General features: G+C 41.2%; 2 protein-coding genes across 2 annotated transcripts; both read right to left on the bottom strand.

Moving 5' to 3' along the window:
* Positions 1-6545: 6545 nt before the first annotated feature.
* On the bottom strand, positions 6546-13460 carry T265_15121 (hypothetical protein; the record flags this gene model as incomplete). Its single annotated transcript, XM_009176684.1, has 2 exons — positions 6546-6720; positions 13366-13460. Coding segments are annotated over 2 exons (270 nt in total), but the record flags the coding sequence as incomplete, so codon positions are not given.
* Positions 13461-32224: 18764 nt separating this feature from the next.
* Positions 32225-69119, bottom strand: T265_10342 (hypothetical protein; the record flags this gene model as incomplete). The annotated part of the gene is made up of 11 exons (XM_009176683.1): positions 32225-32427; positions 36770-36967; positions 39193-39299; positions 41760-41960; positions 45740-45832; positions 53043-53343; positions 54668-55282; positions 55334-55398; positions 59686-59881; positions 62742-63326; positions 69069-69119. The coding sequence occupies 11 exons, from the start codon at positions 69117-69119 to the stop codon at positions 32281-32283; spliced, it is 2559 nt and encodes an 852-aa protein (XP_009174947.1).
* Positions 69120-72089: the final 2970 nt, after the last annotated feature.

The raw sequence follows: 72089 nt of genomic DNA, 5'->3' as shown, positions 1-72089 counted from the left end.
GTGTACGCTCGTCTGCACATTAAGATGGATGGAGACTGAACTGGATCCCTCGTCTAAAATTTCCCCCTGGATACGGTTGAGACAGATGGCCCTGTTGCTCGTGTCTAGGCTTCAAGACCCTGACCAGTGGAGTTGTGTGGAGGAACGATGCCGTAGGTGTTTGCATTTTTAGGAACGTTTTCTTGTTCCTGTTCATATCGCAGCCCTGTTGACTAGCGGTCATCATTCCCTTCATCCGAACTGCACACATTCTATTTTTGTGTTCTGTCTCAGGATTGTTACCCTTTTAATACGTCGGGCCTTGATCAAGGGACAATATTTTCGAAACAGAATGGGCTGTGTGCATTGGTTTTTATGGTTTAACTTTTATCACAGTCGCGAAGTCACAAACAAGGACAAATAAGAGCACAAAAAGGGACGCTGATGTGAACTTTCGTTCACTGGGTTAATACTGGTGTTGAGGCTATATTTCCATGGGAAATCTGCATCGTGGATACAACGACAAGTTTTTACAATCCCGATCTATGCCTACATACCGCTTCCGTTCAAGGTATCATTTAATACTAGTGTCACCGCTCAGACTAAATTAAAGTTTGTGTCAGATGCGGATGTTGGTTTTCCTGATCTTCTTTGCGAGGACAAGCTCGTTCCTTTCTTGCCAACACGGTGTTGTATTTTGTAGGGTAGTCCGAATAATGAGACGAGTTCTATCTCTAGAGGGCAGATTTCGTGTTATCAAACACTGCGTCTGGAGAAAATTAGCTTCCGGATCGTCGGCCTGCTTTCAGCGGTGGGTACCACAGACCCATCGGATGCGGTGAATTGCCATATCTTCGGCCCTACTGAGCAAGTGTAGGCTCCACAAATTCGGACTGCAAAGACTAATGAGTGAAATGAAATAATGAAATAGGTCATGAAACAATAACCGTATCTTATAGGCATTTTAATGTCTATGAATAAAATACCTAGATGAAGAATCGCGTTGCCTCACCCAGTGTCCTGACCGGCCTTCCTTAACAAAGGGAAGTTTTAGGCGTTCCAGATGAGCTCTCACGTATCCCAAAACTTAGATTTTTTCTACGGGGACGCCCTCAGTCGTGGGTTTCTGAAGCGTTAACTTTACTGGCGTACTTCCTAAATGAACGCTGATGACTCTGGGCCTTAGCGAAAAATCATCGGGTAACTTTTGAATATTTCAATAATTGTGTCTGTGTGCAACAACTGACTGGATATAGCTCTTCAAGTTACCTAGGCTCCGCGTCTTTGAAGTTGTGACCGTTGTGCTACCATCCGCTTGGCATCACATTGCTCAACCGACAATGGAAAGCTTATCAAACGAACCATCCATTTTACTTTTCCAGAACTCGCATCCTGCTCCACCTGAAGATCAGCTAACTGCCCAGAAGGTTGAAAAATCTCTCAACGGCATTGCGAAACTTTCGGATATTCCCAAAGAGACGCTTCCAAATAAGGGTTCCAACATGATCCTAGAGTCTAACCTGGATGCCCGCAGTCGTTCGAAGTTGCGTAAGCCTGGGACTAATGTGAGTCCACTGCCAGGCTTTTATGGATACATTGTTTTATTTGGGCTCTACTAGGTACCTCCGTCACTAAAAGTTGTACTATAATGGCCTACCTGTTGGGGCAGCATACTCTGGTACAGTTGTGTCTCCCTCAAGAGACTACATATTACGGTACGTAATACTGATTGACCTCTCTCAAATGGTCCCTCCATCAGGGGACAAGTGTATGTGAACTTTATGGTGCTTTATTCCTCGGAATTTGATCACCAGAACGAACGAGCCGCAGCTAGTTCCTTAAGCAGATAGCAGTTTTCCATAAATCCAGCTGAATAGTCGTTTGCAAATAACGACCGTGTCTGCGGCATACAGTTAGGTGTGAGCTGAATTTCAAGCTTGTACTATTTTCCAGAGCTTCCACCAACCACGCGGGTTGTCGTTTCAGGTTTGAGGTATGCTTTCGTTTCGAAAAAAAGTGGCGATGGTTAGGGCTGTTGTTACGAAGGATTCAAACTTCAACGCCGTCTGGTGTTAAATATCAGAATAAATACTGTATATAATGTAATTTTCATAAATATTCTCAAAGAGGAAGACTGGACGCTAATAATACTTCAGCATAGGAAAGAGCCTTCCACTGGGGGGTCGTTTCCTAGAAAACTCCACAATGAATGTCCAACGCCAGTTTCCCATGGGATTTCCTGTCCCGCAACTCGCTTATTTTTAACTAGTTTCTTCTCTGGTGAGTTATTTTACCTCAAAATAAAGGCTATGGACACAATCCTATATTGCATCCATAATATATGTTTTTACGCCCCTTGTGCTCACCACGAGTTATCCTTAGGTGGGAAAATAACATTGCCGGAAGTCCGTAGGCGAAGGGAGGTGCAGTGACGTTGAAGCAAGTGATGCTCTGACGAAGCTAAGCTATCGCGAACAACGGTTTAATTTGAAAAGTTGGTTTAGATGCTAAGCCAATCCCTCGTGCATGGAGTTTTTTAGTGATTCACGCGATTTCGAACATCCAGATGGTTGTTTCTGACTTTCTTATGATCCTCATGCAGGATAGCATGAAACTTTCGCTGTTTGGTTCGTGCCTTCAAACGTGATAATTACAAGGCTGAATAACGCAGTAAGTTGCATGTTCTCATCGACAGGTGCAGCAACACAAAGTGTTAGACTTCCGTGTTCACCATTCACACTTTTAATCTGGACACAAAACCATCCACCTCATTGCATTTCATGCTCTTATATGGTTTCGGCAAGCTGTTGCTGCCAAGCTTGTTTGACTCTTGAACCTTAGCTTCGGACTATTGCTACTCCTGCATACACACGAAGGGTTCGATGTGGAAGAAACTCTCAGCGGATCTTTCAGTTCAAAACTGTTCTCTCATCATGAGGTCACTCTAGACTAGTGCCGCTTCACTCGCACTTTGCTCCTTTGTGTAGTCTGCCAGCAGTACACATCGTCAGCCGTGGCCCAGAGTGAGATTAGCAAATTTTAGGAGTTATCATTCCTTATGTGCTCAGTGAAATTACCCTATCCTCTTTTCTAATACTGCACAAGAATCTTCATAGTCTATTAGGTATTTGTCCGACCATAACTTGCACTTAAGCTGTCACGTTGTTGTCGGCAACAGCTGCATTGCGATAACAGTTTCACTACTCACTGCGACAGAGTAGTACAAAACGTTTGTGTTACTTGTCCCGACTCATCCCATAGATAGCTGTTGTCCTATCCACAGACATCAAATTTTCCTGTAGGTACCAACGCACTGAAACAACGCTGCATAATTTTGAATCAAATAAACTCCTTTGTAGTTGTGGCTCGCCAAAAGTGGGTGCATTTAGCTGTTTACAGTTGTCTTTCTGGTATGGAATGTCACCGTCCAAGTTTGTTAGAACCCAGGGAACAAAATATTTGGGTGGGGTAAAATTTATATTATACGCCAGCAGCCGAAGTTATCACTCATAGTAGACAGTCAGTGAAAGATCTGCACTGCTGGAATCAGTGCCAGACGTCACGTTACTTAGCCACTGACTATCGATTTCTGTGAAGCCTTATTCCACTCCCACCTCGTGTTTTGCGAATAGACATGGCCCACATGGCCATTTGTTGTTATCCCTTCAACGCTGCCCATTAACGACATACCCAGTTGAAGTGTGATGAACGCTCAGGTATCGGCGTGGATATTGTTCGATCTGTTTCTTCGATCTCTTGGTCCAACGATGCACTTATACTGTTTCTGAGACCATAACCCAGCAGCCCGCATTAGGAACGTTGTTTTGCTCTTGTGCCAAATTGAGAGGATATGATATCACAAATAGTTTATCGGTTGAACAGTTTTGTCAGCGTGAGCAACTGGTCATGATCCGACACCCAAATTCGTGTCGTGGTTCTGAGGTCGACTGTTTTGTGGTTCCATATAGTGAATTGGTTGGACTTTGAGGTATTCTCCTTGGGTGACGAAGATTGTTTTCTGATCCATATCACTGGACAAAACGATTCCGATGATGGAGAACGCGAATATCGCGAATCCCTTCTGTCTTCCTTCCGAGCAACTGCGTTCGATAATGTGTATTCGGCAGGATGTCGTTATTCAAACATACAGGAACGTATTGGCAATAACAAATGATACCAAAGGCTTCTACCGTTTATCAGTTCGCTAGTTAAGTATGGATATTCTCGGTAGATGATGCTGCTGATTTTTTCCAGAGGCGCCGAATAGAGTAGAAATCAAGCGGCACCTTTGAGGCAGAGTTATGTGGATTTGTACCATGCAATTGCTGCTAGGACCTTCGGAGTTTGCGCCTAAAACCTTTGCCTTATGTGGAGCGGCAACCTGATTAGGTACGGATTGGGGTGCAGACACATCGTTTTGGGCGATAAATCAATTGATTAGGTTTTTCGCGTGTGTAAGGCGCGTTTAGGGCTCCAGTTATGTTCTCATCGATTGTAGAGCCACAAATTCACGGGGCGAGTGATTTTCAGTTTTCTGAGTGGGTGGCTTTAGTTCCCACATCCGTCGCCTTCATACCAGTCATGATTTTGAAAACATCCGTTACAAATGTGATAAATATGTGGCCCATTTAATCAGAAACTTGCACTGTAACAGTAAGGTTACCCCTTTTCGCTGTGTACTACGTGGCTGCTGTGGCTATGACTGGGGGCTGATCACAATAAAGTCTTTCAAGAAGGTGGTATAATGCGGGTTTTGTCGTTTTTCATTGATGTCTGGTTGCTTGATGTGATCTTGATCAGGATTGATCATTTCCACAGTTTATGATAGAGAAGTTGAAAATAAGAATGATAGAGTCTAGACAAATAAAAGGGTAGTCAGCATTCTACCAGTAATCTGAAATGAGTGTGAGCTATGTACTAGAGTTGGTGGATTAGATGAATGATACTAGTTTTTGTTCGATCTTGTGTGTTCTTTAGATGATATTAATTATCTTAGACAAAATTACAGAATCCGGACAAACCTACTGGTGTGAACGGAACGTGGGGTGCTGAAACCGCTGTTTTCATTGAGATATCCATTAAACACGTAAAAGCGTGCATTGATTTTTGTAGATTAGGTCTGAACTCTGAATTCACGTTCACATTACACTCGTTTGAACAGTCCTCCTACTGTTCTAAAACAATTGTTCTGGTGAGTCTTCAGGCAACAAGATGCTTAAAAATAGACTGGTCACGAACCAGTAGTGTAATCACCCCCGTAGTCGAATGTTTTTTAACTGTCTACCGTTGGCGTTATTGTTTCGCCCAGCCCTTTTCCATGTGAATTTCTGTTCGTGAGACTTAGGTGTATACTGAGTGGTTTGTCCACCGAGTTAGACATTTTAATAGCCTAGCTCCTTTCCCAGTTCAGCGTACGAACCAACGACCTTCCATGCCACTGCAGTACCGTTTTCCTCAATAGCACCATAGATGTATATTGTGACCTAAGCTACACGATTCCGCACGTCCCCTCCCACAGGCTGCGTCGAAAACAGAATCTCAAAACACGCGTCTGCGTTCTCGTTCTTCCACTCCATCGTCACAACACCGTGCGTCACCAAACAGCCAGACGACCAACCATCGACAAGCTGAATATACTTGTGATCCCGAGGAACACTTTCCTCGCATGCGATTGCGACTTCGCCTATCTCCAAGAGAACCGGGTAGCCAGCCTTCTTCTCTCAAAGCAGACTCCCCGTCCTCTGAAGCAACTACTCTCCCAGCACTTCCGCCACCAACAACTAGATGGAGCAAGAAGTAGGTAGAGCTCTGCGATGTACTTTTGCGTTAGTGGTTTGGTGTGATTACCACTGGCCATTCATACTGCTCTTCCTTGTTCTCACGTACTATTACCACGGTCATCCGTTATTGATGGACAGTTCGATTGTAAACTTTTCACCACAAAGCTTGTTCTGAGTAGGCGGGAAGCACTGTTCGGTTGTTTCAATTTTAGTGGAACTTGTTGATATGCGTGTAACATTTGACCGGGTTATTAGGGCTTTACTTTTTCTAGTGTTTGGATCCACTCGTCTACAATTTTTTTATTCTTTGCGTGCTACCTCGTGGTTGAGACGATTCAGTTGTAAACTGACTTCTGGGACCATTTTGAGACTTGGTGATCAGTCCGAATTGGACCTGGCGTCAACGTGTTTGTCTACATGTCTCTTCCCAACACATCATATGCCACTTTTTGGGAAGTCACATTGAGTTTGATAACCGTGGTTCCGTTTTATTGGGAGCCACAGCCTATTTATCGATAGGATACAAGTGAGTTTCTTTTCATAGCTAAATAGCGAGGGTGCGAAAACTCGTTAACGTGAGCTAACACCGTCTGTGTAAGGCTTCACATGACCAACCTTCGTGCCGTTTTCTCAAACTCTTGCTTCTTGTTTTATCGTTGGCATACCCCATCGAGCTAGTTACTCATTAGAGACGCATCGTTGAATTTTATACGCTTTTGTGTGAGTTCACCTCTCCGAGTGCAAATGTAATCTGCAACAGTCGTACCTCCATCTAAGATTCAAGCGTTACTCGTAATCAAGGTCATGTTGATAGGTCATGTTGATAGTGCTTTTGTCTGGGTGAATGTGCGAAAAACTCAGTTCCATTGGTAATTGATCAGGTGGCTGTTGATCTGTTTGCCGAGCTTGGCAATTGATTTGCAAACGTTTCGTCACCATTCGAGGAGACATCTTCAGTGCGCTGTTAGTTCACCCCGAGCTACCAATATTCCAAAACATTACCAACTCAGTTCCATTTTATTCCTGTACTTTGTTTGTCCACTCTATCTCTTTCAAGAATTATGTTTTTGCCTGGATCAGTGTGTCCAACATCACCCGTAACTTTTATCTTTCGTCACGCTATGTAATCCGCTGCGTTCATTTTCTCCTAAACTTCCATCATCTTTTTTATCGTAGACGACGCAGTTCAGTTCTCTCTCACCTTTCGACTGACAGTCGAACAAGTTCGATGGACGACTTGCATTCGACAGTTTCGGACGCCACAACAATGCCTGCTCTACAAGAAAACAGACCATCCACCCGAACTGTCACGATTCCTCGGAGTCTTTCATGCACTTGGTGTAACCAGTCCGGTTTCCCTTCTGTCCGACTTTTATCTCTCCATCTTACCAAGTGTCCGATGCGTCCAAGAGCACTGACAACCCATTCTCGTTCGACGACATTCAGTCAAATCGCCACAAGAAACAAACTAGGGTTGTCAATCAAGCTGTGGCCTTGTGCTACTTGTGGACTGAAGTTTCGCTCGAAACCGGTTCTGCGTTCCCATATGACTGTCGGTTGTCAGCGTGGTCGTAAAGCCGCATCTGATCCGGCAAATGAATCGAATGCCGATAAACTAATCGGTTGTCCCGGTTGCCCGAAAACTGCCATGCCTTTCGACTCGACCGAGGCTGTATTAACTCATCTTCTATCTTTGAAGCCTGGCGCAGGACATCCATACGGCAACCATGGTTCACTATCCACTCCTCAATTATGGCCTGCGCTTCTCTCCATACCCAACCTTGGGTTTGGGTGTCATATTTGTGGACTACTGTTGGCATCTGAATCCAGACTGGACAAACATAAGCGTGCGGTGCACGAAGCCTGGCTCCAGAGTGAACACCAGAAAGCCCTGAGTCCGCAAAAGCGGGGTTCAACGGTGTAACCGTGTCGTGGGAATTTTTTTTATCAAAGTTTTTAAAAAATGAAAATTCTAGATTCCGCAATTTTTATTTTCATTTATATATACTTCGAAATTGGGTGAGATTTCTGCGCATTTACGTGTGGATTTCGTGTTGATGTACTATTTGCTGATTTTACGCATAGATGAAAAAATAACTTATGAAGTTTTTTTATTATGTTGATAAGGTGTGATCAGTTTACGTTTTCTGTTGTGCTCTCGGGGCTTAAAATTTTGTTTGGATATTCATTCTGTACAATAACCCTTTGCTCTACATAGCCTACTGCGCTCAGTCCACCGCAGTCGTTTTACGGTAGGTCAACGGTTAGGGCATAACTGAATAATCTCCATGTGCCTGAGCAGAATTAAAAAAGAACCCTTGGACATCACTTGATGCAGAGGATGGAGCAACTGTTGTGTTATTTGGGACTGATTCTAGGCGTGCACTATACTGCTGCACACATTGAGGTAGATGTCTTCTAGGAGCCGTCGTTAGAGTTTTGTTGAAATTCTAAGATTTCTTCGTACAAACGTTACCGTGTATACATTCAGCAGTTCCTCGGAAGAGAGACTGATTAAGAACTAAGACCTCTTCACTTCGGTCGCTCAAAAGTCAGCCTAAAACATTGACTTCTTGATCGCTCCGAGCATTTTTACAGTCGCTTGTAATGTGAGGCGATTTGTGCAATCACCTGATACCTTAATAGCGTCAACTGAGTCGCGTGATGCCAGTTTACATTGTTGTTTCCTATCACCATCCCAATAAACCAGCTACCATATTTGATGTATATTTTTACAGATTTCCGACTTTCTGTACCCGAGTGAGAAAATCACGAATGGTTGTTTTGCATACCTTTTAGGTGCGCATCAATTTCACGCTTTTCCAGCTGTCAGCTTCCAACTGACACTGTCACCAGGTGCACTAGATTTGATACATGCTGACCAGTTTGACGGGTTGCAGTATCTGAATTCTGAACAGGTGTGAATTAATCCATGACATTTGAAAACGGAGTCAGGTGACATCCAGGTTTACTTCTCATCAAAGCAACAAATGCCTCTCCTGATTTATGGAAAAATCGTCGGCTCAAGTGATATTTTTAGGATAATCAGTACAATTGCGTTAATAACTTTGCGTGTGCACAGCTAATGGACTTCGTTAGCATAGACAACTCCAGATGGACAGAATAACGAGGTAGAAAACAACTACTATCTTGTGTGTGTGGTCCTCTGGCAATTTTCAACAAGATATGTACGAATGCAGTGACTAAAAGAAAAGAAAGTCTAATAGCAGAAAAATAAGAGCTCATCGTTGTACCATGAATTGTGTACTAATCGCCACGCAAAAACTAAGGGATAGAGGGTAGTCTCAATCCTTACACAATCGGGTGTGGCCTCGATTTGTGGTTGCTGCCGCTCTGTAAAGCGTGTGTCCATGTGAATTGCTTTTGCCCACAGGGGTCAGGTTTGTCCAGTTCGATAAATTTCTCCTCTGCAGTGGCAAGCAGTCGTATTCACGCAAGAGTGATTAGCTAGGACTTGGTACACCATCTGAAAGTTTTCAGTAGGGACGGTAATACCATTAGAACTAATCAATTGCATGGCCAAGGAACTTGAATTTGACTTTCTAATTCTTGGCGTTAACCGAACTGGTCAATTTTCAGCAATTCCATTAGACAACCGCTATGTACGACCAGTGCTTGTTGCGTGTATAGGCATTCGGGTGACTACAAACAGAGTGAGATCCATAAGCTTAAATGAATTGAATATCTTCAACCATCTTTGCCTGAGGTCACGGCAACTGGCTCCTGTGGCAGGATGCCGGTTTCACAGGCCCTGAACTGTCTGTACATGGGAAAGGCGGTCACAGGCTAGGGCCGAACAGACAGTTCCGATTCGGATTCTAGCAATTTATGCCACATGCTAGGTTGCGAACGAACCCATTCAAAGCTGGCTTGAAGATGCCGATCTGGGTCGTCAGCTGCCCTCCAATACTGTAGCTTCACTCCGGCCATTGGGGAACCAGGACAAGTTTCCCAAGCTTGTTTTCGGGTTTTTGGTCGTGATCAAACGATGGATGTAGTCACTACTGAATTAGTTGTCGTAAACGTTATGTAACAGCTTGTTGTTTTTCGAGCCATCGACTTTTTAAGATTTGTTTAGTACTCCATTGACCAAAAACACCGAGTTTGTAGATATCTTACACGCAAATTGGCCAAGCTTCACAACCGTAGACAGGGCCGGCCAATTGCAGTTCTGAACACACCAACCCTTGTGTCCAAGCTGATCTCACTTTTCTTGAATGGAGTCTCCCTCAGTTGTATAGAGAGAGATACGGAGAACAGTCTGCCTGTTAAATAAAATGCTTGAACCGAAATAACAAAAAGCAGCGCTCAACTTCACCTATACAGAAGGTCGCCTGTTGATCACTTGCTTAGGGAGGAATTGTGTTGATCAACAGTCTACTGAATCCTGCAAGGTGGCTGAATCGATCCAGAACAGCTTACAATTCAATTTACCGACTGAGACAATGTTATCGATCGGTATATTTGAGGTCAATAGTCCAGACGCTTGTGTTATTCGGGCGCTGGAGTATCCATCGAGCGCCTATTGCATCGCCCAATGTTTATTGGGTCCAGTTATGAAACGCATCTTTGTTCCACTCTCATCAGCGTTAACCCGGACTCGAGCCTTCGTCGACAACAAGGAAGTTCTGATGAGACCAGTGAGTTTGCAGGTATACCCTTAGCAAGGGTGATAATCCGTAGTGATTCACAGCGGCTTGATTCGAATGCAGCGCGGCAGTACAAAATGCTTTACTGCTGAAATTCGACCCAATGCTTCAGAAATCGCCTTGTGGTGAATACACGCGCCACAGCTTTTGCTGGAACGGAAACTTTCTGCATTGAGTCGTGATTGAGTATCCAGTATCTAAGATCTTTCGACATTTACAGAATTAACATCTTTGACTTTCCGAATATTTTAGCGAACTAGTTTGGGAGGAGAACGGAGACGCCCAATTAATGACGGACGGACTTCATCTCGAATTCCTCCTAAGTGCCTTCTATTTAAAAAAAAATGATTGATGATTGAACTCGTCTCAATCTGACGGCTGTCTGCAGTTAATGGTTCTCTTCTGAAGAACGGACTGATGTAGAGCGTGACTGAAAATCCCACCCAAGCTTTCTTCAAATCATTAGCTCTCATCTCTTTGTTGTCTTTGTGCGAAAATGCTTTCAAGAGTTGGCTTTCACGAGCTAACACGAAACATACGCAAAAGGTCAACAGGGTCACAAGCGTTGGGGACTTTCCCTCTTACATTGTTAATCAATATGAGATATGGCCGTTTCTAACAGACCGAGCGGTTTCGAGAATTCGGAAGTCGGGGGTCTTGATGAGGCTTGATTATAATACCAACGTGAAGTGTAGAGTTTTATATGAAATACATTGCGTGGTATAACCAATACAGGCCTTCAAAAACTGTTAGTTACCTGAAGCATGGTTCACTGATTATTCAGGGAGGTCCGGTGATTTCCAGAGTGACGCGGGCAGTTGGCTGTTGTTATGGCTGCGTTGTACTCCTAGGGGCCGGTTTACGTCTGTTCACGCTCGAGTGGGAGGACTGATGCGTTTCAAGGGTCAGTATTTTTACCTTGCGAAACATGTTTCGATCTTCGTTCGCCTGAGATTATGTTCCTCGTCTTACCGACAATTCTACCGCTATTAATTAACGAGGACGTAATCGAATTAGGGGGCAGTGTGATCATACTTTGACCACTTTGTTAGTAAATACCTTCTAGGTTGTTGGAAACGAGCATTGATAATGATTAGGGAGGGAGTTTGTCAAATCTCACTGTTTTTACATAGTTTTACTTAGCCGAACTTTCCCAGGCTTTGACGAGTGGAAACGTTTTATCAACCTATGTGGACACTAGTCGCCTGTAACCCGCGTTGGTTCGCACCCAGATATCTTGTTGACCATGATTTGCAGCCCACTGTGAAAAAAAATCCATTGGTGATGAAACCCGCTAAAGAGATTGGTGGGCACACGGATACTGTATTCAGGAACAAGGTATGTGTGCACTATGGGCACGGTCACTCAAGGCAAACGCAGTCCCGTGGAGACCCGAGTTTTTCACTGGATCACTGTAGTGATATCAGTGGTAGGCATGCATTGCCTATGTGTGGACTAGTGTACTGCTTGAGTTGAGTAGCCTGGTCTCACATTTGACACAGGTGATAATAGTGATGACTGTGCAGCGTTCAAATTTTTAACCGCCAGAGGCATGGACCATCAACAGTGAGTCGTACGTATTGATTTGCAACAACAAATGTTGGTAATCGTATTCAAATCGATATTCGTTGCGAAATGAAATATACTGCTCTTCAACCTTGGATTGCGAAGATTTCTCAGATAAACTTCCTGTCATCTATGCCAATCGCAGTCCGCATCAAGCTCTAAGAACTCGTGAATAAGCGTTACCTGTTTGATTTCGTTACGGGGGCCATAAGAAGAATTCGACTTGGCCGGCCGAATATACGGTGAATACTGTAGGGGAAACCCCATATGGGGGTTAATATACGTAAAATTAGGACAAGTTAGGGCTTACCCAGCATAGTGAGTATGTGCTTTTGAGGAACTCTCAAATCACTTTACCACACGGATCCTCCAGGAACCAGCCGCAACCGTTCGTTTTTTAGAGACTCATTTTTTCTGGAGGTGGTCGGGCGGGGATGTCGAGGTGAAGTTCGAGAACACAACACTAACCAGATGGGAGATATACGTAGAAGAAAATAGGGCTAAAACGGTTAGATCTGTCATCTCCTGCGCATTTGACATAGTGATCTTGAACCAACTACCTCGGAATGACAGGTAACGGCCCCGATTTTCCTTCACCTTGGTTAATGTATTCTGTTTTTTGAAGCGCGAATTCTCCGTTCCCTGTACAGCTTATCCAGTTTCCAATCGAGGTATATCGGTAGGGATTGTTTTGCCAAGACTGTGTTGATCATACCTCACCACTGAGACAGGTAACCAAACTGATTTCGGCGGGCAGAGTGGCTTTTCTAGCGAAATAGTGCATTCATCTTTGTGGTTCGCCAGAAATCGTGGCACTATCTGGCAAACATAGGTACCCCGGTCGTATTCTCGTTAACCGGATGTTTTGAAGTCAAATACCACTTTGGCGAATTCGTGCTGCGCCAAAAGGGCGTTTACCACGCACGGTCTGGCTTGTTTTATAGTTGTGAAGGGCGGAGGATCTGGTATCCTAAATGTCTCCAAAATGCCACCATTGTCGGATGGCATCAGTAAATATGTAGCTTTCCAAGTAAATGCGGGTGTCAGTTTGTCGATTGGGTACTTCGGTCGCGGACAAATTCCAGCATCATAAACTGGGTTGGTGCGGCCATGGGCTAAGCACGCAGAGTCGTGTTCTGCAGAGGCTAATTTCGTCTGTAATAACTCCTGTAGAGTGACGTGAATTACGAAGTAGACAGTCTTTATCAGAACGATATGAAAGAGATTAGGGAACGTGTTGGAATATTGGTAGCTCGGTGTATTGGTTAAGTGGACGCCTCACAAAAGCTTTCAAACGTTCCCTAATCTAGTTCGTAATTGATCAAGTGGCTGTTGATCTGTTCGCCGAGCTTGGCAATTGATTTGCAAACGTTTCGTCACCATTCGAGGAGACATCTTCAGTGCGCAGTTGGTAGGGAAACGTTTGCAAATCAATTGCCAAGCTCGGCGAACAGATCAACAGCCACTTGATCAATTACGAACTAGATTAGGGAACGTTTGAAAGCTTTTGTGAGGCGTCCACTTGATCAACCATGTGCTTGACTGGGGATGTAAGATATGTTGACTAACAAGTCTTGTGCTACCAGTTTCTATTTACAATGTGTGTGATAGTAGTAATAATATACCATATAATAACTGTGATAGGCTTGCAAATGTTCCCTTCTATGTACACTTCTTTTCCCTACCTTAGATTTTCGTAAAACAGGCATTGTGGTTGCACCTAATCAGTGCAATCGTCCACAACAGTGATTTTCATCCCATAAAATACTTAGATAACGTTTGGACTCTGTTTTTCTGCGTCGGTATAGTAATAGTCAATTAGTTATTATTAATTGTTCCAAGCGTTTATAGTCTAGTATACACAAGAAGTACTTTTAGTGGATAGTCACTATGATTAGTTCGTCTAATCAACATTTGGTTTTCGAATGGGAATTTCCGTCCCACAATGGTCAAACGCTGGGCACCTGCATAAAGTCAGAAGACTCTAGGTGCTTTCTGCGAAGCCTAATGTGGCACTGCATGTAAGACTGGCCTGATGTAGAAAGTAGCGAACAAGGTCGGTGGATTGGTGTACAGAAACCTGCTTCGGTAGTAGTAGAACCCCGAACGCTCATCAGCTGCTCGTATATCATCGAGGTACCAGTTGATGGTTTCCTATCACATGTTTTCCCATCGGCTGCTAACGAGTGGGTTGGCTCTGCTTATATAATCCTAATGGTCTCAAGGGAACCATTACCGAAAACTAAAGTGATCAATCAACATAGCTTACAATTAATGTCACTGATTTCTTCGGGCTGCACGCTACCCATGTACTTGTATGGTACCACCGTTGTCTCTGTCTTGGATTAGATACCCGGTCAAAATTAGGCTCTGACTCATGACGTACCGCAAATTTCTGTTTCTTGAGCCAACCGAAATCAGTTTTTCCTTCAGCAGCATCATTTTGGCCTCATTTTTTGTCAGTTGCTCACATTTGTCTGGACAACAACTCTCCGATTAAGTTGTCTGAGCTCTCTCTGCATGAACGTCGCAACATGACAGTGACCACGATTTTGTGACATTAGGTTGATAGATGAATCAGCCACAACCGTGCACCTCTAAATACGATTTCGGTGAGCTTGCTTGTTGGCTTAGCTGAGCATTACGTCGGCTGCTTTGTTTATCTGGTTCTAGTCCTTCGCCCGGCAAAAAGCGGTTCGATGTGTAAACAATTTATGTACCACATAAGAAGTTAACTCCCTACTTTTCAATCATCTTTAGTTTCTCTCGTCCAAACGGAGTGCCTTCTGCTGTACAGCGAAGAATGAGTTACGGCGTCGTATCATGAAAGAAGCACATCAGTGCTCCGTTGAGGGACACTGAATCATGCTGCTGGGTTAGCGTCGAACTTAAAGTAATTGCAGAGATATGTGTCGGCGGTGGCCAGGTGCGTTTTTCGCATTTTATTGATCATTTATTTGAAGCATCCAGCAAAAGGTATGATTTCTCACACTGATTCCCTTTGTCTCCCGATTCTAGCCCCTTTCAACACGAGTCATACGAAAATATTCTCTTCGTTGTATGGTACGTTTTCGAAGCATTCACCATGAAAGGATTTTGTCAAACATACACAAGGTGAACACACGGTAAACACCAAGTACATGTCAGTTTATTGTGGGTGCAGAAAAAACAGAGAAACGCACTACCCATATCCGATCACCTAAGTTACAGAAGCGTGCACAGGGGTCTTACTGTCCCACCGCAGGCTAAGTGAGTTTTTTGCAACGGCTAAAAGGGTGTTAAGCTACCAAAACGCATTTTCCTGATATTTTTTCCTTCGAATACTTTTGCTGTATACCTCATTTCATCAAGTCATCACTGAAGTGTCCCTACACTTTTTCGGATTGTTTTGAAGTTTGCTGGTAGTGTGAATTCTTTTAAGATGGTAAATCAAGACTGTATCTACTTGATAACGTGGATTTGGGAGTTCAGTGGGGTTTCTATTGAGACTCTGCTACATCTACAGACACTATTTTATGCCAACAAGAGTGTGTTCCCTCTTGATCCACTGGCTGCAGCTGGTCCCGTTGATGTTCGTTGCAGAGGCTTTTTACCGCTTTACATGCTTTCCCGACGTTAGTGCAAAAATGAATCCTGAGATAAAACAACCAGATTCCACATACGAAGTGCAGTATGTAGTAATCGAGGTTTTCGGCATGGATAAACTTCAATATTTCTTCCGGAACCCCGTTGAACGGAACTCATTTCTGTTGAACTAAATGTGTAGTGCAAGGGTTACTTTGTTAGAACGCTATTAGTTAGGATAAAATTAAAATCATAGTCAAGTGGGATTTCGGATGTTCACCACTTCAATATCAGCTTTGAATGAACTTGGTTTCAGTGATATTTGCTCAGCTGTCTTCAAGTGGTCCATCCGTCAGTCATGATGTACAGATGTGAACATTGAAAAGTCGCTCTATCCACATTATGTTTTCGAGCGCCTGACACTCAACAACCGCCTCATAAAATTAGGTGTTATCGAATATGCTGAGCGCCATGTGGGTTGCCATACGAGTTTTGTACAAATGAAGTTCTTTCCGTATCTCATAAAATATTGGTGAATCCTTGTTAACTTGTAGTGATGACCTGAACGACCAAATGGTCGTAAAACCCGATAGGTTAGCGTTTCGCTCGCTGTGAAGTAAACTTGCAAAATTAATTCTAATGGGGATGAAAAACCTTTCAGATCAATGGATGGTTCGTACAAACGATCCGATTGATCGCATGTAGCCAAGGCTTTGTGTCACACAGACCCACTTAACAAAAATATTACTAAATAGATGTCAACATTTTGAACTTTTTCATTCACAAACATTAAAAAAAGTACTTTTGAAGAGCTAAGGCACACGGTTACCGAAAAATATACACATGTCTCTGAAATGCGGTGCATATATAAGCAGGTAGCCCGTTTGTCAAACTTATCAAAATGAAATCGGGTCGGACGCTTTATTAAGCCTCTTCACCGATACGCCGCGGAAAGGCAGACACCACTGACACCACTGTTTCAATAGATCACTTCAACCCAGGTTGCATTTGCCCCTTCCCTCGTTCCCTCTAACTCCACTTTTCTTCATCTTGAGAATGGAATAAGCCGAGCATCTTCAACGATTCAGACAATCTTATTCAGCAGACGTGGTAACTGCACGTTATGGCCTGAGGGCATTTTAACAAAAAAATACCTGGTATTGCTAAACAGCAGACGAAACTGAAGAGCCATTTACCATAGATTGGCAGAGGAAGTATTTGCACGATGTACGGATGTTCAATTACAGTTTATGCTCTTGGGGATGCAACAGAAATAAGTCACACGTCCATTATTTAAAAAATGCGCATCATAAGCACAGAGCAAACTGAACTGCAGGTATGGGTTCGCGCACAGAATTAGTTGAAATTTGCGTGATTTGAAGATTGCAGTTGAAAAAATACACAGCGATTGGTGTGACCAGGAAGAAACAGATTCTTAGCGAAGAGGCTATGCAACACAAAGGCGTGAATTGGTTCCAATCTGTTTTTTTTTTACGTGCGTACCTTGTGTTTGAGCAGGTTATGTGCAATTCGCCGGATACTTCTTGCACGAGAGCTTAACTAGAGAAAGTTGTTGGACATACAAAGACAGAGGCTGTTCGGTTTCATTACCAACGTAACTGAGGTTTGAGTGCCGGGTACCTCCGTGAAGAAAATCAGACAGCTTTTAGGATGTTTCATATGTGCAAGCGGGCAACGGTCAGTCAGCTTCGTTGAGTACGAAGTACCTCACCACACGCCATTAGTTTGACCCCAGTTTGCCGGATGCAGTCCGGATAACTAGCCGAACACAATGAGCGCATCTAGTGAAGGATTGCCAAATCATTTCTCCCCAACAACCAACCCATCGCTACGCACCACTACGCTCCCTAACGACGCACCAATGATGTCACCTCGATTGGTGATAAAACGCTTGCAATCAAATTGTTTAACTCAGCGAACAAGCTAACGACCTTACCCCCAACTTGACACTGACGAAGAACGGTCCACTTTCGATTATTCCTGCTTGAGTAAGTTACTATTCTTCCGAACCGCGTGCGTTACGTGCTTTGCCATGGATACATCTCACACGGGTTGAATCAGTCAGTCGTAGTTATGTATTTTACTAAAGTGAATTAATAAGGGGGTCGATTGGATTCAAAAGAAATACTTATACCTTTCAGTGAGTGAAAATCTGGAATTGACAGTCGTGCACCGAGGGTTGCCCAATCTTGCCGACACGCATACTAAACAGCTCACTATAGAGAAATACAGCGGCTTACTGGTGCACATGTCTGAGTTGGACGTCATGGACGCACTGTGCGTTGAACAATGGACAATTTTTCTCCCGCGTCGATATCGCCGAATGCCTAATGATGCGTTTTCCGAACCAAAATGTGACTGGAGTAGGTTTCGTGAACTATTGTGATGGCTGCTACGTGATTTTCTGTGAATAAGGATTCGTTTATAAACCAAAAATCGAATTCATTTCTGTTAGCTTTTGATGGGGGTCTCCACAGAAAATTTTACTGCATCCTACTTGTAATGATTGATGGTCTGTCGGCCCGAGGTTATTTTTGGGATAATGCTCCAGCTGGCGTATTGGTAAGTGAGGTGGAAAGATTCATCACTTAAGAGAATCGCTTTGGAGATTTTCACCGACGAATGAAATGATTTTTCGGTGTCCCCCCGAAAATGATTCCAAACGCGCCGTCATGTATAGGCGCGGTATCCATCAATAAACTGATAATGTTGAAAAGTTTAATAAATGGTCAGGTTTTACGAGTTTGTTCAGGTTTATCTTCTGATAAAAACTGAATATGAACGGGCACCAAAAAGGCGATGACTCAGTTAGCAGAAGCATGTTTGGAACCAGCCTCGTGCTTATGATTTTTCCCCACATTATGTATATTGTTGGTCCCAATCAGAAGCAGTCTGCACTAAGGTCGTGCCATCTTCCAACTGCAAGTCCTGTCATAGCAGTGCAGCAAACAGAGCTTATTGATGAAAACCATTTCCTGCGGATTACCATCGTTCAACTAGTTGAACTCATTTGAATGAATTCGAGAAAGACAAGATGCATGTGATTGAAAAAGCGATATCCAAAATATTAAGACGTCTTAACCAATCCGAAAATATTGTTACCAATACTTTCGAGCGTATCCGCCCCACTGGCACAGCAATTACTCGGCTCTATGGTCTCCTGAAAGTGCCCGAACCCGACCTACCTCTCAGGCCTGTCCTCGATGTGTCTAATTCTCCTTATCATGCTTTGGCCAAATGGCTTGTCAGTCTGCTAGAACCAATCCGGTTAGAAGTGTCGACGCACAGCCTAAGTGACAGTTTTGATTTCGTCGATCAGATTAGAGATTTGTAGGTTGATAAACACTCTATATTCTCCGTGGACGTCGAGTCATTGTTTACCAACATACCACTCACTGAGACAATGTTTGCGACTTACTTAAGTGCAACGGTAAGGATATTGGAATTTCCATCTCGGGTCTTAAGGAACTCCTGCTCCGTTGTACCTACAATGTTAAGTTTACTTTCAACGATCAAAGTTATCGACAGAAAGGAGGGGTCGCAATGAGGTCTCCTTTAGGTCCCATGTTGGCAGATTTTTCATGGTCAAACTAGAGACTCAGAAAGTAGACGCACTCATCGGATGGATAACATTGTATCGTCGCTACGTGGACAACATCTTCGTACTTACCGACGAAACTATCAGCACAACAGACGTGCTAAGCAGTTTCAATTCAGTCCATACTAATATCAAGGTTACTATCGAATCAGAACAGAGGGGACAGTTAAGTATCCTCGATTTCAGTGTTAAAAGGAAGACTGACGGGACCATAGAGCTCAAAGTCCGCAGAAAGCAAGCGTGGAAAAGTGAGTATATTCACTTTGATAGCTTTGTTCCGTTGCAACAAAAGCGTAACCTAATTAGACACCTGACTGAGAGAGCAATGAAGATATGCTCGCCCGACTGCTTAGAAGAGGAAATAAAGTTCTTGGGACGCACATTCCTGCAGAACGGATATCCTGAAAGGTTCGCACTCAGTACTATGGAAGCCTTTAAGCCCAAACCTACACAAAGTTCTGTTGGGAAGAAGACTGTATACATGAGGCTTCCATTCAAAGGTGACTCGGTTGCTAAACTAATCACCAGAAGGCTTAGAAAATCTGCTGATGCGACATACTTGGCCGCTAATCTGTGTTTGAGCTTCAACTCCAGCGCCAGTATCAAATTCCACCTGAAGGACAAATTGCCATGTTCTACAGTCAGCTTTTTTGTGCACTCATTTGTATGCTCGTGCCGAGCATCATATGTTGATTGTACGACAAGGCATTTGTCGGACTGCGAGCGAGAACACAATCCCGTATCCCTGAGTGGTAAAGGGAAGAAACCAGGCTCAAGCGCGATTGCATCACATTTGGCCGAAACCAGTCATGTCATAGACAAGGAAAAAGTCTTCACCATCATACAGCGGGTACTTCTGAACCGATCACAACTGGTACGATCTAGACTACCATCGATCGCAGAGGCATTTGGAATCCGACTGCTGTATCCGCAACTTTGCATCCAAAAGAAACTTGTGCGACCTCTGAACTTGAACTGGCCTACAAAATATCCGGCCCCACAAGTCCGTCTGATATTGACGTCACTTACCTGATTCCGCGACCCACTGATCCATCCCTCATCCAACCCCGTTTCTTTGATTTCTATTTCTCTAATGTGTATGTAGCCCCAATCTTAACCTTTTCTACGTGATTTCTGGTAGCATATAAATTTGTGATGTATCAGCCAAGAGGAACAATCACAGAAAACAAAGTTTGTTCGCTACCTTCTTCATTCTCAAGACTACCAAGGGTATATTCAGCCACTTGAGACAATCCAAAGACCCGTGCGTGCCAGAGGAACTTCAGAGGCATCTGAGGTACAGCGCGAAACTTGCGGAAGCCAGGACAAGGCTACGACTCCTCAACCAATGTATGCAACAGAATCAGTTTCCAACGTTTTATCCACAAATACTATGCAGAAACCGAATCAATCCAACTGCCACTGCACTAAGGCGCCATGCACGCAATGAATGTGATACGATGCAAGAGAATATTTAGGAAATAGTACGTAAACAACCCCAATGTGCAAGAGCACTAGAAACGCTGACGATATCCGATCGCGTAAACTTCAACGCATATGTTGCCAAACTGACGGATGCCAAGGAAATGTAACTCGCCAGCCAGCTTAATCCAGCGACACTATGCACCAAGTTTCCAACAAATCCAGAAAAGTACGTGCACAATTTTTCTTCTGCCAGAACAGCCTCAAGAAATGTCTAAATATCGCCATGAAATGTTATTTACAACATAGCTAACGATACGTATATTCACCGAGCCGGCAGAAGCAGAATTTGGGTCAAATTTTGCAAAAGGTACTACCCAACGGCACGTAATCAAGAGGAATTATGTTGTGCGCTATTATTGAATCTTGGTTGTTTTCAGATGTTTGAACTTTTCAGCTAGCGTTTTGGAATCACCGGTTTACTTCCAACTCAAATTCACTTTTTTGGCTGACACCGTAAGTGGTCGAATACTTTGTAGGTTGGGAGCTTAGGTGGCCTACCTGTTCCAAACAACACGGGTTTTTACTCGAGTCTGTTATGTCGTAATAGGAAAACGATATTTTAGCTTAGATTAAAACAGCATTCCAAATGTTAGATCGTTTGCTGTTTTGGGGATGGTATATCAATGTGGTACATCAATGAGGTGACTGAATACGTGCGGCATAATAAAGGGGAGCGACGTAAGGAAGTCTCCAATATGGGTTCAGTGAGAGGATAAAATTCTAAATTTTTCGTAATGACCGCTATGATACAATAACGTATATCCATAGAATCTAATACTGTGGTATTCACAACGAACGGGCCAGTATACAGTTTGCTATTCCCGCTGCATGTTTTTTTGAAGGGCTTTTGCGCGTACGATAGCTTCCACTGATAGACATGGACTTCCGCACTTATGAATACGTGTTAGCGAAAGTTTTGTACTTTCTTTCCGAAAGGGATTTATTATTATGGGACTTTTTTAATGGAGATTTCGTCCGGTCTTTGAAGATGTCCTAGGCCGAAAAGCCAAGAAACACTGCACCGCTGTTTCATCCTCAGTGGGATTATTAATGGTGTTTGGCTCATCCCAGAAGCCAGCTTCAAAACTTGATATCTTTAACCCGCTTTCACTCAAGTTCTCCGTAGTACACTGAATAAAAAAACATTTTATAGGCTGTACAAGCAAGCATAGTCTGCAGTTTGGCCGGCGGTCAGAACGAGCAACTTTTATAGGCTTAATACACTACTCATGAGGTTGCTGAGCACTTGTCAGTGGCTTACGACCGGTTTTGCTCTTCTTGGGGCTCATCAGGTAGGCACAGGTCCCGAATTCCCGCCAACATTGTTTTATTTGAACCCAAATTACACGAAATTCGACCTATAAACTCATCTGTACATCAACTTCGTTTTAAACCTCTCGTTTATGATGTTTTTAAGCACTTTATTGTGTCACACCAGGTCGCCTCATTTTGGTACGATATTAGGTATATCGCGATACGTTGTGTGGACGTAATACGCGTCACAAATAAGAGATTCAGTTGGGTTACAAGTGAGTCCTCCGTCAAAACGAAATAGGTATGCATACGAGTGCATAAGTCAGAGCAACATTGATGTTTGGGATTTAACCGTTAAATGGGTTTGTATGGTATATGGTACTCAGTAGCCAGCACTCAGCTTTTGAAAGCGTTTCCTGCGTAATTAAGAGCTCGTTTTAACAAAGAACTCAGCAGGCTCTACTGTTTAAATACGCAGCGAACGTAGTTTGACAGTCTCCTACCACCTAACTGGTTCACACGGCTCGTTAATCGACCTACCTGAAATTTATTATGTCCCAGATTCGGCAAAACCTGTCGTTCCGAATGAATTCCAGGGAAGACAAGTTTGATATTGACGTAATCAGTTCAAACAATGTAATTCAGTTTTCCGATTCGAGACCACTCACCACCAGTCTAGTTCATTTGTGTCATTTATTTCTAAAGCAAACTATTTTATTAGAAAGCACAAAGAAACAATACACTCTTCGTCTGTAGGACCAAATTAACCACAAAAAATGTATGTATATTCTATCCCGTGGTTTTTAACGAACGTTTTTGAAATTTTTCCCTGATACTAATCTCTAGGCTAAGTCTTAATTTTTGGATCAAAATAATCGAAGCTGTTTCGGTTATTAAATTCTTTATTGACATCAAGTGTTAAAGGGATCGTGATGAACAGTATCAAGAAGGTTGCAATTTGCCTTTAACTAAAATTGCGTTCTTCAAAGGCAAATGGATACATTCAAGTCAAATCATCAGAAGCAATTCTGGGGGAATCCCAAACTTAACTGTGGACTGCTGATAACTGTAATAGTGAAAATGGGCGAGATTGCCTATTTTATCAAACTTATGTGCAGAGTATTTCCTAATCGTTGAGTTGTGTGTGTGAAAGATAAACACATACATCAGGTGTGTTGTTCCACGAATCTTTGGAAGGTGATTTGCCATAGTCTGGCTTGAAGTAGACGATAACTACAGTTGACGACTTCTGATAGTTTAGTAACTTGATAGAATGAGCTAGTCAGAATTTCGCGTATGGAACCACAAGATTTTGTGAAACTTGCTGTTTGAACGATGAAAATGAGCATGGTTATCAAACATGGTGTATCATGTTTTGAAAAAGTCATTCTCTGTACAGAATCCGACTGTTAAACAGCCCAAGATTTTTTTATATACAGCAATCAAAGTGGTTGTTGAGATGATCGGAATCCATGAACATGAAGTAACTTGAACACAGGTAAACAAGGAAGAGTTACCAGTAAAGTCCACGCTCCAATTCTACTAGTTTATCCAGGTCCAAGCCATAAGACCGAAGGAGTGGTCGGCATCTAATTTGAATGGCAAACCCTAACACACAGACCCATTGTTGTGGGCTGATGATTTGAAGCGGCGAACTGGGCTGCGGAAAACAGACAAATATCTGCTAATATGTGGGGTGTTGTTGTAAATTTGCTTGTCTCTGTTCGAGTGTTTTTCATCCGTAGCCGGTTGGCAGCATTCACAGAAGCAGTTGTTGACTTGACAAAGTCGCGATAATAGTTCGAATGTGAATCATGGCTTTCACAGGCCGTTTCCAACTGAAAATGGAGCGATTTTCTTCTAAGGGAATCTGGATCCAACGTTTTTTTATCTATCCAACTCAGGTGATGTAGCGTACTCGAGAAAGATTCGGGGATGGTTTGTGTGGCAAAGGCGTTTTACACAGTGTGATAAATTTTCAACGTAAATCAGGATTTGTAACAAGTTCAAATATGAGCCTAGACTAAAATATACCACATCCAACGAAGGATGTAATAAAATGTTATAGGCACTATTATTAGGTATATGAATCAGGCTTGTCGGGTCTTCAGATGTTGTCTGTAAAGAGTTATGTCTCCCGGAAACAACCATGAAGGCAGTGGAATATACTTGAGGGGGACAACAGCAAGGAGACGACAACAATGCATCTTTCCGGTGAATGACGATTATATTTATATTGTAGTTTGATCAAAGCACAAATGCCATCGTTAGGTGGAACTTTGATAATGCGACTGATAGAATGAGAAGTGTCACTTTACTTGTGTTTTCGAAACCAAGTGAATTTTCAACGACCCGATGACATTGGCTATTACGGTATCCTTCAATGCCAGGCTTTCTTGTTGCAGTTGAACACCTCTGCACCTTCCAGTTAATCAAATATGCAATCATTGTGGCCAATGTAAATTCCCATGCATTTACAAAAGCGGTCGTGCAAAGTTACAGACCGATCTTTGCTAAAAATCTGAAGCTTTCTTCATGTGTAAAAATCCTCATCAGCAACATTATCTAAAGTCCAGTGCAAGATATCTGAAGTGGAAACTTTCTGAACAGCGCAAAACCATTTTGCATGCTCTGATATGGTCACTCGAATAGTCAACAAACAGTAACAGTCGATTTCACTGTAACTGGCTGTGTTTGTCAGTAAGTGTCCAATGAACTCTTACAAATGGGGATCCATTAAACAAAGTATAATTCCTATTTTGATCCGCGGTGAAATAAATCGCAAAGCGTTTCATGTAACCCAAATGGTCTATCTTTTAATGTCCGTTTCGTCCACTATGGAATATATCCGTGTTCTCAGATAGGCTATAAGTAGAGAATCACAATGATTAGAACCCAACGAGAGATTAGCACTCTTAATCTCGGTAATTTGGAAATTAATGCTTATCGTCACTGTGTGGCAGGCCATAAACATGATTCGTCTGCTATTCCAGCGGGTTTGGGAACTGACTTCCAATAAATCAGGTTAATATTGGTGTCTTTGTTTGATAAGGTGTCAAACAGCTACCATATTTATGGGACCCCTATGACCTATAAAAAGTTGCTTGACAAAATTGGAGGTAGTTATCAAAATGAACATCACACACAAAAAACGTGTCGTTACGTGCTAAAACTTCCTCTTTGAGCCTCTTGTGCCGCCCAATACGTAAATGTATGCAGCTTGAAAAACCTGCGTGACGCTACTTTAATTTCGTCAGAACATCTGGTGCATTCACCTTATGCAGCAGATCGTCTTATAAATGCGGCAATATAGTTGATGAAGTACGGATGCGTAGCTTTGTCGATTCAAATAACACTAACCCCTTTTTAAGGAGAATATATCTAGCTGGCCCTCAAAGCCAAACTCTTTACTTATTTTAGGTGGTCGGTTTTTGTGAAGTACATCAGATCCATGACTTACACAGCGAAGTGTCACATAGCTTTCCAGTTCCTTTGGTCGAGACAATATTTTGCCAAATTACCACACTAAGCCCACTGCCTCCAGCCCACTTGAAGCAGTAGTTAGAATAAGTTACTAAACCTCAGCCTGAAAGGTGGATTTCCATGTGTTGATTCTTAACCATGGATTCAACAGCTTGTTTTTACATGTGCTAAGTCTAAATTGATGAAATAAAAATAAATTGACGCGAACAGAGAGGTAAGAAAGATGATATTTCTAAGTTACTTTAGGTTTCTTTTACGGATTCCAAAGCATCCCTTTTCGCCTACGTTTTAGGTAGTAAATAAATCGCCAATGGCTATGAGTAAAATGTGGATGAAAATTTAGGCATGGAAAGATTGTACCGGCAACAAATTCGTAGAACAGTTGACCCAACGCTCAAATATTTCAGGATAGATTAATCATTTTGCAGTTTTACAAATGCACAAAAATGCGGTGAATGTAAACGAATACAAAACGTGTCATATTTTTGACCGGATTTTATGAAACAAAAGCATCAGTCAACCACAAAATTGTGCTAGGAAGTGGAAACTTACTGGTGTAAAATCCACACGGCATACCGGCTCTACGAGCGCGTTTGATGTTTGTCCTAACCGAATTCACCAGCTTTGTAAATGCTCCTGTAAAATTTGTGCATTGTTTTTTCAAATGGCTGTGAAAATCCACTGCGTTGTTTAGAATGCTTCCATGGTAAGCCTGACCTCTTTTGTCAAGAGAGAGTTGACACACGAAATCTTAATTTCAGGGGTATGCTACTTCTGCCTCTGAGACGTGGCTAAATAATAGAAATGCCTTGGTAGCAGTTCAAGTGACAAACCTGGTGATTCATTTTTGCATCACTTTCATTTAAATATTATCTTGCTCTTCTTGAAGAATTATTCTGGAAAGCCAACACCAGCGATGGAAGCAATTTACTCTAGTTTTGCTCATCAGCACTGCATATCCTCGGCCGCTCTAGACTTACCTTCCGAACATCCAATATGTGAGGCAGGCATGTTTTCACTGCTTCACTAGCTAACACTGGCTTACTTGATCTATAAAAAATGAACGAACGAAATGTGAGGATGTTTCTGCTATCTTTTAAGTTTGATTTTGTGTGATATGAACACGAAACATCACGCATGCACAAAGTGTTTTGACCAGAAATTTGCTTCTACTACTTTTAACTGATGTGTTGATGTGCCGGCGAATTATTGGCATTAATATGTATGCCCACCACAAAGTAAAATAATTTTAGAAAGTAGTGAACTATATTGCGTGAGACTTTGAGATCACTAGAAATTGGTAATCTTTCGTCGACCCAGACTCAGGACGAAAGTTCCATGTTTATGTTATTACGAGTCGCCTCAAATTCGCACTCGATTATTTTGGACGGTGTCACAATTTGAGTCTTTGGACGTATACTTCCTTTCTCAAAGTATGTGCAGGAATATACTGAGCAAACCTCCGTGAGTTTTTAAAGTATTGTTATAGGTGAAGGGATCCAGTTCCAACATTCAGCACTATTGTTATTGAAAACACGGCGCAAAACTGACGATATCAGGTATTATGTAAGGTCTATGTGTTGCATTGTGTGAGATGGAATAGTGAAAATTTGCGCAAAGTAAATATATAAAGCAGTAATATCTGTCAGAAATTCATTTATCACGTACGCGTATTGTGTATGAAACATTTTAACTGATGAGAGGAAATGAAAATATGACCTACCTATACAGAGAGCCAGTTTATTTTCAGCACAGAAGAGACAGTCAAAATAGATGTAATATTTTACTTTGCTCTCTTACTTTACTCTGAAAAAAAGATATACGTACTTCCCGTTTGGTCTGGAATCAGTTAATATAAAGTAACGTCACAGAATGAAGAGGAACTTTTTGTATTCAGCGAATAACAAGCCTATCTGGAATTTCCAAATTGTTCACTAAAGTCAGGTTGCTGTCGAACACATAGACATTTGCTCAACAATAGCTTGATGAAGTTTGCGAACAGGTGAAAGTTACTCTGTTTCTCCTAGGTAAATAATCATTTAAAAAATTTCGCAATTACCAGGGTATTACGAGAAGAAAATCCTACTGGTAATCTAGATAATGCAACTTTGTATCAAGTTTTCTCAGTTATTGCATGCATGGCATGGAAAAATTGCATTCATTCGTGCACTAGGTTTGATGGCAAAAACTAATGTGAAATAGACAGGATCACATTTGCATCAGTTTGAACATGGCTGCTGTACAAGTTTTCCATCGCTGAATTTTTAAGCTTGGGATATGTATGTGAATTGCCATAGTATACATTTGATTGTACCGGGTTGCACTCATCTTACATTTTATTAACAGGGAAAATCACGGGCAGATCGGGCAGCTGGTATTTTTCCTTAGGCCATAGCGTTATGATTATAGAAAAAGTGACAATATTTAATCTTCGAGGTGACTCTTGACTGAGGGTCAACAGCAGGTTGTATTCGATTTTGGACGTTTGCTTCAGCAAACATTTTAGAAAAAAAGCAAATGATCCGATACATTCACTATATTTTTCGATGGTTTCTGATTGCATTAATTTGGGGTCTTAAGATAGCAAGGTTAAGAGTAAACATTTATAAGTCAAACGATCAGCTTGGTTAATAAGATCGCAACCGTTAAACGGATAAACTGTAGTCTCAAAATTGATAGGATTATTTTTTATGAGGCTTCCAACATTATTTCTCCCTGATATAGGCAGTTTCAAAGTAACGATCTTGGAGCATGATGTCTAACTTCCATGACTTCGAAAGGATTTGCTGCTTTTACACGCACTGAAGGAAAACCGATTAATTTGAATGGAGAAATGTGAACAATGATAATTATGCCATTTTATCAAAAAATATCAAATTATAAAGGTAAAAAATTTGAAAAGCGTGTTTCATCATTCAGAATAAGTGGGAAAAATGCCGCAGATATTATTGTCTCAGAAATCACTGGACAACTGAGACGTCATTTATGTTTCCTATTAACGTATCTCAACACATATCAGGTGGATATTTTCTGTCATGCATGCATTATCCGAAAACAAATGCGCAAGTTATATGAAATTTTATAGAGAAAATACTGCTACTAAGTTATTTGTCAGCTAATATAAATGAACTCGAGTGAGTGGAATTCAAACTGTCTTTTGGATATACTCAAGTGAGAGTCAGTTTCCCGTAGTTGAGTATAGATATTTGACGTGAACCTGAAGCCATATGAAGCTGCGATACTAAGCGGCCGTCCTAAATTTTCAAGGTTAATAGGGTAGTTTAAAGTAAACGACACTTTGCTATTTAGTGCGCAAATCTTCCCCAAAAGGCCTTAGACTAATGACGCATTTTGTGGGAGTTCCAAGTTTCACTGTTTGATTGAATAATCTCAACTAGGTGGTACTGATTCGTTTAAACAATTGTCCATTAACAGTCACTGAGAAAAGTGGTTGGTAAGGCTTGGAGGCCGAGCTTACTCCTTTTGATAAGATTAGTTGGAAAGCGTATTGCTCTGTGCTGTCTCTTAAAGTTAATTAGTTGATGCTCACAAAAGTTCCTTGAATGTATAGCTGCATTCCTTCGGTATGCTTTCCTGCGTTGTCAGTAGATACGGTCATAGTTAAAAAGTCAAGCTTCCTAAGAGGAGGATAATATTTTTTTGGGGAACTCTCTCTACAATACATCACAGCATAGATTCTTGTCCCTCGGAAAAACAATAACAATCAATATAGCCAAAATGGCTAAAGTGCTCTTAGAAAAAGACATATTTGAGCATTAGTTATTCGTGTTCGAAGCAGGCTGTACCTACTTCCAGAATTGCGAAGTGTTTGCTTTTTTTTGCGCGTCACATGAGCTACCGAATTATGGCTCTCTAACAATAATACTGTCAAACAAACCAATCAAACAGTTTCATTGGTAGAAACCTTGTTTTGTCGATCAAAATTCTTGAGTGGCTCTGATCAAATTTCGTCATTTTATGCGCAGAATTCACGAAAAATATGTATTTTGACTTTTGCTGGTTTGAGAGAAACTCCGTCACTGACTTGCCGATAACATCGGCTAATTTCCGAAGCTTGCGCAGTTATGATGATTTCCAAAAACATGAGAGGCAGGTATGCCTTAGAGGAGAATGTTGGTGGCTCAGGTAGTGTAGATGGTCGTTGGTTCGTCCGCTGAGTTGGGAAATTTGATTGCAAACGTTTCATCACAATCGGAGTGACATCGTCAGTGCGTTGTTATGTAGCGTAGTGGAGCGTAGCATGGGGTCGTTGCTTGTGCGCCGAGTAGTGTTGTGTGTGTGGTACTATACATGCTACTAGCCGGGGCTGACCGTCGATCACGATTTGTTCAGTCGGTCGGTCCCGTCGTTTGCTCTGTTACCCTGTGTCCTGATTTATCGATGACCACGTGACCTTTGAGCCTGGCCTCTTCTGCCCTCGTGCTGAGGTCGATGTTGGAGTGACCGCTGTCACTGACTCCTCTGGGTTTCGGTTCGTGACCTTTGCTGATCCGACTCTAAGAAGTTCGTTGCTTCTTGGCTTATGAATGCGATATTTAACTCTCCCTGAGTAGTTCCGTGGAGGGGTTGATCCTGTGCACGTAATGGTGCGTAAACTGTATCCGGGTCAACGCATCGGTTGATCAAATCATCCCGGAGTATCATGCTTTCAGAAATTCCCTGCCGTATATCGTGTCTCCGTATGCCAATTTTTTTTAACGTTTTCCAGGTTGAATTTGTGGTCTTCGTGTTCTTCATGTATGAATATCAGGGACAGGGGGGTTGTCTCTTGACGGCCGCGTTGTGTAGCTTTATTCGTTTGCATAATTTCCTCCCAGTCTGTCCAACATAGAATGTGCTGAAGTTGTTTCAGTTGATCTAATATACCACATTATTTTCCTTAGTTTTTTCTCAGTTGCCATTCGGTATAAAAATCAGTTTCCTAAACGCACCATTCGGTTTGAGAGCCTCGAATATTCCTTTTTGCGCTAATAATTCCGGTCTTATATGAGCTATATTCTCGACTACCTGTCTGGTCGCTAGTTCTTGCTGTTGCTGAGCTATTTCCTTGCTCTAGCTTCTCTTGATAAAATTCCTTGGATATCCATTTTTTTGCAACGCTGGATAGATAGTTTTCCTCCTTCCGTAATCCTGTGGGGTCGCTGTATCTCTGCTGTCTGGAACCGGATTTGGACGCAGCTCTGCTTGTGGTTTACTGGATGACGGCTGTTGTCGTTCAGTAGTTGATCCGTATGTCTCTCTTCCCGGTATACGCATGTTTCCAGACTGCCATCCAACTTTCTGTCTACCAAAACGTCCATGAATGGTGGTCGATTGTTCCTCTTAAGTTCGAGTGTAAACTTGATATCTTCAAACATGGTTTTGGGCAGTTCATGGGTCCTGTGTATAGCATCTTGTTTCATGGTGACATCAGAATAATTGATAAAACTTCAAGACGGTCGTTTAAGGGCATAGAATAAGTTCAAAAACTTTCTGCCAATACAGGTGGTTTTCTTGAGTTGCGGATTACTCAAAATAAATAGAGCAAAATGATGACTCAACTGTACCGCTCACCCTTCGGGTCTGCAATGCCATTAGTTATTCGACTGGTCACTCTAGCCTGGTCGCACGCCTGGGGCTCTAGTCGGTGAATTTGTGAGTCCGTTCTGTATTGTGTTTAAGCTAATGTCGATGGCAAATAAGTGCCGCCTGTCGTTGCTTTTTACGCGGTTGCACCAGTTGTAAACTAGGGCTTCAGTGAACCATCTTTCCGCTTCTCTAATTAGAAGGTTATTTGAAGCGATACTTAGTTTTATCTATGGCTTTTCGTAGAAGAAATCGCAACCCTGAATGATTCATAAATACCGATCCATGGATATGGTTGGAACGGTCAATCCTCAGGTGCTCTATCGACCACAAAAGCGCACATGGTTTGCTTAACGCTGACCTGCACGTGATGTTTTGTAGTACTTCCTTGTGGATCCTGAAAGAGAATATCTTCTACATTTCAGTACAAAGAAGGAAGTTTGCGATATTTTCGCACTAAACAACACCTACTCTATGAGTGATCTTTCCGCTGAACTGAATCGACTATATTCAACTGTTTGAAATAGGTGACTGTGGGATGGTCCGTCCTTCTGGATAGCTGTAAGTGGTATTTTGTGTAAATATTTGCAACGGACGTCGTCATATGGTTTTCGGATGGCAGGGTCCTTGTTGGACGTATAAATCCTGAAGAGTCACGGTTACTTCACACAACGACCTTTCTTTAAGGCTTTTTGATATTTTCACATTTTGCTCACGACTTCGAAGTCATATGATCAGCATATTGCATGTAAATTCTTTCGTTTACCGTGTCGTTGCGTGATAAATCACTAAAGTGCACACTGGACTTGCTTCGATATGTTCAGAAAAAGCTTATTTAGCGCACTGTTTGCCGTGAAATAGTCAAGGACATGCCTTCAATGCCGGGGTAAATAAGGCAAAGAATCATAAGCCGTAACGTATTTGCCGTGCATTCGTATATGTTGCCTAGCATAAGACGCTTATCAATGGTTGAGCGGCCCGAAGAAACATTTTGCTAATAGTTCGATATTTTGAGCGGTGACTAGGCCACCAACTATACGAAAATATCGCGCTCTGAGGTTTTTGGTTTTTAACTGGAACAGTTTACGTTGCGGGTCTCCGCATTTATCTTTTGCCCCATTTCTACTGTGCTAGCATTTTTACATCGTATTTTCGGGATAAAACTGTTAAGATACGCGGTAGTCCGTTTCTTTCCTCCCAAGCCTGGAGAAAGCATTTACTTGGAAACTTTGCGACTAGGCCATCTGACTTGAGAAATGAATTATTAAATCAAAAATGATTCCAAGAATAGTTTTCACACAGTTGCTTCGTTCAGTTTGCTACTTTGACGAGAAAGGAGCATCTTCAAATGTTGCCCACTCTGCTGAATTGCGTCCACTGCTTCCTTGTGCGTCATGTTATGTGTTGGAACTCCGTTAATCTCAACTATTTCATCCCCAATCTGTAACGGAGAAGAAATTTCAAAATTTTCATGACCGACTTTCAGAGTTTTGATTGGCTGTGTAAGAGCCAATATGATGACGCATAAATGATAAACTTTATTATTTGAGAACAAGTATCGTATCAATTAACGTGGGTAATAGCAGTCAAGCGGGCTATTTAAAACATAAATCTTCATGGCAACCGAAAAGCTCACCAAACAATTGTTTGAAATAAGTTTTTCAAACACTTTCGTCTTTCTGTAAGTTTCGAATTCGTTGGGCAAATGGGATAACCAATCGATTGTAAGTTGCTGCTGTTAAAGTTTAGGGATGTTTTACATTGTAACGAAGAATTCTATAATGTGAACAAGAGAATATTTGTGTAATAGTTTATATATATATATATATATATATATATATTTGCGTAGCAGGGGTGGAAATCTGGATACCTTCAAGAACGATCCGAGTGAACAACATATAATTAAAAAGAAAGCCTTGAATAAGCGAAGTTCATCCTCTTTTACGCGCAAACTTTCGGTAAACCTCCCAGATGCATTGGATATATGTGCCTGGCATTGCTGCAAAATACCTCCATCGAGCTGCGGCGATTTGGCTTGCGAACGTTTTGCTCCCTGTAGTTAGATGAAACTTAGCTGAACTTCTACTTTGTTTCTTTCTTTAAACAAATTAGCTATGAAAAATACGTTTTAGTTTCAACGATAATAAGGATATAGGGGCATATCTCACATTTTCCCTCAGTACCGTCCCACATGAGTTACGGGGCAAAATTCTTTTAGCACACTCAGAGAAAATCTACAGGCGTCAAGCACAGTCAAAATGCGGCTTAGTATTTTCTCACCAAATTGAGTTTGGAAATATTTGCCGTCACATTCTCAGAGTTCAATGTTCCGGCTGAGTAGGCCTACCTAGAGAGATTCAGAAATGGCGAAATGTTGAGTTGTCCGGAGTTTCATCGACTTTATTAGCAGTATCCTGTTGAGACACAGATAGTAGCCCTTTGAACATCATTACGTGACTTTTGTGCAAGGTATTATTAGAGAAGTATTATAAGTGCGATATTCGGCTCAGCTTCCATCGAGACTTCCGTCAACATCATCTTAGTATGTAAGCATATGCTAGAATGCTGTGCTCAGGATCAATTTATTGCCATTTGAGAATAGCTATTATTCTTTCGAAAAACACGTACTATTCCGATACATACATGGTAAAGACCACCGTCGGTTGATGAAATTTTCAACTTTTGAGTTGTCTATGCCGGTATATGCTGCCAATACCAGTAAAACAATGTTATGCAGGCTTTGGATTTGAGAAGTGAAACAAAACGATATTCGTTTTTATTCCTCAGTGACCGAACCGTGTGCAAAAGTGCAAACTATTTAGCCTTCATAATAAGCGACGCATTTTGTCCAATGTTAATCACGAATAGCTACACGAACGCTCATAAATGTGTCCTATTTCTAACGTTACGTGATATTAACCTTTGCTCTCATTTTCCTTATTCGACAATCGAATCTGTTTGGCTGGCTTATATTTGGTGGATATGAGCCTTCATTCTAATGTTCGGTGATTAGGTGTCAATAGTTTCAAGCTATACTCTCCTTATAGTGTCATTGGTTAGGATGGTGCTGCAGGTGGTAAACAGCCCTCGATGATGTCCGTGTATATACTACCGCCGCTCACAGCTACTGATTCGTGCTACCGGGTTGTGCGTTCATTGCTACCTAAAACCATTGTCATAGTGCATTGCATTGTAAGTTAACGCGAGATTTTATCATGCTGCTTTCATTGTGCCTTTTTGCAACGGAACTTGTTTCACCAGCATTGCATACACTTTCAGTGTGGCTAGCCTACATCGGTAATACTGGGTACATTGTGACAAAGCAAGGGAATACTGATTAGTCCTATGTGACTTGATCGCGTCTCATACGCGTGCCCTGCGGGTCTCGGGTGTTAACCTATTCCTCTCTGAAGCGACAATTAGGGGCTACTGTTTGAGCATGCCGTTGGCTCTAGAACTGCCTCCCACGCTTCACACTTCGGTCATAATCCCTCGGCTTTACGCCGAGCCTAGGGCGTTTATTTGGATGGGTGTGCATTTCAGCAAAATGCATGAGTTAGGTTACCGACTGCATAATGGTCCGAGTTTAATCTAACAAGCCAAGTTGTATGGTAGAACATGATGGCTTTACATGTCACCTTCAACTAACTTACGTAACTTTTGTGGCTCATCTCTTTTTTGCTCTCACCCAAACCCTGAAAGCCGTCATGTCATCCAAATCTAGTTCATTCTGATGCACAACTTCAGTGATGTTAACATGAGGATAGTGTAGCGCGTTCACTCTAACTGATGCTTCAGTGGAGGGGTGAATCAGGACTTATTCGTCGACCGCGGTTAAGATAGGTCATAGAGTCGCGAGGAACGCATTGGGCAATGCTTAGTTTGCAGTGCGGTGTGGTAACAGTATTAATCATACAGATCTTCCTATAAAACATATCCATCGTTAAACCGATTTCCTTGTAACAGCGATCAACTCCATGCAAGGACAATTATCCTCATCAGTATAAAATGTATGACTGTCGGCAGAATCAGCGTAACGGCTTGACCCTGTGCTTGTGCCAGTGCAGGTCTCCGATAAAAAACAATCACTCCGAGAGCAAACACAACAAAATATGGGGAGATTACAATAATTAATCAAGTAGTTTAGACCACTGCTATATGTCAATGTCTTTCAACTGATTGCACTCGTGACATCTCACTAAGATATTTTGATCGTAGTTCTCACTACTTTAAATCACTTCCAAGGCGATAACGTAAATGATGGTGATATTACAGTTTAAAAACATTTGTATTGCTTTAGAACTTAGATAAGGAGGGTATCCAGATAGAACACGAAGTTGAAGGAAATTCGGGGGATTAAGCCCTTCTGGTGAGACATAGGAAGAGTAAAACGGCAATTGGTGGATTCAGTTTCATCATTTTTATCATTATCGTCTTGTAAGGAACTGTTTACAAGCCATTTGTCAATAGCAAGCCTCATCACATCCACTGGACTAACTACTGATTTTACCGAATATAGTAATGATATTTTCCTCAGCTTAGTTCCCGGTCTGAGCCTCATATGCTAGCGTTCACGTCAAAACAACCACTAAAGGTGCACAAGGTCTATTAATGCCAAAAACGAAGTCAAGAACAGTTGTACTGCGCTTCGTATATATAGTGTAAGGGGTTATAACATTCGCGAAGTTCTGACGCGTTCCGGATGCGTCATTGGCAACCGGCATTTGACCAATACTAGGTCACGATTGGCTGTCAGGTCCAGATTTCTGACCAATCAGATCTCGCCTTGATGCCGAACCGGCAAGTGTCCCGAATTCTTGGCAAATCTCGTGCGGGACAGGGTTATCGGCCGTAGCAGCGCCTAAAGACGTGCGGTAAAGCGGGATCCGTGTGGAGTTCTGCCTAACACCGAAGCTTTACAATGGAACGATCCTTCAGATTAAGTGTGACGTCGCGAGCCTACCCAGCCAGTCGAGCTGTTTGATAACAATGTGAAGAACCCAAACTTTTCCAGAATCTAATTCCACTTGTTGAATCATTAGCACCCGTTGTTGATACTGTCGCATAACCACCAAGTTTGCCATCGTTACACGGCGGTTTCTATGAAGAAGTTAGAATAAGATCATAAAAGCGGTTATTCTACAGAACGTGGGAAGGATCACACTCCATTAGAATAAAAATTTCTGTTGGTATAGTGAGGGGATTCAGAAAGTTTCAATGGAGATTTTGTACTGGCACTCAGCTCAGTTCATCCCGAAAAGCCGAGAAGAACTGTAGAATTGTTTCGTCCTTGTTGAGAATCATCACCAGTGCCTATCTCAAAAGAACCCTACTTCTCACCTTGTCATCTATCATCTTGGAAATGACCCGGACAAAGACCACATGCTACTGACTTTGTTTCCTAAATCTATTTACAGATTGTTCAACCACGTTTCTGAAATCAAGACGCTGAACCTGAAAGAAAAGGCCCATTTTGAAATGTCTATGCAAAAGGTTTCCAGAAATCTTACTCCTTTTTGAATATAATGTCTTGTTTTGTCGTGATCGGAATATGTTACCACTGTAATGCTAATTTTGGGTTTGTTACGGAAAGTCCAGTTTTACATACAACACCTTGTGCTTTCGCAGCCACCATATACAAGCCACGCATTAGACATTGATGTCCGCAGGTACCTTCCTCAAATGCTGATCTATGTTTGCAATGTGTGATCTGCCGACGCGAGTAATATTTGCAAACAGGGAGCAGTCTCAGAATATATAAATACAGGCTGACAGTTATTTACCTGGATGCGACCATCCATAGACGTTGGACCACCATCAGCAATGCGGAATACAAAGAGCGGAATGCGTCCAAAGTCGATTCCACCGCGAATGGAAAATCCAAAACCTTCAGCTCCTTTCGTCAAGTTGACACAGTACAGCAAAGGTATTTGGCCAACGGAAAGCCGCATAGCCGTTTCATTTTCTTTGGAGAGCGTATTCTGAACAATTCATTTAATACAGAAGATCTAAAAACGAAGACTCCCAAAACACAACTCAAGTTGTTCTTTAAATGATTGTGTTCAGCAAGAATTACTATGGCGTAAAATAATGGCAATTCAACATCAGCAGTGAAGAGTCATCTCACTATGTTACTGATGATAACAAGCAATGATCAGTGAACAGAATAAAGTACGATATCAAACGAAAGGCTCAATAATGCATCATGACGTAGCGCATCACATGCGTCATAACTCAACAGTTTGAGGGCATAAATCAGAAGCTCATCCTTACTTTATTGTGGACTTTAAGTTTGTCATCCTATATAGAATCCTATAGCTTGAAGTATACTACTTTAGTTTTCTGAAAAAGACTGACCTTACACAAAACAAGGGGATGACCATAGTTTCTGCGAATAAACACATTGAGCTCAGTGAAACCCTTCGTGACATTCTAGAACACTATTCCAAGCATAAAAACCCCGATCACCAGGTAAATCTATGGTCAGGTCAATTCAGTGTTGTGAATTTTAAATACTGATCTTTCCAAAAAGGCTAGGTACCACTTATTTATTCACATTAAAGTTGTTAGTGATAAACAAGTCAAAAATGTTGAGGCGAGGTTTGGTTTATTTGTGGAACACCCGGAAACATCTGAATTGTTCGTTACGGAGTAGTTGCTGACCGACACCTTATTCTTGGTGCCTGCCCGGTTACTGTACAAATGGGTACTTAACACAGCCATATTAAACATTCTTCAGATTACTCTCCAATTTTTTCTAAAATGTTTTAAAACTGATATCACATGTGAACTTCTTTTCAATGCAGTTGGGCGCTTTCTGTGATGGCGCGCTTTCACCTCCTGCTGTGTGGCACTCAGGTACTTGATCACAAATTTCAACAGGCTTTCACTTTCGATCGGGGGATTTGAGATGTATGCCAGTTATGCAGTTAGTGTTTTAACCGTGAAAACCCTGCAAGCCGTAGCTACAGCTCCAAAAAGCTACGGAATTGCGAGTATTGGCAAGACCACGATAAATTATGATGTACACATCAGCGAAGCATTTGGCCTATTTGAATCAGTGCAATTCAAAGAAGCTAAATGTGCTGTTGACCAAATGCTCCGCGTTGAAATACCGATTATACCGAATAAATAGTGATCAGGGTCGTCTCGACTGCTGTGTATTAACGGCGGCCGCAGACGGCTTGCAACAGGTCCACAAACTTTCGCTCGCTGACCTAACTTCATTTGTTTACATCGACGCCAAGAGCTTGTGAGCAGCATTGCGTTCGCTTGCGCGCTAACTGTCTGCGACTTCTCACTACGCGAATTTTTCCAGTGCCCTTACAACTTCTCACCGGAAAATCAGATTTGGATGCCATCCTAATGTATTTGTGATCCCTGGCGTCATCTAAGACCTGACAACTTAAGCACAACCAATCCGCCCAGAGTTCTTCCGCGGCACATTTTACTACCGAAACCCGCAGTATTTCGGTGGATATTTAACCACTATACGTATTATACGGTGTGCTGATAGTTATGTAAATTTGCCTTCCTGTATTCCGACTTTGGCGAGCAGTTATATTTTGGTACCCACAAACAAGTCGTATCTACCTTTTTGCCAACACACCTGCCTCAGAATTCAGTTTTTAATCTCTTATTATACAAAAACCAGAGGCCAATTCAAAAGTGTGAGTGACCTCTCCCTTCTAAGCTATAAGTGGATTTGTGACGGATTTTCCAAATACGCCACCCCAAATTTATGAGACTACCAGTCAATGTGTTTTTATCTCTTCTAATGTATCTGCTCTTGGGGTCTGAAAACCTTAAAATCGGCGAATATGTTTTCTCTATTGAACAGAGTGGATGGAGTTGGGCAGTGGATTCGCTTCATATTAGCTCCTCTCGAACGTGCCGCTGGAATATAAATGAGTTATTTTGTACAGGCTTTTGTTTAATTTGTCTGAGTTGTTTATTCATATGCAGATTTGTGGTTCTTATCCTCTGATTTAGGTAGATAGGACATTGGTCAACTGTCCATCCGTGTTTGTATTCGACCGTTTGTGTTGGAACCATTTAAGGAGGTCCAAGCTGGATCTGGATAATAGTACAAAAACTTTACGAGAATAATGTCTTACAACTGGTTTCAATAGTTTAAGGAAACAGCTCTGCTAATCCAAGCGTATCAAACCACCAACTTTAAAATATGTGCAAATAACATGCATACCAAATTCGACGTTTTGCATGCGTTCATCCTTGCGTATTCAACCTGGTCGTCTGGTGTTTTCGAACAGGAGACCCTTTCGAGCAAATCTTCCGGCAACTCCGTAATGTCTGTTGATAAAACATATCAAACTTAATTGTCAATCAGAACAGATGCTTTTCTCCATTCACTGCGTAGGTGGTTAGGATTTATTGACATTCTGCCTATATTGATGAAGCCCAAACCCTGATACAGTCAAATTTGTATGTCGGCATTATTTACCCATTTCATCATTGCTATTTGCCAATGAGTGTATATACATTCAGTCTAGTCTGCATTTTGTCCAAGTACCCGGAAAAATAAATATATTGACTACAACTGCGTGGCGCCTGATCATGAACGAGACTCAATATGTTCGTGTCCCTTCAGAGAGAACGACATAACTGTTTATCATGTACTTCCGAATGATAGTGTTCGACGCCGAGCTATGGAAGGTGGATGTTCGGGGCAGTGCAGCTTAACCGTAGTAAAAATGATTGATCAAATTTCTGATAAAATGATTTTTGGCTCAACTCTCCACGTAGGCTGGCGAGGAAGATGAATTTGTACGCAAAATCCATGTGCCTATGCGAAGTGACATTTGATGATAACAAGTAATAAACTGGCAACTGTATACAGGTTGGGCGTAGCTGGGTAGCGTCTCAAGGCATTCTGCCCTTGGAGCTCTAGTCCACCGAAATATACATGAAGCACTGAATTGGGTCGGCTGGATCATGCAACTGACAGAAGCAAGAGGAGAAGTATGCGATTTTGAGTGATGCTAACAGAGGGTGCCAGAAACATCCAGCCGACACGGGATCTTATCGATTTTTATGGGGAACCAAATAACAACAAAAATCAGAATGAAGAGTTTTTATAAGTTGTGACAATGTTTCTTTGGTGTACACAAAATTCTTGAAATGGATGGGCGTATCACGGCTAGTCCCCATATAATGACACTCCGCTAGCAACGTTTTTCTTTGTTCGGATGGATAACGTGATGAATTCTCTTATTCTCTCTTTCTCTTATCAACAAAGACATTAATTTTATCATGTATATAGCTATATTTATATGTATACCATGTCTTAATGATGGGTAATAAATGAAAAGTAATACAGATGCCGATTTGGGTGGCCTCACTTACATTGTGCACGATCTTGAAAGACGAAGTATGCCTTTAGAAGCTCCGTGAATAGTATCCTACATTTAAGCGAAAATTGAGTAAACAGCTGCTCCAAATGGTAGATGTTAAAATTGTGCATATTTTATTTAAAAAAAAAACAAACCAGGAAATTTTTGAAGTCAACGGTAATTCACAAACTACTGCTTGTGAACGAAGCACATCTCCTGGGCTTCCGCGCTTACGTTAGGGAATAATGAGATGTCGAGTCCAGAATGAGATCCGCTTAGTCAAGAATGGGGTTGAAAATGCAAACAGCCCCGTGTAGTTGCTTTGCTGCCGTTCTGATTATTATTCGATAAATGCACGTGATACAGATGTCTACGCCAACGTATGCATAGCTGCGCGATTTTGAGAAGGCACATCGTCGCAGGAAACAATTCTATGAGCACACATGAATATTCACTTTAAAGTCAAGTCAATTCGCCTCTAATCTCTTTCACTAAAAAGTGTGAATGGTTTAAATTTTATTCTGATAACCTCGAAAAATGATTGCGTTTTTATAGAAAGTTTTTAACCCTGGTCTATACATACTTGGAAAAAATTATTACTCAGTTATTTACCTTTGATGACGGTGTTAATATTTATGTTATATTTCATCACCCACTGCCGCTCACAGAGAATTCTTCACATGCTGATACAGCTTTTCCAGTTAGTCCAAATAAATCTATAATATACCCTCCTTATGACAGCAGGTGGTAAATTCAACGTTTTTGGCCTGATTAGGCTCGTCCACTGTTAGAAAATCACTAGGTATATTGTGCGACTGACATTTAGATCTTGAGAGGAATTTTATTATTCATGGCGTCTGATGGGAGCGATCATTGCTTTTTCCTTTGGCAATGGCAAAAAAAATTAGACTGAAAGCTAGCAGCCTAAAAAAATATTCATAGTGACAACAGTAATATTACCATGGAGGATAACATCCTATGTACATTGGTTGCCCATGTGTGGAGTAGATTTATAGTAAATCTACAGGATGTTCACATCTATTCCTAAAGCTTTCTTGAAAATGGTAACCTACGTTTCCCTCACTTAATGGTAATCATAGGAAACCCGCTTTATCTTCACGATAAGATATTTCCCGATATTCACGTATCTTTTTTACGCTTCTACTAAGGCCTCCCACTCGCATTTTAGCAGCTGATCTTCCGCCAATTTAGCCTACAGAACTCTCCACATAAACTTACCGGTTAGAAGCTCTGATTGAATTACCAGCTGAGAACTTCCGAACTTTTTATTTAGTAGCTAGTTCAAGTGACATTTGATGGGGCTTGTGGCCGTCTCACTGATCTATTCAAAAACACCTGATAAATTGCCCATATTTTTATAAAACCCCGGAAGAATGAGGTTACAATCTAATTGACTTACAATCCTGCTTGGTGTCATTCTGATTGGTTGGACTGGGAGGCCGCTGTACTGTAAGCAATAACTTCCGCTGGTTTTGTCTTATTATGTGAACAATCTCACTGTGATGCATCCCAGCCAGACGCTCACCATTGATAGCCAGAATGCGGTAGCCAACCTTGAGCATCCCAGATCGATCCGCCGGGCTATTGGGGATGATTCGACCTGTAAAGCATCCGTGAATAGAAAGATGAACGTATTTAACCTCACCCAAAATTACGTCAAAATGGGCTGGTCAAAAACCGAGGCTGTTTGTCGTGTTAAACCACACACAGATTTTCAGTGTACTGTACATCACTCCCTCTATAGCCATAGAAAATCGTGTGAATGTGGATGCCCTAGAGTTCGAAAGTCTAACAAATTTACTCTGTAAGTGGCATTCACAACAATAATAGCTCACGTATCTATAGGGTACCCTGGAAGCAGGGTACTTATTTTCAAGGAGTCTCTCCCTGGAATCCACTGTTTTTCAAAGATTGTAAAGTATACTGGTCTGGTTCACTTTTGTTGACAGCATGACACTGATCCCCCAAAAAAAATTCAGAAAAACAAGACTAAATGTTTTCGGCACTTTTTCACTCTCTTTGCTTCGTGAAATGATTGACCAATCCGTTGGGTGTGCTAGTTAAATTGGTACGCGATAAAATTAGGTGATTGGCCTTACCAGCATGCAAATTTGTGTCGCACCGTTATCACGTAGGCTTAATTAATCCAATTTGTGCGGAAAGTACACCAGCCAGTTAAAGTGGTTCACAGTAACTATGATGTACTTACATGGAATTCATTAAGTTTATTACCGATAACAGATTATTGATAGCCAGTCAAATTTCTCGATGCCTCAATTAAATCTTTTCATTCTAGTGAAACATTACTGTCAATTTTGTGAGGAAGTGTTTAACAAACGCTTGTAAATTTCTTTCGGAGTCGGTCAGTAGTGAACCGTAAGCTTTCTACCAATATCAGACTTGAAATGTGGAATTGAGTTCCGGTCTTCCAACTATCGCGTTTACGTATACTCATACACTTTTGTTGACAGCATGACACTGATCCCCCAAAAAAAATTCAGAAAAAACAAGACTAATGTTTTCGGCACTTTTTCACTCTCTTTGCTTCGTGAAATGATTGACCAATCCGTTGGGTGTGCTAGTTAAATTGGTACGCGATAAAATTAGGTGATTGGCCTTACCAGCATGCAAATTTGTGTCGCACCGTTATCACGTAGGCTTAATTAATCCAATTTGTGCGGAAAGTACACCAGCCAGTTAAAGTGGTTCACAGTAACTATGATGTACTTACATGGAATTCATTAAGTTTATTACCGATAACAGATTATTGATAGCCAGTCAAATTTCTCGATGCCTCAATTAAATCTTTTCATTCTAGTGAAACATTACTGTCAATTTTGTGAGGAAGTGTTTAACAAACGCTTGTAAATTTCTTTCGGAGTCGGTCAGTAGTGAACCGTAAGCTTTCTACCAATATCAGACTTGAAATGTGGAATTGAGTTCCGGTCTTCCAACTATCGCGTTTACGTATACTCATACGATTTGGCGTGAAAGCAAGTACGATGGTGAGGGTCTTGCATAACCCACAATTTGTAAAAAAACGTTGATAAGGTGCAGTCCGACAAGGCACTAATCCAAACAAATTTATTTGCATCTTCTGCTTACAGATTCTCTTGACTGACATCTGTTGGATAGTTTCAATCATGTCAGGCTGAATGAATATTTTCGAAGTCAGGTGTGTTATTGTTTTGACATTATTCTGGCTGCCAGCAAGATCGTTCTATGTGTAAAATCCTCAGGTTATTAGATTTTTGGCAAAGAACGCTGTAGATTAGTGCACGGTTCTACAAGTGTAACCCAAACAGGGTGTTTTATTTATTTAACTTCCAAAGCTGTTGCAACCTGGAAGGCAGTAAAATAGCGAATCATTTTTTCAAAACCACATTGATAAACTCGATTTGTGGGTAGAACAGGGGTTGTCAAGAATGATATAAGGTTTTGCTAGCTATGAAAGAATGCGAAATTATTGCAAATAAATTTGAGTTCCTTGATGCATTTGCGGATTGTGTTTTTCTGCGGCACTTATCCTTCCCTATTACCATTCACGTTACAGGGCCTTTAGCATGTGAATCTTTTGTCCATGTTCTCATTCCAGAAGTATATATGAGGTCCAATCCTTCAAAAATTAAACTTTCACTATTTAGCCAGTGCAGTTGTTCTCTCTGGGCAGAAGGGGCTATTCAACGCTCATAGAACAGTTGCTGATGTGGTTAGAACTGATGGTACAGCGACAGCTAAAAGCGGAGGTTTGTCAAGAGTCTTCGAACTCGAGGATTTTTTTGCCGACGAATCGGATCATCAGGTAAATCATCCACAATGTGGCCAATTAACATTCATGGGTCTTTGGCGCATCTGTTCAAAACTGAGGCTTGACTATAGTTATTCCCTCTGCGCTAGCTGGGCTGTAAAATGGTCGAACAAGTCTGTATAGCCATCCGACATTGTTAAGTTAAGCATATTTAATCCACGTTCATGATGGAAAAGATAATTACGTTTTATTGGAAGAAATGTACTAAAATCATTACCCCACTGGCCGACCAAACTGTTCTGTCCTTCTTTGATTGAAAAGCAAACATTTAAATATGAACTTTCAAACGTCTCTCCTAACCGCAGCCAACATACTGGTGCGTGCAAGTTACTCAGATGGTTGGCCTTATAGTGCAGCCTGTTTTGTATTGATGTTCTCACGTACCGATCTATTGAAATGTTGGCTGTCTGCGTTTGCTTTGGCAGGTGTCAAATCCATATAATCTCACAGTGTGCACTGGCAGCGTGGGTGCCTGATTGAGTTTCAATTCCAACATATTCGGTTTCCGCCATTGGCGAAACGGGAGTCCGCGGCCATTGTGTTGCACTCATTGTATAAATGGAGTTTTAACGAGAGGTTATTTCGAGAAAATATTCTGCCTTTTTAACCAGCCGTCTGACTTCCTCCAGCTGAACTAGGTTTTGATGAAGTCAGATAACTTCTACCAGTTGATAAAACATAGTACCATCATATCAACGCCAGAAGGATCGGTGAAAACATTTCCGGATACATCTAACTTTGAGAACTCAGCATCACAAGCATCAAAATTTTGTGTTTGGTAACGTTTTGCACTGAATCAGACGTTCGCTTAATGTAACAAGTTTTTCGGAACATAAACGTTACCATTCAGATGCATTTATCTATCTCGATCTATTATTAAGTAAAGATAATGGTATAGGTCAAAGTTACTCCTGTAGATCGGATCTCTCGCTACTGGATAATGGGCATAGTTATGTGAAAACCCAGCAGATCCCGTTTGACATTATGAAGCTTATTTGGAATTACTGCAGTAGCTCGTGATTTAGATGGGGATTGCGATCGATGAAAAAACGATGATAGTCCAAAACTGGCATGAGTTCTTCTGGAGAAGTTGAAAGGCGGCCAAAGCATCGGAATTTTGAGAATTACTACTTTCGTTCACCATTATTAGTGATAATTTCATCTATACTCTAGTATTCCCACCTTTTTGATACCTGAAAATCCAATTAGTTTTGACTATATACTAGAAGTTTATTGTTGTGTGCAGGGAAGACGTAATTACGGTGGTGAGTATTCACGAAACCACGCAACAGCCTCATGAAGACGAGATACTGCTACAATTTATGGCAGTAGTTTAGTGCTGAGAAAGAAATGTTTTTGATTTTTCGAAGAATTTTGTATACATGCATACTTTTTAATACAGGGGAAAGAACATCTATAAATCCGAGCACGGACTTTTAAAGAAGACCACTTTATTACTGCAAGTCTGCGAGTCTATACTTTCTGTATGAAAGCCGCTTAGTCTGCTTTTTTCAGTTACCTGCTACCCTGAAGCAACACTTAGTGAAAACCGTCTATTCCGAAAAACTTACCGATTTCACTGGCTTTGCAACCGTCCAGCGGACTGACAATTACGAAACCAAATCCTTCATTTTCTTTTCGCTCAAGCACCACATCAAAAGTAGCTGAAAAAGATTGCGCAGCTTTAGTTACTCAGCCGTGGAATGATGATTTTGCAGTACTATGTATATATATATATATATCATAAACAATCCTGAAAAAAATTGCCCGAATGTGTAATTGTGAAGTAGGAGTAAGTAAGAAATAAGAAAGAGAGGCTTAAACTCCATAGTGTAAAATGGCAGCAGTATGCTTGCCTAGTTGAGTCCTGCGTCACATCCCCCTAGCCATTAAAGATAAAAGCGCCGTCAACTAGGCCTCAACTACTGAGTCCATTTGCCTCCCCCAACCTCAACCTGGCTCAGGCTATACTTTCAAGTTATCCTTTAACCTAGACGACTATTTGTCTAGCTTAGGTTCTCTAATTTAAGCGATGGATTACAAACAATGTTCGTGGGTAAACTGCAAACAATGTTTGTTGGTGCGCACTCCTGTACCTATTCAGCAAAGATTGTATGTAGAAAACATGCTTCGAAACTCATTTCCATTGGGGCTGTTGAGGAGAGGGTGACACACTTATGTGCTAATTGTTCACTGATCCCATGATCTCTGCAAATGTTCACGTAAGTAATCTCCAGACCAAAATCAGTTACAAGCGCCTGGTTGGAGTTGGATGTATGGATATGTCGGATGCGTCGTAGAAAAGTAAAAAATACCGGACGTCTTCGAGAAGCACCACAGGCAATCAGGTGAGGCAAAAAATGAAGTTGACACACCCGGAGGCGACCCGATGTGTCACGACAAATGGTCCAAAATGTCAGCTGACTTCTGCCTCGGACTGCTTTGAAGAAGTCAGTCTTTGATTTGTCAACTTATCGAATCAACAGTAAATCCGATACTCAGAACAACCGTCATGGTGATGAGAACTTTGGTAAATTTAAACTGCGAATTCAATCTGTAAGTGCTTAAAAGCCAAGAAACACAGTATAGCTGTTCTATCCTGACTGGGAATCGTGATATGAAACGCAAGGGAGTCTCGAATACTCGACCTCCTAACTGGCAGTTTGAATTAACCATTTGGCCACGAACAGCTGACAAACATCGCGATCAAATCGCATTTAGAGAGGAGATGGCACCACCCGTCCACTAACCTGGGACACCTTATAGCGTGTTTTCGTATTGCCTGGCTCATCGTATGACGGCTTCCTTGATGGGAGTTTCACTCATCTCAGGAAATTGCTTGTCCTCTGAGCTACTTATGGGATAACGGCAGTTTGATGAGTTTCGGTAATTTCATGTTGAGGTTTTCTGTGATTTTCAGTAGATCAAGCCCGATCATGCTACGCCTAAATAGCAGTGTGATATTTTGGTCGGTATACTAGGACTACTAAGAGAATAGGCTCGTAACTCATGGCACTATTTTCTAGTGAATATTACTATGAATCTGATATCTGAGAGCTTCCGGTCACATAGATACAAGTGCCATCACTTGGTTGATCTGTGTGCTTCTCGAAAAAATGAAATTTTCGAATGAGCATTCTTACAAGCCAATTTTTTGAGGGATCGTGATCAAGTCTGTAGCGTTTTACCGCCATTCCTCAATATTTTCAAGGGTACGTCATCAGGGTACACCGAAATTTGTCAGGCATGCATGTCACAGATTATGTCATCTGTACTGATGATAGTATGACGGAGGGACGAGCCTCATAATGATCTCTACGTATCCTCCTTGTCATCCGAAAAGTTTTGCTTTCAATCGCAGTTAAACCGCTGTGTAATTCCTAATTGACTCACACCCATGGATGTTTATTCCGAAACAGAGCAATCAGGCTCACCAGTTAAAATCGTTATCAACCGGTTTGTTATTCTATGTGCTTCCTGCTACTCACTTTGTGACAGGCAAATAAACACTAGCTAAATTTCGTTCATTAAATTGAAAAACCATTCGTTTATAATTTTAAATATTTCAACCAAAAACAATAAACGTTGAAAGAGCGAGCCAATTTGTCTGCTCTGTTTACTGGCTCAGCTGTGTAGATTGCAAAGAAACATATATTAAAAATAGCAAAACCAAAAACCGTATAGAAAATGGCAAGGAACAGTCCATAGAGATCTGATGACACAAGTTTGCTAAGATACACCTTGGTTGAATGTCACGTGTACGGTTGGCACAGGGAACGTGCGCAGGTACTAGTTATATGCAGCTGGATGGTTGATAAAGTGCAAAACCAAGCAGTCCGAAATTTTGACCTGGTTCGTGGCAAAAGGTCAGTTATGAGAAACTATCCACCTGAATATTCGTCTTTTCATCTCGGTTGATCTGCATCATTCTTAGAACTGTAAGGGGAAAAAAGTGGCGGCCTACAGTTTTGTCCGTTCTATATAGTTTGCTTACACTGTGCACCATCACAAGTTTCACCACGAAGAGGTTCAGTCTAGTGTAATGTTTCACTGCGCTGCTGGAATTAATATGTTCGCTTGGCTTATAAGTGACAGCATATCGCAGAGGGCCGTATCTTTAAACCTATGAGCTACCCTGCAATTCTAAGAATGTTTTGGACCTTGTGACCTGACGTCATTACAGCTTAGCAATCGACTGATATTGCTTGAATATCTAACTTCAATCACTCTAACGAAATTATCTTCACTCAATGCAAATATCTGAAATCCACACCTCATAGAGCAAGTCAGGTGAAAATGACAGGAAAAAGGTGGATGGAAGTTGGGTTGGTCCGGATTTTGATTCCTTCATATTGTCCTGCACCAGTGAAATTCTGAGCATCACGCCCTATTAGATATTCTGTTTTCCGTACCCAAGTCAAGATACGAAAAGCGTAATTGGGACAGTTGCAGCCTACTATGTTCCAAAACATCGGCTAAATCTACGGATCATTATCTGGTCCAATAGATATTATTATCGTCCATTTTATGAGCTCGGAAAGCTACTCTCAGGGTTGTCTCGTTGGATATGTGGGTACGATGGATAGTACTGATACATAAACATAAGAACATCGATTATCTGGGTTGTAAGTTCTCAGCAGGCCAATAGTGCACTAATAAATAAATACATAAATAAACGTAAATAATAACTAAAACAAATAAGTGACAACAAATGGCTCAATGTATTATCAACTGTGTTTTCATACAATACCGTGCATAGGTTATTTGGTTTATTGATCGCTGAAACTAGTTGGTAATGGAATAATTAACAAACTTAAACATTTTCATTAATCCCTTCTCCATGAACCAGTAATTCTATGAACGCAGTCCAGGTTTATACTATACTCTGTCCTGACGATTTACACCTTGCTCAACAGCTAACTTTGTGTGCCATTCAGAAGCAATCCAGGGATTTACCCCTGTTGCGCATGTGGACCAAACAAACTAGCCTGATCTGATGCTTGTATCACAAGTGAACTTTGCTATGAACATGTTTCGGAACGAGCGCAAACAACTTGGCTGTGTCCAACGTCAAATTCTGTATAATAACCACATGGATTCAATACTAGAGTATGTCCGAAGCTGTCTGATAATCGAACTGGAAGTGCCTAAGACTTGCATATTCAATGAGGATAGAAAATAAGTGTGAATAATCGTGGTCACGAATTGCATGGATAGTGGTTTCGGTGAAATAGCAACCCATCCCTGAAAAGATTAACCATTAAGATGAAAAGAAACATGGGCACTAGGTCACGTCCTTTTTACAGACCATTAGAAAACAGTTGGTTTAAAAAGCGAACCTCAACCTAGTCTGCAGCTTACTGAGGCCTGTCTGAGGCCAACTGTCAAGGGACACTCATGCATACTTGGCATCCCAACTTCAAGAGTTACATTTATCGAAATACGATTATGCTGCTAACGATAACGAAACGTAGCTGCGCCACATAACGTCTTGTGACTACAGCGTATCTTTGGAAAGTGCTTGCTGGCAAATGAGTCGAATAAGAACCCAGATCTTTGGCTCACACGAACAGATTACACAGGATTACTCTCAAGCCACTCTTATCCGGACGAAATGTATCACGATTGATTATCCTAAAACACACAAGGTACGCCACACTTCCCTAGCGCAAGAGATCTCAGTCAACAATAACTAACTTTCAGGGTTACATTCTAGTCCGTTTTTTCTACGATCTCTCCAAGCATTATCACCACACCGCAAAACGCAGACCTGACAGAGGTGTTGAATGAGTGCAAAAATTTGCGTGTGGTTCTCTAAAGAAGCTACAGTACCGTGGATATTTTCAACCCACTCAACATCTTGTAGACCTCGGATGCTGAATGGACACCAATAATTCTTCCATCAACTGACTTCATCGCCTCATTTGCATTCGGTGGGATTCAGTTGTTTGATTTTACCAGTTAAGAGGCAGATGTAACACACATGTCCGTCGTGTTTTCGGCACTACGGCAGCCCCAAGGGCACTAAGATAAGATAGTAGGATTTATGCTACCCAGCTTATCTTGACTCACTGAGCCTTTGTGTTTTCGTAATAGACATCGATCACACACAAAACTTTCCCTAGACTGGTTAAACTGCCTCGTTGGCTAGCATTGCGAGACATTTATCTACTCATTTAACAGGCCTTCAAAATCACATTCTAATTCATATCTCGAGACCTTCTCTGATCTTTCGCCTCCTCAACAGACCAGTTCAGCTACGACCAACTTTTGGTTTTCTAAATTCCACCCCTTGTATCTACGATCTTGCATAGCACTCTGATAAAATATCTGGTTTGTTTGATCAGTCTTGCCTGAGTTTGTATCGGTAGAGTGGAACGGTGAGGTAAATTTCTCGCAATTTCAGACCACATTCTTTTTGATATATTTATCGATCGTTGCACACACGCGAAAGTTCGCGCAAATGGTGGCAAATAAAACAAGAAATTTAGCTTGAAAGACCCAAGAATGAGGAATATGTTAATAAAGTGCGAGCCGTATATTTAGCACACAGCTTTACGCAGAAACATAAATCGATATACAGGTACCAAGGAGAACAATTGCAGCTACTCACAGGGTATTATTTCACAAGCAAACCTAGATGAAGTTTATCTATAGCTCAGTAATCTTGTGCCGATGCAAAATAAGGGCGGTCTGGTCAAATGTTTTAAAAGTCGAGTTCAATTCGAGTCCACTAGCCTTAGACGTGCTATCAAGCCTAACTAACACCACTGAGTATCACCTAACGAACAGAGTGTACAGACATTCTCCCTAGAGTGCACCTGCACTTGTCTTGTCTGTGTTTGTCTGCATCCGTCTGCACCTGTTTCATCCTGTGCGCTTTAACTTTCATCGTGTAGGCTATGAACCCACTTTTACAGCAAGATCCAATTTAAAAACTTTAGTAAACTTAAGTTTTGTCTGGTCTACTTAAAACAGTAACCTGATTAAAGAAAACGAACTTCGTCCAATTCCAGACACTAGGACAAGTGCGAAGGTCCGTAACTACTGTGTCGTGACTATACATTCTGATTATGCTTGACATTTAGAGGATTCTAAGACACTAACTCCAGTCGTGTGTAGTCCTCCATATCACACCTTGACTTGATCCTAATGAACAAGCGCTTAGAAAAGGGTGGGTTGCCACGCACTTGGTTTTCGTTACCGCACTTCTACTGTGCTTTGTCAAAACATACTCCACACTCACACAGCCTCAAGTGTAGCTATCAAGAATCCTAAGGGCTTATTTTTAGTGGTTGCGGTGAGTGAGCAGTTTTAATCCAGTGGTGAACACATGACCGGAAAATAAGGTGTCTGTTGGTTGACCGACTGCTCCATCACTTTCGACCTTTATCATTACTGCACTGGAAAACATCGTGCCAGGTATTTCCATCAACATGTTCGTCATATACCACGGTCATTCAGAAGGCATACTGTATGTCAGATATCTGCTAGAAAGAGTACGGAACTCTCGATTGTGTGAAAGTTGTACACTCAGAAGTAGTGTATGGGTTGTCCCTATTCTTCTCAACTATTCTGGTTACTAGCCGATGTGTTTCATCTCGGCGAACGGAGATAATACTATTGGGATGAAAGTTTCAGCACACTCACTCTTTTGGCTTCATTCCTCCCACAGAAGTGAAACGAAATCATGCGAATCGCGAAGCAGAGAGAGACAGGGGACGATCTACATTTTATTTAGAATGAATTTAACTTACTATCTGACATATTAATTAAAATTGGTTACCATCTTAGACACGGTGGTGCAAAAATTTAGGGGAAAACAGAAGACTAAAGCAGTAATCTGGGGAGAAACGGATAATTCATGATTGCCTTTTAAGGAAGAGATTATCACCAAAATAATTACCCGTCATCTTACATCATTATTTTGTGCTGTATGAGCTAAGTGCAGAAAAGCTAAAAATGAAAAAGCTGGTTACACAACTTTGCTACACTTGTCGTTTGGGCTTGGAATTTTCTGGACTAAATCGATGTTTGAACAATCTGAGCAAGACCCTTCCGAAAGCTGTAACAACCCAAAATCTTTTCCACGGAGCATTGTCTGCTTGTATGAACAACCGACGTTTTGTTCAGCAAAATGTTTTGCTGAATTTGAGTTACCAATTCCAATGAGACTATGTTTATAAATTTACTCTCACATGCTCATATCCCTGATTTTATGTGAACCGTTCAAATAAGTGTAAAACTTCCATTGACTGAATTCTGATTCGTACAGCGCTTGTATAGTTACCTTGACCAAGTATACTTGCTTCGTGTAGTTTTTATCCTCAAATCAGACATAATAAATCCAAACTAATATGTTAATTGCTATGTTATTTATGACCAGTTCTGCAGCCTACCAGGGACCTCACGTTTCCATCGGCTAACTTATTATGGCACGGCTAGAGTACATCGTTAGATCATCTGATACTTCAAGTCCGGACTCATCAGCTAGCCCTGGTTTACATATTTCCTAGGTTGTTTTTATGATAATCAGCATCCTCTTGAGTAGAAAGGATACTTGAATAGTATCACAAACAATTGTTTCATCTCTCTGATGTTCAAACCGACCATTTACACCTGATTAGTATACGGATGACTTATAAGGACCAGTAAATAACTACAAAACGGGATATGGATCCTAAAGTACCTTCGCCATATTTTTCAGATGGATTACACAAGTGAATATTTATTACTGATGAATTTTCATTTTTTAAAAATATGAATACATTCCGGCTCACGACCGATGGAATCATGATTGACACCGGTTTGCCGAACGTTGCGTGTTAAGAAGAACAAAATAAAAATTTTGAAAAAAGGAATAACAAGGCTAACCTGAGGTTCCTATGGGAAGCTTTTCTAAGTGCGTGTTTGATTTCGTCTGAAAACTTCGAAATTTTATCCTGGCCGGCATTCGGTTGGGCGGAGAATTGCAAGCGAGTTGTGGAGTTCGCCGAAGCCAAACGTGCACACATTTGGTTGGGCTTGTTTCAATGTGATGTTGAAGAATTGCTTTGACCTCACTTAAGGGTTTGTTGAGCACAGGACTTCCTTCAACTGCCAATAGTAGATCACCGACTTTCGGCACTACTGATTGATTTGGTACGTGCCGAAGATCAACAGCTTTTACTTCAACCTGAAAAAGACCACAATAAACATTACTACCATGAGCCCTATTAGGTTGACGACCACTATCCAAGAAGTCCAAAAATGCAAAAACGCAGGTCAGGTTTCATATTGTAAGAAACATGTTCGAAAACCGGACGAAAAATATTATTAACGTCTGATTCAGATGGGGAAAAAGCCCTTTAACTTCAGGGATATTCTCACGGTGGTTTTCTTTTTATTGGGGTTGGACAAGCACGAGTTTGATTTAAACGGGATAGAGGAAATGGGCATTTTTCTAAACAGCTGGACCGACGTGATTTCTGTGGTATGTCTTACATTGTTTTATAAAACTAAAGCATATAGGCTGAGCATCCCTCCAAAAAGCCGCCGCTTCTGCTAGTTTTGATGCTGCTTCAGATGTGTCTGTGGGGCTCTCTAGAATAATCGTGAGTTTCTTCACGCTGTCACACATCTGTGAACAAAGCCCACTTGTTATCAGTTCGGGCTAAGTTTTGACCACAGTCATTGCACATCGGGTTGGCACGGAATGTAAGATCAACACAGACGCTTCTTTTGAACTCATACGTATAATCTGTCAAACAAAAAAGTCCAAACATGTAAGCACACGTAACCTGGATACGACTGAATCAAGCTGTATTTAGCTGCGGATACCCAGGTTAACAAACAGACAGAGCTAACTGGGTCTGAATAACTGACCACATGCCTAGGACAGAACCAATACACGCCCAGAACATGGCAGCAGTGAATGTGACCCCATTTTCAGAGGCGCGTGAATGCGATTAACATACTGACTGGAATCTTCCAGGTTTGTGCTCGCTCGATGCTTGTTTGAGCCTCCTTTTTCAACCTGAAGTCACGATTGGTATTGTGAGGAGATTTGAAAGTTTTTGTCTTGTAAGTACAGTCAATCTATGCTTGGACCCGTGAGGCTCCGCAATGCTGTGTCAGCATCAGCTGTGTGCAACTCAGAAAAATGAAGGTAGTTTCGAACTCTTGACCACCTGGCTAGCAGGGTGAACATTCGACCATCCAAACCAATTAACGAAGGTCGGGATCCCGAAGCCTACAATATGGAAGGAGCAGCTGGACAGTGCTGTTTAGCTTTCAGCGTTGAATAATTGAACTTAAGGGCAAGACTATTCAAAATCAGAAAGTTGTTAGCTTGTCATGTATGGCTATCGATAAGTGGACATGAAGAAACACCTATGCAAGTCCATAAAGACAAGGTTGAATAAAAAAACAAAGTTAAATTTTGATATTTGGTGGACGCGGAAATATATACTCTTAGGTGAGTTTAAAGATAGAGATAAGCATATCAATCGGATACTAACCATACTTCCGCTGGCCACGCCTTCACAAATCTGTAATCCACAGTGAGCACCTATGATTGCCATAGTGACTTCAAAATCCTTATACGATGTAGTTTTCGAAGAGCTGCACGTTCCAGGTGAGGTAGCCTTTGAGATTTCATCCCCTCGAGACAAATGGGATTCTGCTGCAGAATACGTGTTAGAGTATGATCCGAGTGAGTTGGTAGTCTCCGGAGAGGAAGCGCAAGCAAGTTCAGACTGCAGTATGAAACGGGAAGCTGGCACGTAGTCCGGCGTTTCACATGGACCGCTTTTACCAACACCTTGAATACCAGACTGTAGTGGAACCGAAACTGGGATGGTGTCCGACAGGTCGGATGCAATGCCTTTGGTTTTGCTACTATTACGTGTTTTCGAATGATTGGATGGTTCACCTCTCGTACACACCAGAAGTGGCATTATGCTATATTGTGTTACAGGTAGGATCAGATTTTGTTGTGGAACTGCGACTGAAACCACATTCCCATCCAGCAAAGAACTCGGCGTCACTCCGCTTACTGAGCTTGCACAAGGTTTGATGTCTGTTGCTTCTGGCGACGTCTCATAGCCTGAAGTGAGGAACAATCCGGAGGATAGCTGCAAATTCAGGGAATCGATAGGCCTCTAAACACTAGAATAAACACCCACATGGGCGTGGTATGCGGCATCGATTGGTTGGTTGTTTGTGATATGATACAAGTGGTCAACTCCCCCTGCATTCAAATGTAACTACCCACATCTTACTCGATTACAAGCGGAAACTAGAGAACAATGAGTCATTGCAGTTGTGTCAATAAGATGCAACGCGTCCACAGACGGTCGTTATGACCACTAGTCTAGCATAGACATACAACCTATATGTTTTCAAAAAGCAGCTCAATCGAAAAATGGGTGCGGAATACTTAACAAAATGTATATGTTGTGTAGTGCTGACTACTCATTTTCGAGGATCATTCTGGGTCATTTTTACAAGTGGTATCAGAATGGCACAAGAGTGCTTGCCAGAGATAAACATTATAAAAATTATTCGTATATATTTATATTATTCACTTATTGTTTGTTATATATTATTGTTTATATTATTATTATATTATTTACCACTACTAGTATTTGTTTAATATTATTAACATTTATGTACATAAAAATTGTAGGTGAATAAAAATTTAAAAATGTAGTCCCTGTTTCTAGGCTGTTGCCTGCAAACGATCCTCAACCCAACGTAATTAATGGATGAAGCATTGCTCTGTTTGCTTGCCATCAGCATAACACCACCTACGACTTCAAAAACGTCTCTGCATTGCTGGTTTTAGCACGCCAATTTTGAGCGCTTTATTTTTGCTCGACAGCAAATTACCATGTGCTTGTTCATCTAAGTACAAATCTCTAGGATGATACTAAATGAAACATTATTTAAATGAAAAAAAATAGTACCGATTCTAAGAGGTTTGTTTATTGCGAGACTAGTGCACTGTACAGAAATTCGCTTTCGTTTCCGGAACCGATAATGACACAATCCTTTGCTTGAGTGCATTCCTAACACGCTTGTCTTGTTGGTGAAATGGTGCGTCAACCGGACATCAACACCCGAAGTCATTGATACGTTTACGCAATTGTTACCACCGCAGTAGATTTTCCGATTCGCCTATCACATCAAAGTGTGCAGATTTACCCTCGTGGAGGTGGGTTTCATGACAAACAAGCCCTTTCTGTTGGGCTGCTTGGTGAATTTTATGAGGGCGACATAAATCCAATGGTGGGTTTCGGGGACTTTTTCAAATCCATAATGATGTTCACATACGAGGAGTTGGCTAAATGTTGAAATCCACATTTCTTGCTGACTGTTATTTGGTGAGCTGTACCATCCGCAGTGAGCGTCCAGGGCCAGCTGACCTATCACTAGAAGTTTTAATCATATGTGTGGCGTTACTTCACAGGATGTTAGCAACATTTATTGGCAACAATAAGTCTGAGCCCGCCGTAAATTTTTATTCTGCTGAATTCAGGTTAATTCACACGGGATTTCGAGCTCACTAGCGATTTTAAAATAAATAACAAAGTATTCAAGATTATGGACGGTCTTCCTGAACATCGTGATTAAAGTTCGAAAAAGTTCCGAAATCCGACCCATCTGAGCGTCTGTCTTTCTCTTATCATCCCTAAACTTTTCGGTTTCCATCGTTTCGGTCTTTCTTACCCTTGATTCCAATTCTTGTGTCGCACTGACATCCTGTCACTGTCCTCTCCAAATAACTCATGTGTTTCAAAGTATATGTGCGTATTGGTGCATTTGACAGTGATGTCGCTGAAAAGATGTAGGCAGTCAAAATCCTGCATAAACTGCTGTACTCTGGAGTTTACTTCATATTGTAGTTCCTCGGTAGCAATTTTCGGTAATCACCATGAACTGACCAAACATCACCTTTATCAGTACTCTTTGGAACTTTGGGACCTTTGGAATTAAAAACTAGTTTCATGTACCAGCGCATAAATCGGAATTAGAACTTGATGACTATGCCCTTCAATTGTACAGAAGCTTCTGGTTGATTAATTTGTGAACATCAGGTCATACGCCCAGAGCTTTCTGGCGCTAGCTTTCACATTTCTATACTAAGTCACGGCTTGACACCCTTTTCCTGTTACTTCCCTACGCATGCAAAAAACGACCTTTCAAAAATGTCAACAGATTAGCATATGGGAAAGTTTAATGAGCCATGAGAGACTACGGTATACTACAAACTCCTCTGAGATTAGGGAGCTATTTCTTCCAAAATCCGTACGTTGGAAAAAGACAGCTATAAGCTTTCATATTTACAGAGAGATATTGCCTCTAACTAAATTGCTAGGAACGCTACAGTTCGTCAGATGGACATTACCTGGCTTTAGAAAGTGCACGGCATGGAAAGCATGGTTTCTGTTTGATCCTGACCGGTCTTGCAGTAGCTCTGGAGACCTTTCGTATGTGAGGCGCATCCAAACTTTAGGGTAGGATTGTTTGAGTCGGTCACTCTTGTTTACATTTTGGTAGAGTCATACCAGACATGTGCAATTCTACGACCCCATAGGTGCTGGAGAATAGGTAGAAGTCTTCCATTTTTATAACGGTGACGAAGTTATAGATGAAATGTGATTGGGGACAGCATTGCACAGATGTAGAAAATTCAGGCCGGGGCTCCCGCAGTACTATGCCTATCGATAGGAGTTGTCTTAAAGTAGGGTCAACGGAACATGAAGGACACCTTTACACCACAGGTACCGTAATGCTGCCTTAAATTTCAATGCTCCAAAATGCATCGTAGAGTACTTGTACGAGCAACGAACCCTCACGGAGGATTTTCACAAACGTGCCTCTTTGTGTTAAGTAAACCTACGAATGATTAGACCAAAGAATACCTAGTATATCATGGCTGACTTCACAGTGTTTGCGTGCCATTTAAACGGTGATGGTCGATGTACATCAATCTGCGGGATCTTGAATTCCTAGAGTACTTGAGCTCCTCTGCCTTTCTGAACGAATCTGATAACTGACCATCCGACTACATTGCTCCCCCATCCTTTGGAAAATATATCTGGCAAGTGCAACCTTAATCTGATGGGGTTGTGCGGATTTACATCGCATTTAACTGCACGTGCCGGCCCTGGTGGCCTCCTAACCTTTCTTCAGGGTGCTTAGTTCAGTTTCATTCAGTTGACTGTTTTCGCAAATAAATCACTGAACCATCTTCTTAAGCTGTTGCTTCACTATCAACTGTCCCTCTCCAGCCAATTCATTCAACAAAATAATTCCGAACGGCCGTTTTTTATTGTGAAAGTAGATGTGATCTTCTCCTCAGCTTTCATTGTTTGCCAGAGTTCCATGTCCTTCTTCAGACCATCCTGTATGTGGGGATTTAGAGACTGACGCGCATCACCATATGCGTTGCCTCCTGGTACTGATACTCTAGGAGTACTCAAAATTTGTAGATCTTAATTTTATCCAGTGACCATTTGCTAGTATGGGGAGATTCAAACAGAAATCTCTAAATGCCTCTAGCCGAGTCTTTTGTTACGCCCGACTCATGAGCCATTTGCTTTTTCATGTTAGTTCACCGAAGAGAGATTTGGGCTAGCACAGATGGATACTTCTAGGTCTTGATAAAATCCACAAAATTCTGCGCCAACTCAGGAGAATCTCCGAGAAATCGCATTATCGGCCGTATTTGCACTATAGCATAACCAGATTGAAGTTGCGTGCCGTTTCTTTAAAATGGTAGCTCACAAAGTTATAAGTGGGTGATAGTGCACAACAACCATTTAAAAAAGTGGTCAAGTCAGCAGTGTACATCCAAACGGTGATACATAATGATTCACAGTTTTCTGCCCTCTTCAGTGCTTTTGGGCATAGGCCATTGATAGTAGACCATCATGCTTCTTGATCTCTACTGACATGATTTTTGATTTCACGTGGGCCTGAGCGACCTGAAATGAGCTCGCACTTTAACCTTCATTGACTGCAAAGTTTCTTTGCGTCAGCCACGCATTGTTCACAGTTGACCACTTGGTCCAGTTCCTCCGTGTATAAACAAGTTTCTTCTTCTGCAGTTCACCATTAAAAACATTTCAAACAAAGGATGAAGCCATGTGATTCGCTGGGTAATCACTATGGTCATACCAACATCGAAACTATACACCTCTTCTTTCTGTCCCTTTCTACCATAACTAAATTCTAGCTCCTTCCTAGTTACAAAACGTGTTATTTTTATGCAAAGTTAAACCGTTCAGACTACCTTAATCTAATCACGTTCGTTTGCATGCCAAAAGATAAAACTCCACTGGTTCTGTCAACCGAGAGTAATATTTCGGTTTATGGCGAACTTACTAGTACTCATTTCGGGTATAAAAATGCCAGAGCATCATATGAGAACATAAATTTTAAGACGCCAAAGATGGATACCGTCCAACTGTTGGTAAATAATCAACCTTTATAAATCTAATCACTATTTATCTAGCCATTAGTTTATTACATATAACACAGAACACACGCTTACTTGAAAATGATGTGGTCACATTGTTCCCTGGATAGGCTTTTCTCTGATCCGGGGATGTCGTAGATAAACAAGAAGTATTCTGATAGCATCCATTTGAGCATAAGAGCTCCGCAACTGATACCGTTGTTAGGAACTGATTTGCTTGCGTTGCATTTATGGTTACAGCACCTTCCTAAGGAGAAAATTGAAAGTATGGACATATTATTTAGGTGTAAAACAGTTGCTCTCACTTTTACTGCACTGTAGTATTGGGGCGTTTGATCGTGTGTCAGAAGGCTTCTAGGTGAAATTTTTCTTGGGAAGGAAGTGATACTAACGAGTCATTAAAGTCATTCGCATCTGTCTTGACTGAAGGAATACGAATAGGTGGCGCCGAAATGGGTTTGTCGGTCAATCCAATAGACATCTGTGCGCAGCACGGTGTGTGACGCTTTGCGCGAAGAGAAATGTGAATCTGCATGCAAGCCATCGATACCATTGTGTATTAGGAGGGAAAATTTGGAAGGCGTATGCGTACAGGCTTGTTGTGAGCCCACACATAGGTCTATTTGCTTCTAATTATAGCGTAATGATTTACATTTCCCAGAATAGCATTTCGCAGGTGAAACCGGAAGCCGCCTGTTTACATACCGTCTTGCTGGTAATAGATGTATTCCATTAATCCGGCGCGTAGTAATGTTATACTTGAGAAAACAATGTTGAATTGGCAGAAACTGGAACGAACTTACCTCGGTTCCACGCTTGGCAGGTGGACCGGTGAGTATTATAATGAAACATAAAACACATCTTCCCAGGCCATCCGCGTTCACATGCTACGCGAGTCAGCAGGATCAAGAGGGTGGTTGAAGGAATCAGCCCCATCATAATGGGACTGAATCGCGTCCCAGGTCAAAGCTCTATACACCTCTTTTGTTAGCCGTTGCTCATGCCATCCTTTCAAGCTCGTGTTCAACAATACAATTTTCAAATCTTCGGACCTAACTGAAGACTCCCCCTGTGAATGTCCCTTGGAATTTTGGCAAGATGCAGGCGGTTTACCTTGGAGTGTGAGTCTCAAAGAGTCCGATTCCAAATGTTAGCTGAGTCGAAGGCCAGGTGAAATCTACAAACAGTCCGTAGATTGGTTGGTTTCGTTCACGATTTGCAAAGTTGCAAAAATGGAGTCCCTACCAACTGGATTACTATAAATCCGCATTGCTCCTCAACAGCAATTCCCTCCAGAATGCCACTGCCGATTTCCCTGAGGATAATACACTTTTGAATTCTGAACGAGAGAGACTGATTCTAAGGAAATCGATTCTCTTTCCTTCTGTGAGTGGGGACTATATATACATTCTCCATATATTCGCTAAACATCCTTTACCTTCAATAATCATGCTGCCATGTCAGCCCCATCAGCTTGAACGCCCCTGCGTATAAGCCGCCTGGTTTGCAGTTACTTGGCTTATGGACCTCAGCTGCCATGCGTCTGTAGGCAATTAAGCCAAGCAGGCATTCGGTAAAGGGTTGAAGTTGTTGTAAAGCGCCTTTGAATTTGGAACAGCAGAATGTTTTGCATACATTGCTATCGTTTATGACTCGAAGGGCATTTAGTCAAAACTCTATATAGCACTAATGCAAAAATACAGGTTTCATGCTAGATTGGTAGCTTCAGGTGGTTTTTAGGTGGTATTTGGCATGTCACCTTCTGGGTGTGCTTGAGTTTTGGACCAGTTAATCTCATGAGCATCCACTGCCCTTGCCGCTTGCCCTCGTCGATAGAGGGTAAACACTCCCAATCAAAGTAAATAGCCTTGTGTGTTGCTTGAAGGAGTTAAATACTAAACACACTTGAGATATTACCCATGGATGGGATAAGATTTAAGGCTTGGGTTAGGAATTTTTGGTGAAAAAATTTGGTCAGATTATCAAAAGCCTCCTTGTATTCAAGCTATTGTTTTTTGTGAATGAACAATCCTCTTTCATTCATCAACTTTTAAGGAATAAGACAGCGGCGAATTTAGGAGTCCCTCTGGAGTTACACCGGAATTAAATGCAGCCTCTCTTCCAAAGCATGGCACACTTTCCGGGTTAATCCATTACCGGTGAGTTCTCGAACCACCACTCAAAATGTACAGAGCATATTGCAAAATCTAGTTCCAGTGTTGTTTCAGGCACAGCAAAATAGGCCACGCCTGTTATTTTGGTGAATGACGCATTTGAATTTTTAAGACATCATTCCATGTTCACATGCTTCCACAATACAACCAGTTGGGATGTCTGAGTGGAAACATGTTTTCTCAAAAATATCGCTAACTCGGAAAGCCATTATACCATTTCTTCGCTCTTTGCAATGCAATATTATGCTGCAATGTTATTCTGTCAGCGGCCACAAATTAAATTGGTCACCGTAATTCTATTTTTCCTGGTGATAGATAAACTTATACGTACCTCACATGATGCGTTCTTGCACCATAGTACCAATATAAGTGCGATGAATTCCGGCTATCAGTCAACCGAAATTGCAACCTTTAAATAAAGTGACCTAACTAACACAGATGTCACAAAAGAAAATACGGCATTCTCTAGACCATGCCACTGATTTTGCAAAATATGCGTGCTGGAAATTGACTTGCAAGACACAGACAAAGTAGAGCCGATGCGGTCTTCCTCTGGTTCTGATTAGTATCATCCTTCAGCAAAAGTACAATTCACCACAATATATATATATATATACATATATATATACTCGTGACTTTGTATTGTCGTTACTGGTTATAAAACACCTGAGTTCGAGGGAAATCTTATTACAGCAAAAGTTCCTTACAACAGTTATGTTCGTAGCCACATTATAAATGTTTTAGGATGAATCATTCTGTGTACAATTGATTTTAAGCAGAAGTTCCTGTATCTATATTTTTTCAAAGAGGAAATAAACAAGATTCTTTCACTAAATACTTCATGGGGTTCATTTTCCAAAACAAATAAAAAACCTGGTTTCCATTTAAATTTGTTTTGAGGGATATATTTGTAGACAGAGAAAAATCACTTACATTGTGTTTTCCGGAGGGACCAACGTTTGTGGGAATTGAACATGACAATTGAGACTGGCAGTTGTTCACCTGCGAGTTCTTAAGATTAGTGGTCATTTCACAGTGATTTAGACAGACCGATTGTTTCGATGAAGGAAAAAACGTGTTTGACGGTGAACTGTGCGTTGGGTAGAAGGTAAACGAAGAAGGCTGAAGATCGATTGGAGCTAACGAAACGCCACGAAGGAGCGTAATATTGACGGTGTCACCAACCGATATGCCGGATAGCAACCGCACAGCATATTCAGGACTACATCCCGCCAGTCGATGCTTTCCTATTGCCAAAAGGATATCCCCTGGGCGCACTGGAGTAGGCTGCTCGGACTGACCGCTTATGCTGTAAACCACTCGGTTTTCTGCAACGTGACGTATCTGTAGCAGACGCTGATAGAAACCAACGCTGTCTGGGTGGAGAGATGTTGGAACATGGAGTCCAAGCAGACGGCTCGAAATAAATGTCAAAACTTCTGCCAAGGTTATACCAAAACCGTTCTGTCCTTTGGTGATACGGGTGTCTATTAGTCGGACCTCGGAGGAAAAGGGGGACTAAAATGTAAGAATAATAAAATCGCCCAGTTTATGTAGAAACTATATCCATTTACAAATGTGTTATCAAAAAATGTACAAAGGTCAATTAATTGTTGACAGCTTGTTTTAATTTTGTGCGCACACAAAGGGCGGTCGTTTATTACTTAGAGTCATGATCTTGCATGTAAGTGCAACATTGTGGAAAGTTGGAAAACTACCCAAGGATTGAAAGATACAGAAACATCTAGATGAAAACGCAAAGTTCGCGAAATCAAAGCTAGATGAATAGCCCAGTCTCTGTTATTCCTAAGTGAAAACGACACACCTTTCTATGCCAATGAAAAAATCCCAAGTTTGACGCACCTGAAGTTGTTTTTCTGAGGTAAAACAAAAATGCGCGCAGTAATTTTTGACAGGAAAAAATGGTCTGTTTTACCGACGGGAAGTTTAGTGACATGCTGCGGTGGATATTTTATTGAAGTTGCAGTTGAAAACGTTTTTTATGCAGTTTATTGTAAGTGTGCCGGGTAAAAAACTTTTTCAGTGGCTTTATAAATGCACGAAAGTGCCAATCTATCCGAGCCAGTTCACTCAGTATAAGTAAGCACCGACATCTCGCCTAAATGAATGAGACATTTTGTCCAAATTCCGTCAGTTAGTCCAAAAATGACCGTTCGGCCCATCGAATCCTGTCAGAAAATCGCGTGATTGCTTTTCAGCAAGCCCCAGCAAACCTATTAACACGAAGCCACAGAGGCACTACACACGCTAGCAACATTTTTGACGCCAAAACATTGTCTGAAATTTTTCTGATTTAGAATTTTACACGTGTGCTATAGTGTTGTAGACATATATAAGAACGGTTTAAATAAAATACCTGAAATGCCACTTGTTACCTGCGGTTTGGTCGTCATGCTCATAGTCTAAACTAGCTATGTGATAACGAGGAATATATTGTGATAACTCTGGTTCCCCAAAGCCTGCTGACTAAGATCAGTCTTGAGCCTGACTGGAGGATAATCGAATCACAGTAAATAATATAGAAAAACTGGGATGCGTTCCTTTTGTCTTTGGATTGACAGTATTGCTGCACCCTAAATGGTAGTGAACATTTAGCAGTCAGGAGCTACCTGCTCGATTACACCTGCTTATGTAAAATATGGAACTATATATGACCAATAGATTTTCGTACATCCTAAAACAGAACGTAAGATAAAATATTTCTGACATTTAAGGAAGTAAATATCAACAGGGTAACGCGCGCCAAACACTCAAATCAGGTTTTATTAGATGTCGTTTGGAATATTTACTTTTGATGAAGATCACTTGTGGTGGCCAAGACGTCAAGGAATAAATCCCAATCTATTAGTCTCATGTAATTCCGTTACAGTACAAAAAAGGTCATTTTCTAACATTCATTTGCTTCGTTTGCTTAAAGCGCTAAAAATTTCGAAGGCGTCCTCCTTGTGTTTTTCTTTTGCCTTCTAACTTAACGGGAAAAAATTCGACTGAATAAATTTTTGCATTCATGCCATAGCTTATCAGAGTTTGGTGTCATTTCTGTGACATTCACGTGTGTCACTTTTAGGTTGCTGTCAGTTGGCAGAGGTGGATGAGAAAATGCCACCAAAGTTCGGCTTTGATGACGTGTCTGTTACCAAAAAGTTTGTAAGGTCCAAACTAAACATTGTTGGTATCATTTCCAAAGTACACTTGGGAAGTCAACATGATTAGATAAAATATTACCAGAAATAAGGTTTCAATAAAACACGGAATATACAGGGTTGACGGTGCACCCAAATTACGAGCTGTACAACGTACTCGGTTGTGAATATGCGATTATTCCGCCTTGGTCAAACTACCTCCTCTGTAAAGCTAAAATATTTGACAGACAGACAAGAAAAGCTGTGCGATTTTAGGTAGCTCTGAGGCGTTTGACGCATTCACTCAGTAGTATATACGTGCAACCGGGTAACGTACGAGTTCTTTGCAATGATACGTCAACGTCCATGAGTTGCCATAGTGCTTGACCCTGTGGACTATCCTAATGATGTTTCCTCATCCTTATTACTCCCAAATTTCTCATTTGGGCTGAAATAACAGTACATTTTCTCTCTTGACGTTGGTCGAACATGCCTTAATAACGCACCGAGTTTTGACTCACGCAGTGTTTGTCCGCAATTGATCTGATTAGGCTGTGTCACTTCTGTGACTGCTTCGGAGTATATCTGCCAAGAAACGTTTTCTAATGGCGTAACAATATGGCGCATAAATATGTGCTTAGATTTTGGTGATGCAACCGAAAGCATGATTTAGCTGACCCTGTGCGAGGCTCAAAGCCTTATCATGTAAGTGTTTAAAGGTTTTCACACTTTACCTGACCGAAAAAAATATGTTGCGGTGGATGTAACCAGAAAAATTCCCAATTTTGTTATAGTTCAACGGCATTTGGTCAGTTTTATAAAGAACATTTTCTTTTCTTTTGGGTCCCTATTCAATTTTAACCTCAGCTGACTATATGACTGAACAAACAAACATTTACATGGTCGAAAAATAGTTTGACACACCAACAGATACCCTAGAAAGTGGGAAATCTTGTGAGATTTTTAACTCGCCAGGAGATTTAATTTGATACTTTTCTTGCTAGGACACTTTGCTGTTGTTACTGCATTATTACCAGCGATGACTGCAACATGTGTAGGAATATTTAAGTGAATTACTCCTGGTAGTGTTAAAGAAAATTTAACCACTGAACCTAAGGTCTAGCTGAAATGGATATTTTCTTAGATCGTCACCATTTATTCGGTGAAAATATCCGCCACAGAACGTGTGCGAATTAGTACTCCAAATTTCGCGGAGAATTTCTGAGAATATACCATGCCAAGTTAACTGCTAATCGAAAAAGCTAGTATTACGCTACAAACTCTAAATGAACATGAGTAATGAGACATTCGTTTGGCTTGCGTGCACATCAAGTATATTTCAAACTAGCGTGCGGGAAAGCGATCGTTCAACCTAGCTTAAATATGATGGTTGATTCAAATGGAGGAATATTTCGAAATTTCAGGTTGTGCCATATTTCAGCTGGCAGCAGTTTGTTGCCCAGTACGACTGAGTGTGACGATTGTTTTCCTGACGTCTTTTAAAATAAGGGTTCTTCCGCTGCGAGGGACTTTCCAATCCGTTATTCCGTAACAAAAAATGGAAATAATAAAGCGTTTTTTATGTTAAAATGCCCAGAATTCTTCCCATTTTGAGTCGTTGTACAGATTTCCCTCTGTGTATTCCCATAAGAAGAAATAATGAGATGATCTTAACATTATAATGTTAGAGAATATTTCTTAGTTATTTGTGCACTTGGGCGGAAAGTGACCTTTTACTCATTACTGTACTTAATTCAGCTGATATTATGTATCTCAAGCATGCATCGTTTGCTTGCATGAGCACCAGTTTTCAAGACCCCGACAACTTCAAAATAACTTTGATTTCTACTTTTTATTCATCTAGTTGGTAATGATCGTAAGCAATTTAGGTGAGAAATCTCTGGTTATTTAACGGGCTCTGAGGTCGTCGCTTGGCTCAGATAAATAGACGCTGAGCACTTGTCTGAATGACTGGTATGATCTTTGAACCTCACTGGCTGCAACCACCACACGAAATACCGTAAGTGCAACATGTAGTCATGGCTACGCTCTTGAATGTAGCAACGTATACCTCACATTTAAACACCACTTTACCTGTGTGGGATTATATACTCTCCTCTGCGGAATTTAGGAACGCCTCAAATTGGCATGTATACATGTCACAGTCTGCTTCAGCTCTAGCCTATTGTATTTCTTTCTAAAAATATTTTTGCATCAGAGTTTTGATTAAAGTACATTAGGACCAAATTCGTTATTCGCCAGTTTACCCGGCAAGCTGAATCAGCCTGTTCTGCAAATTTGAGCAGCACTGCATAACTTTTTCAAGCCCGTTGAGAATCATCTGCAGTTTACATCACTTGAATCTACTGAGGGTATGGAAATCGCAATCTTTGTGCCCTTGTTCTGAGAGTGTAATTTTTAACCACATGGAAAGCACGACAGTGTTACAAAACATTCTAACCATCCAGATGGTACTGAAACTCCCCGGTCCTGCTTTGAACTTATGGAGGTTCACAACGTATGCCTGCATGAGACTTAAAAGGAATTGTATTCCCGTCATCAGCCTACACACCAGTGTAACTGATAGACGTAACCATATGGAACTGAGGTAAGTTTGTTTCATTTTCTGATGATTACACGCCAGATGTTGTTATCGTAAGGTGGACAACATTAGAACATTTTGAAGATGTGCCGATGAGTGGTTTCCAATAAGACAGCTGGGTGCTTAATTGAGGAAGGTATGGTATTTCAATGAAACTTAAGAGAATCGACAGATAACGCCGATATCTGCCCGATAAAGACTTAACTAAAGCCGGTGCTTACCGACGTGTTGTCATGGTTAGGCTGTTTGGGAGTATATTACATGAGACGTCACGTGTCCCTCCATTGATCCTATACCCTTGACCGTACATCACCTCTAAGCTGGCTACACTACTTTCAGGTTAGACCGCCTGAAATTCGGCAAATGCACTCAAATGTGCTGTGGTTTGGCCATACTTGCTCATCATTCCTTGGAAGATGACGACCATTCATACTGTTCGACTATGATAAGCTGATTGGCTGTGTCCTTACCCAAAATTGGACAAAATATGGTGCCTTTCATCATTCAGTGGCCATGTATTTACGTGCTAACTGGTCCTTTGAAGGCAAAGTTTTGGGTGAAAGTTTCAAAAACAGATTGCGCGGATGTCAAAACACTGGATGTATTAAGGCCAGCAGACATTGAACACTTAGTTGATTATGTTCAGAATCCATTTATTAAAACGTCACGTGCCGGCTTTTAAAGTCATAGTTCGAGTTCTTCCATTTGTTACCGCGGACAATGGGAAACAATTACGGCAAAATCCTCAGGGTGCATTCTGCCAAAAGATATTAGTGTGGCACCCACAGTTTCCGACTACGAGAAGTCGCCAGTTTCGGCAGTCCTACCTCGAACACAGCTTAAAATGGCAAAGTTCTTACTATCTAAGACTCCTGAGGTTAACTCCCGAAAGTGCTACCGAAAAGCGCGAAACTTGTGCACCTATATGTATATTTTCAGGGAAGTTTTGGCCAATGAGTCACTGACAAATCTGTTTGGTGATAGACTGCTTTATAAATGGAATAACTGCCATCGGTTTAGTGCAGTTTCCAGGACCAACAATGCCAGCACAATCTTATGGCGTTATTCAGCGTTCAAAAGAAGTATATTTCCGGTCCTTAAATTAAGACGAGTAATCGCCACTAGAGAACTTAATCACTGCATTTGTTTGTGGAAGACATCACTGTTTCATTTGAGCGACACATGCTAGCTAGTTTTAAATATACAGACACATGGTTGGTTCAAATAGTTTGCAAGGAATTTACATTTTAACAACTTTGGCCATACATATGACAACAAAACGTTGCTGTTAGCAACAGATGATAGACACACTGTGATTAATTTGTCCTGTGCACGACAGCACTTGTGCCAGACTTGCACCAAAGGTGGCCTGTCTGTTTAATTTGAAACAATCTTGAAATAAAAGAAGGATTTTGTCGTCTTAAGCTGCGTAGAAAGCACTGAGACACAACGCGCGTTTTACTGGATGAAATTTCCAAACTAAATTCAAATTTAATCGGATGAAGCTTGTCATACCTTTCCAGCTGATGGACAAGTGCTAAAGATCAAAACCGACGAAATTTTCATGGATAAAAAAGGTGTTCGCAAGACAACATTTTCGCAACGTTTAGAAGCTTTACCATTATATGTGTTCAACTTTTTTTGAAAATTGTGCAAAACAATTAGTCAAAATCTAACCGTACTTTGTGGTTATCAACACAATTCGAAAAGTATCCTTCATAGTTGGCACACTTTCATAGGATCACTTATCTGGGAACTGAATTTTCGATTGGTATCAGCAACCCTTCGACTGCATCGATAAAAATCCAGCGAATACCGAGAGCAGATCCTGAGCGAACGATATGTGCGTTGGGTGTATTTCGTATTTGAGGACTGCACCATAAGCGTGCATACTGTAGATGGTGATTTCAACCATCGACAGTTTGTTGTCATTCTAATATGTCCGAAATCATCCTCATCTATAGCACGAATGCTTTCCCAGTAACAAAAAGCCCTACGTTTGACACATTGCTATTGACATTTTGTAAGGTACCTGTGAATCTGGCTAATTAGAGTTTTAAGGTCACACGAGAAATTAGTTGAAGAGAGTGACGGATCTTGTATCATACTGTTGTTGTGTACTGGGGCTGCTTCGGCCTTGGTGCAAGTGTCTGTTATGTTGCATTCTTCTCGGATCTAAATGGTCGCGTTTAGGAGCGAAGTCAAGTAAAGTCGAATAAGTTATGAACCTGTAACTGACTGGGTTAAAGTACAGGAAATTTGGATTTAAGAATAAAAATTGCATCGGTTATTTATCGACAGACATCGGTGACAATACGACAACTTGGCTATATTATACGCATTGGTGTGGGATATTTCAAATGGATCCAACCCAGTAGAAATACTGTCTGACAGTCGACTTGTTATTTGCCCAAAACATTCCTTTTAAGTTTATCAGTTGATTTTCATGATGTCTCAGAGTCATTTTTCCGGTTTATAGAGGTGCTTTTTCGCGCTTTTAATGAATGACCACGAATGATAAACCTAGGGGATACATAACTGAATTAAATAGAAATGCAGTATTTGTATACTTTTAACTGTATAACACACTAGAAGCCAGTGTAGAAAAGGTATTTTCGCCACCCAGATTACTTTATGGAGTAAGATGTTTTTATCTGAAAAGTCCAAATCGAGTTCTCCAAATCTTTTGAGTCAGCGTTCGGTCCATAAAAGAGAAGCGCTCCAAAGAAGGGCCAAATGCTCATCTTGTGTCATTCTTTGATGGTAGTGTGCTAAGCTGTGTGGTTGGAAACTCTACTAAAAATTAACACATTGCCTCTCGAAATTCAAAGCGGTAATTTGCTCAGCTTATTCAAGAGGCAACAATTTCCTTGACGATTATAGAGGAACAGTTTTCGTGAGGTTAGAAAGCAAGATTAATATCTTTTTCAAATTAGATAGTTTATTTGCAGGCCATTATTAGCAGATGGTGGGTCGAAACACAAAAGTTAAGTGCTCGTTCGCGAAGCCAAAGCTGCTAAATCTGTTCCCATAATATGTGTAAGATACATGGCAACCAAAACCCTAAGCTTCGGGGTTTTAGTTATCCTAAGATAGGTTTCAGAATAGAAATGGATTGCTTATTGGTATAAGTTATAATAAACAACTCACAAACCACATAAATCATAAGGGTATCAACAGACGTAGATATTGTGAACAGAACCCTCCTAACTAGTTATGCTACAGCCGCTTGGAATCCTCTACCACCCCGGAAGCTCCTGGGATTTCCGTCTGAAACTGATACGCTATTTTAAGTGAAGTGAATATAAAAATCTCAATTGCGTTGTCATACATCACTTTCAGCACGTTTTACAGTACTGCGAATAACATATTCCATCTAGTCTTGTTTCATAAACTTAATCAAGAAACCTCAGGAAATATGTGTTTATCTGCTCGTCATTGACGGTCATACATGGTCTTGCACGACTCCAAGACTTTCTTAGGCATCTTATCAGGTCAAATGACGCTACTTGAGAGTCGGGCAGGTTAGGATTGCCTACAACGCTTAGACTGTTCGAGTTTATTATTTACTGACCTCGTGCCGCGTTACGTAGCACACCAATGCCATAAACACAGTCCGTAAACATGACTCTCAGCAAAATACACGTGTATTGTTCTTCTGGCTGGCTTTCTTCCGGAAAGGAGGTCCTTTATGCTCGAATAATTCAGTGGTCATCATAAGACGAACTTGTGGCCACAGATAATCGTGTGTGGCAGAGGGTTGTTATTTGTTCATAAAACTGAATTCGCCGTTTCTATGTTGTGCCTTGAGTTGTAGTAGTTATCGAAATGATTTTATGAGTAAGCAAATTTTGCCTGTTCGTGTGGTAATGAGAAATTAGCTGATGTAGCAAGAATCAACAATTGAGAAATAGTAATCAGCCGATTTTCACCAACGTCGACGTTTTTGAATCCTAAAGAAACCAGTAAGTTCTATCTGATGAGGATAACCCGATTTCCATTTAACAGTGAGGTAATGGATGGAAAAAATAATTTTTTAAGTCTTCACTCCACGACATTTCCGTGTTAAATTGTCGACTCTGCCAAATACTTGGAAAAATTTATTTTTAATTCAACCATGAGGTGTTCTTCACGCACTGCGTTTGAATTAATATATTACTGAAGGTATTTTTTGTGAGCTATCCAGAATAGCTCACATATCAGCATAGTGGTTGTTTAAAGAACAACAAAATCGGAATGCTGTCTTCCGAAAATTGACAATGGAAACTCCGTAGAGGTTCTAGAACATTTAATACTGCAATGCATGATTGAACGTGCAGCCGTGCTGCAATAAACCCGTCAATTAAGAAAGTACTTGGTGTCATCGTCCACCAGGGACGTACTTTAGTTTCTGTATCAACAACACATAGTCATAAAGCTGTATTTTACTACTATACATAAATTCCACATCCCTCCTTTGTTATGTGACAAAACGGTCCTTTGGCTGTCGCAACTTTGGAGACAGCAAGCGACCGTTTTTCAACAAAATTTGTAATG

Source organism: Opisthorchis viverrini (genome assembly GCF_000715545.1).
Source record: "Opisthorchis viverrini unplaced genomic scaffold opera_v5_354, whole genome shotgun sequence".
Classification (NCBI taxonomy): Eukaryota; Metazoa; Platyhelminthes; class Trematoda; order Opisthorchiida; family Opisthorchiidae; genus Opisthorchis; species Opisthorchis viverrini.
Note: the sequence above shows the minus strand (reverse complement) of the source record. Positions and strands in the feature narration are given on the sequence as shown.